Here is a 61,558-nt window from a genome sequence, read left to right as displayed (position 1 = left end):
GTCCTTCTCCCTGCACAGGTCATCGTACAGGGTGACCAAGGCAGATTCAGTACTGTACCCGGGTCTGAAGCCGGACTGAAAAGGATCCAGATAATCAGTTTCATCCAAGAGTGCTTGGAGTTGTTATTTCTGTTTAAACTTGCAAAGGATTGTGCCTTGAGCTTGTCTTTGTTCATCTGTCTTAACATTGTTTTTGAATTTCTTTGTGCCTCTGTGTATGCTGGACAGATTTTCTTAAACTGTTTTCTTTTCTTCCAGGCACAAAGCCACACAGTGAAATTACAACTAATGAAAACATACAAATTGTTCACATGGCTGAGTTGAAAATCTGGCAAGGTATAGAGAGCACTGTACTGTTAACGTATTTTTTGTCAAAATAAGACCATTTTGGTAGAAAAGGCTATGGGTGGGACAATGTGTGTGCTGAATAAAACTACTGTGCATGAGATGGATGGCTTGGGAACAATTATACAGGGGATTTGGAGGGCTGTTTAATCCTTCTTGAGTTCACCAGTCTCTTCCCTCTTCCTTGCATCTGTGTCTTTTCCACCTGCTGGACAGAACAATCTTAGCAAAGAAGAAATAGCCTGAGGGAAAGGGAACTAATGGCAGTCCAAGGAAGGTTAAGCATTCCCAGTTCCAGCCAGTCCTCCCCCCTGCCCCCCCCCAAAGGAAGTTCCAGCATAGCAGGGAAGCATGCAGCGTCAGGCTGTGCATGCTATAGCACTGTATGCCCAAGATATTATTCTTATGCCTTTTGATGAGTTTCTATATAAGTTACAGAATGGTAATTGTAGACAGGTTGTACAGTGCTTCTTTCCTCACTTGTCCTAGCATCCATTTCTCCCCCAAAATCTTTATGGTGTTTAGTTTCCACCAAACCTTGCCCCGTTTTTCTTTTTGCAGTTGGGCCCAAAGTGTTCCAGTATATGGCAAAAGTGATAATGCAGAGCATCCAGCTGCTTTATACACTGTTTATGATAGCGAGGCCCAGCTGCGTTCTTCTCCAGGTATACAGGCAATGTATATTTTGAAAAGCAGAACTTTCTTGTTTACAAATATTTTGCTTTGAAAACAATTTCTATGAATGTTGGGGGTGAGTTTCTTTACAGCAGAGGCAGGAACCTCTTTCAGTCCAAGAACCAAATCCAGTTTTGGAGAAGTTGCATTTCAGTGGTGGACTGAGCTGAAGGCAGAAGGGGGTGGGGACAAAAATATAAACACAGCCTGCAAATGCTGCATGTGTTTAGACAGAGAAAGTGTCCTAAAGTTCTCAGCATGGGTAGCTGGGGGAATGCTTTAAGTGGTAGGGCTTTGTGTGCCTAAATAAGCCTAGGGTTTGTTTGTTTTGTTTTGTTTGTTTGTTTTAAAATACATGCTGCAAAATAGTCCAGCAGGACTCTAAGGGTTGTACCATGCAGCTCATGTGCCCATAGGTAAGCCTTAAGAGAGGTGTTCCAGCCTTTTGTCATGCGGAAAAACTGCACAGAAGGTGGGAAACCAAGCTATTATGGTTGGGGGAAAGTGCTTGGACCTCTGTGAAACACTGGAGGATTGTTCCCTGGTCCTGAGGTTCCCATTGCTGATATAAGTATGTCCAAGACATTCTTACATCATACTGGGAAGGAAATGTGGCTTTTGAGGAAGGATTGGAAGTGGAGGAGGGGAAGTGCAGTTGTTGCAGAAGGGATCTGTCAGCCTTGCTCTAAAATGCTCTCTCTCTTCCCTTGCATTTAACAACCAGAATCCTCCAGGCTTGCCCAGCATTGCTGTTACCTGGGCATTTTGTCTTCTGCGAAACAGCAAGCTAATAATTGATTGGCACAACTATGGATACACCATAATGAGCCTGTCGCTTGGAAGGAGGCACCCTCTTGTTCGGATTGCTAAGTGGTTTGTACAAGGGATTTTTATGCTGGTAGCTGGGATATCGGTGGGCCACAGGGGTTCTGTATTTGGTTTATAAAATATCACTCATGGCCACCAATTTCCCCCGCCCATCAGCCCCCACAGTGGCTTTGAAAACCCCAAGAAGCTGGCTTGGGGGCAATATTCCATAAATTGCTGTTGGATAGATTTCTTTTATGCCCTTTTGTGATTGTTTCAGGAGGGTTAGAATATGAGGAGGCACTCTGTGTAGTGGTATAGGCTTCTGATATTTTCACATATTATCCCTCAGTAACAGGCCTCAGCAATGCATTTTTGAAGATGATTATTTAGCTAGATTTCTGAAAGCTTCTTCATGCATAGCTTGTAAATAAATACAATTGAACTCCTCATATAATTAATGAAGGACTGTATAGATCAGCCTCTCCCAGCTTGGTGAGCTCCAGATATCTTGGGCCACAACTCCCATCACACACGGTAGCCGTGGTTGGTAGTCCAACTCATTGGACAGGGAAGCTGGGTTGGGGAAGGCTGACATAAGATAATGACACAAGATCCATAAAAAGGGATTTGGCCATGAAGTTTCAGGGTGGCTGTACTTCCAGATGTGCATTTATTCTCATTGTTGTGACGAGGATAATTTTGATTAGTTTTTCAGTATTATTTTTTGAGCAACGGGTAACTCACAACTGATACATCTGTCTTTTACACATCTGTCAAGCCACTGTTTTCTTTAGCTTTGAGGAACAATAGATTATTTTAAAGTCATTACTAGTGTTAATATTCTCCCTGTCCTCCATTTCAAACTTCTGCTTCAGGCCTAGACTTTGCTAATGATATACAAAGAGAAATGATTCAAAGTGTGGGAAGAATATGAACATTCACTGGATTTCTGTGCTTTAAATAGGATGGAAAAATGAAGGCTATCAAAGGCCTTCATATTATACTGTTGTAATGTTCTTACTTTTTAGAAATGACACTACAATTATGGCAGAAACTTGTATTTCCATGCAAAAACCTGTTTGAGTCCATTTCTTTCAGGTATGAAGAATTCTTTGGTCGTTTGTCTCACCATAACATTTGTGTGACAGATGCAATGCAAGAGGATCTTCAGGTGAATTGTAACATCAGGTAAACCAGTTGCTCAAAATTAATTGTGACCAGATGGGCAGAGTATGATGCAAGGGAATTTACTGGACCATTTGCCTCAAAGTAAAGTTGATTATATAGAATTATCTAGTTCTGTTGAATTTAGAAGAGAGGTATACATTGAATTTATAGCCAGAAAAGAAAACGAAAAAAGCTTTTTGAAAGTTTCTCAAAATGTTAACTCAGGGCCTGTTGAGGTTTGATAGGTGTATTAATTTTATGTGGGCAGAATGGCTTGCGCATGGAGAGCTGAACTCTTGCAGGAGCCAGTGCCCGCAGTGCTTCCCGCTTCTGCTTTCAGGGAGTTCAGTTTTGGATGCTCTGAATAGTTCAAGAGTTAAACAACCCAGTTAATCCAGCAACAAATTGTGGCACGTGTAGGTTGTCGGTTGCATGTGGACATGATGAGTGCCCCCGAGGCAGCCTGCTTGTTTCCACTCACGTCAGACAGCCCATCATTGAAACGGTGGATTATCATGGTGTCTGAACCAGCTCATGCTTTCCTCTAGCATCTGGTGTTCGTATTTGGATGGTAGGTTCGCCAAGGGCTTCTACATTTGAAGCCAGCTCAGAGGCACGTGCACTGCAGAGTGGCAGTATGCGGGCTGGCCCTCTCTGCACCTGCCAGCTGGGCTCTGGTGTCCAGTTTGTGAACGCCGAGTGGGTGCCATCCCGCAATGTGCCAGGTGTGCCTTCTCCCTCCTGTACCACAGAAACTGCCCTGAGCTTTTCAGTTGTAATTCGGTGTCAACATTGTTCGGGGGTACTTTTTACAAGTGAAATCATTCTTCATCAGCACCTTTTTACTTCCAGTTATTGTACCTTGATTGTCCCATCGAACCCCTTGCATTACAGAGCAGTGACCTTCCATGACAAGCCAGCTTCATTCTTTAAGGAAACACCTTTGAGAGTCCAGCATCAGCTGTTCATGAAACTTGCCAAGGACTATGCTCCTTTTAAAGCCCAGCTGGTGTAAGTTCAATCATGGGGCCGCTTTTGCATTGTAATGTGTTCGAGTGTTTTTCCTTACCCTCTGGGAGCTTCCAGGTGGTTTGTGGGGGCTGCCTAAAGCCTTTGGGCTGTGCCTTTTGCATCCCGCGTGCAGTAGGAGGAAGCAGGGACTGGCTTCTTCTCGGCCCTGCCAAGGCCCAGGCCAGAACGTGATGGGTCACGCTTTGTCTGATATTTCTTGCCTTATTCAGCCTAGTCCAGAATCCCCCATCAGTTACTAGCATGCAGAATTTTTTACTGCCCTTGCAGCTCATATTTCCGTGTTGGCCGTGGTGGGGTTCCTCTTTTAGTTCTGGTGTGGGGATGCAGGCAGCTTATCTTTTTGCCAGTTAATAACAAGTTAATACATGGATTTCTATCAAGCATATGCTGGTAGAGAAAAGTCAGAACAATCTGTCACTCCTTTGCCTTTCCCGCTGCCATTCTGGAGTGTTTGTGAGGGAAGAAACTGTCCTGCCACAGCCAGCAGGGAAACCAAGCAGGCTGGTGGAGTAAGCGTAAAACATTCCTTCCCACCTCCACCAGAACGCTCGCTCGCTCGCTCGCTCGCACGCACACAGTGGACCGCCATTCATCAAAAGGGTACGTGGTGTGAACTCAATGAATTCACCTGAGTGGAATTCTTGTCTCTCTGTGGCTACCAGGTGACCAGTGTTAAGCACAAAGCTGGCCTGGCTTGGAAAGCGGCTGTGCTTCGGAGCATTGTATTTGAGTTGAGATCTGGGGATATGGGAGCTTGCTGTGGTTGCTCATACAGAGAAGCGAGTCCTTGTTTGATACGATGCCCAGCAAGCAACATGTGTGCACAAGTGAATTGGCTGTTCCCGCTGGGGTACCCAAGCCAGGGGGTGGTCTAGCATGGGTGGGTAATGCATGGGCTGCTGCTGCTGCTGCTGGTGCTGCTTACAACGTGTGGGGGGGTTAAGTTTGTGGGGGGAAATGGCGTTTACAGCTCTACGGAAGCCCCAGAAGGTTTATGGAAGGTAAACTGGGTCTTTCTCTTGCTTCATGCTGTGTAGTGCTATGGATACCATCCTCCCCTTTTTTAAATAGAAGATGTGCAGTAGTTTGTGGCACACGGTGTGAGGGGGATGTCCGGGAGCTAAAGTAGCTCAGGGACTTCCCGAAGATTTAGTCTTGTACTGCTTCTATAGCCATGTGAGCCATCCAAAAATCTTTGGTGGTTGGGTGGTATAGAAATTAAATAATAAAAATACATAAATAAGTGTAATATGGGGTATGTTGCTGCTCTTTAGCAGCTGAAGAATGGAGGCCCAGCAGCTGTGGGCTCTGTTTACCTAACTGGTCCTCGCTGTGCCTGTGAATGAGTGCTGCCTTTTTTTACTCTTGTGGAGATGGATCAAAAGAAACATGTAGCCTGCGTTTATGCGTGTGCATGTCCACTATAGATATTCCTCGAGGGGTCGTGTTCAGAATTCTTTTTCTTCTCAGAGCAGAGCCCCTCCTCTCAGATGATGTGGAACAATCTGCCTTTACACAGCTTGACACCAGAAGCGGAACTGTGACACATGGCCCGGGCCGGCCGGCCCTTCTCATCAGCAGCACTAGCTGGACAGGTCTGCATCTAAACTCATGTCTAGCTTTTGCCCAGTATCTTGGGATGCATGCATATTCAGCTGCGAACTTTGCACTAAGTATGGGAGCAGAGTATGCTCCAAAATTCTGGGGAAACCTTTCTTAACTTGGTTGGAAATACGATTGTTATTGCTCATATGTCTATATGACTCAGTCACCCAAGGCTTCTGGGAATTTCAAGTGCAGATGACCATGTACCGAGTGGTTACTTAGTTGTGGTGGCCCTGCAGCCACCCTGGCAACGGGCTTCCTGTGGTCCCTGCTTATGCTGGGAGGACACTTTCTGTGTCTCTGCTTTGTTGGATTCCTTACCAGGTTGGATTCCTTCCTTCAATGTGTTGTGCGGTTCTTCTTGTCATGTGCGTGCGTGCGTGTGGCACGGATGCAGCATTCCCCATGTGAGAGCGGCTGGTGACTAGCTCTGTGCTGGATTTTCACTGCTCCAGTTTGTGCAGGGCCACTGACAAACTCTTCAGCAGCCCCTTTTCCCAAATAGTAATGTTGCCAGAAGGAAAGGTGAGAATTAAAGAGACCATTTTGAAACTGACATAGAAACATAGAAACAGAGCGAGTCAGAAGGGGCCTCTGGGGCCATCTAGTCTGACACCTGGCTCCAACCGGCTCCACTCACGACATGCCCATCATGTGCATGTCTAGCTTATCCTTGAACATCCTCACCGATGGGACCTCAGCCACCTCCCATGGAAGCCCATTCCACACCCTCGGGGTCCTTAACTGTCAGGAAGTGCTTCCTGGCCTCCAAACTGAACCTTGGTTGACAGAATGAAGTAAGTGACCTGAAGCACATGAAAATTAAGTGCTATTTTTGCTTTTTGGAGGAGTTCTCTTATCCATAAGGCTTGTAACTGGGCTTACATTTCCACCAGATGGAATGAGCTGGAAGAGTTTTGGGTACAAACAGTAATTTAGTAGTCCGTTTTTACCACTACAGCGAAGGGACTGTTTGGATCTTCTTCCTTGGGCGCCAAAATGACTTGGGCTCTCTCCGCAGTGTAAAGTGCTGTGAAAGTAAAGTGTGGCGAGTGTCAAAAGTCCCAAGGGGATCCAGCAACGTGCACACACTTTTTTCCTGGCAGTTCAATTACATGCAGCACTAAATGTCATATTTTATTTTAGCAGGCTTAGACAGGACGAAGGCTAACCCGCGGTGCACTGCATTTGAATTAATTTGACAGAATATAGGGAAGAAATGGCTTTCCTGCCTGCCTGTCCCCTCTGGTAGCTCTGAATCCTTTGGTTCTACAAGAGACAGGGACGGTCTCAACTGCATCACTCGGTCTAAGTTACTGCTAATGTAGCAATCAAACATGCCTGTAATAATTGCTTGCTTTAGAAGAAACTGCACAGTTAGCAGTAAGCTTATATATTAAACTCTGGACTTTTTTTTTCTAGAAGATGAAGATTTTTCCATTCTGCTAAAAGCATTAGAAGGTAGGTTACGAAGGACATCATCTGGGTATTCTAATCAATCCATAATCCACTATGGAGCATATCTTGATTTTCTCTTCAGTGGTACAGCTGGGAGGGATTAGAGCGGTCGACAGCTGGATCACCCTGGTCCAGCCCACCAGTGAGATAGCGGGGATAGTGGTCCACCCCCTTACTTCCTTCGTGGCTGCGTGGCTGATCCCGGGAATGTTGCACTGAGTAGGGTTGTGGCAAGTACCCGAAGCCGGTCGCTTTCATAGCCCCCCCCCCCCCACGAATGCCCATGAGCAGAACGGACAGCAGGCTCCCTTTGATCCAGGCCTGCCCGCCCTCCTCTGCCTCTTTACAAAGGCGAAACCACTTGGCCAGCAGCGGTTGCCTCTGTTTTTGCCTGGAGCTGGGGCTGCTTGTTGCATCGTCTCTGGCAGAACCGCAGAGCTGCGCAAGTTGCTGCTCCAAAGACAAAACTCCCTGGTGGGGGATGGACCTTTTTCATTTGCCAAGTCACTGGCACAGTTCTCTCCGCCTGTCTGTGGGGTTGAATCGTTTCTGCCCCCAGCTCCTGCCCATCACGGATCAAAATGTTTTTGTTTGTTTGTTTGTTTGAGGCATTTCTTTGCCACATGATTAGCTCAGTGCTTTCATTACAGTGTACAGATTATTTAAATCTTTACTAAATAACAATTTAAAAACATTTAAAACAAAACATCTACTATAAAACATCCCAATAACAATAAAATTCAACAACATAAAAAACAGTAAACAAAGCAATAGAGTACAATATATAATAACTATTCCACATGTACCAAATAATTAAAAGCCAATATCAGACCAGATTATCAACAATTAAAAAGGCAGGAAAATAAGGTTTTAACCTGGGGCCTCTGAAGCCGATTCCGCAAATGGGGTTTTGCAGCTGAGAAGGCATTGCCCCTTGTAGCTGCCCTCTTTACTTCCTTCAGGCGTGACTACTGGAGAGGGACCTCTAGATGATCTAAGGGCCTGTGTAGGTGTATATGGGAGAAGCCGCACCTTTGAGTATCCAGGCCCTGAGCCATTTATATGTTAACCTAAGCACCTTAAAGTTGCCCCAGACTTCAGCTGGTAACCAGTGCAGGTGATACATTCATTTCTGCCCATCCCGTCAGTGGACTGGCAGCCCTGTTCTGTACCAACGGAAGTTTCCAGACCGTTTTCTAGGGCAACCCCACAGACAGTGCATTGCAGTAGTCTAAACATGAGGTTACCAGCGTGTGAATTACCATTGCTAGGTTCTGCCTGACCAGATAGGGATGCAGTTGGTGAATCAGCTGAAGTGGATAGAAGGTGCTCCTGGCTGCAGGTGCCCCCTGAGATCCCAGGGACAATTCTGAGTCCAGGAGCACCCCCAGGCTCTGCCCCTTAGGTGGAGTGCCGCTCTGTTGGGGGCAGAGCAGGTGGCACCCCCTGGATAAGCATCCTCCCTACCAGTAGCACTTCTGTCTTATCTGGATTAAGCTTCAGTTTATCAGCCCTCATCCAGTCCATCACTCTGCACAGCTGCCTCACCTGGATCAGAGGTAAATGAGAGGTAAAGCGTACCTGTGACACTTTCAGCCCGAACCTCCAGATGACCCCTTCCAGTGCTTCCAGGTAGATGCTGAACAGGCTGTTCCATGTCATCGAGCATGTCATTCCTTTCTACCTCAGGTTTTCTGTAAGAAATTCCTGATGCTTTGAAATCCTGAACTCTCTTAAATGAATGGCTGACTGCCCTAAATAATGGCTGTGGGAAAAATTGTGACTTCCCTCTTCGTGTTTCACAGAATATGAACGCGATTGCACTGAAGAGGCGAAGCTTCCTCCTCTAGTGTGTGTGGTAACAGGTAGCAACTTTTGATCATTCCGTTCCTGATCTGCCTGCCTTTTCCCTCCTTTTGCCCTTTGCACTGAAGCAGCAAGGAAGCCTGAGCTTCCTCTGGCGTTGCGTGTGCACACTGGAAGCGCCCTGTTCGAGCCTTTTGGGCTGGCCGCTTGTGTAACGCCAAGGCTCAGGCCCATCCCCTTTTGGCTGGCAGTGGCCCAATGCATGCCTCTTTGTCCCTGAAAGGCAAAGGGCCGCTGAAGGAGTATTACCAGGAACAGATGGCCGCACTGCATTTCAAGCATGTCCAGATGTGCACGCCCTGGCTGGAAGCAGAAGACTACCCACTTCTGCTTGGTAAGGAACTTCTTGGAGAAGGTCTCTGCTTCAGTGGGATGGGATCATCCACGTACTGAAGTGCTGGGGGGGACGGGGACGCGGCTGCAAGGTCTGCTCTGTGGAAGGAGCGGCCTTTGCTCAGCCAACTATCTGCCTGCTTGAAGCAGAAGAGGAACGGAGTTCTCACCTTGCCTCTGCTGCCCTCCGCCTGCCAGCAAGGAAGGAGCGGCTGCGGAAAATGGGATACAGCCGCCGGGTTCCTGGTAGGCTCCTGGGTGTTAAGTAGGACTAGTGTATGGCCAGGCCTTGGCAGTGTTTAAGAAATGGTCTAAATAACCTAAGCGGGGGCTCTGTCGCAGCTTCTTTACTGTTCCTGCCATGCATTTGCCCCCATTGCATTATCCAGCGCGAACTCCGGCTGCGTTGGTGTCATTGTAAAATCACAGCACCTCTTGATTTAACCTCAACAGCCTTGAACTGATAAGCCGGGAATTTGTGGAATTTTTTTTTTTTGCTGACTGGCACCCAAAGAAGCGGAAGCATCTCTGTAAAATAAATTCTGGGCATACTCTCTCCTACAGGGTCAGCAGATTTAGGGGTTTGTCTCCACAAATCCTCCAGTGGCTTGGATCTGCCCATGAAGGTGGTGGACATGTTTGGCTGCTACTTGCCTGTGTGTGCGGTGCACTTCCGGTGGTAAGAGTGCGGCACGTTCGCGTTTCGGCTTGTCTAGACAGCTTCCGCGTGCACAGCCTAGTTGGCTCTAGAAGAGGATTAAGCCAGTGGAGGGAGAGTAGATCTGCCTGTGGTTCTCCCTGAGCGAAAGGTCTGTGTGCAGAGATGGGGTGCTTGTTGCTTTGGGGCCCCCAGTGTGTGTGTGTGTGGGGGGGGGGGGTGTATCTGGAAGGATTTGGGTGATGCTCGGGAAGCAGGATGCTGGACCAGAGAGGGCTTTGAACTGGGCTGGGTCTTTATTCTTCATGAAGCTCTCTGAGATTTGATCTGAAAGTTACGTAGGCCTTCTGGCTGGAGCAAGTGACCACAAGGTAAAGGTTCTACCGGGATGGAAAACCAAAGACCCGTGGGCTGCATGCAGCCCTTGCCTGCCCTGGAATCTCATTCTGAGACAAGTGTGGTGGGGAGAATCGTGTCTGTCTGCGTGTCCAGGGTGCCACAAGGGTCAGAAGTGGCTTTCTGTCTTAGCCATACATGTATTTTTTCAGCAGCCATGAGGGCATGTGTGTGTATGTGGCTTGAAGGAGGAGGCTTCCAGGGAGCAAAACTGGGCCCTGGACTATTTAAATTAGAGGCACATTCAGCTGCCGACTTACTGCTTCATGTAAGGGCAGGCTTCTGAGGTGATTTGCATTAAGAAAATAAGAGCATAAGAGCCATTCTGGATCAGACCAAAGTTTTATCTGGTCCAGGATTCTGTTCTGACAGTGGCCTGCCAAGTGCCCCAACAGGGAGCCCGCAAGTAGCACAGGAGTGCCAGCAACGCTAGCCCACTCTTGGGCCCTGGCAGTTGATAACCAGTATGGAAAACATACTGCCTGGGTTACCACGTGATTTCCTGGCTGGTGAGTTCAGGGGGGGGAAATAGCAATGGGCTGTGGAAAAAGCACAGGGTGGTTTGCCATGTCATGGGAAACCAGACACGGTCTTATAAGCACACACACAGACACACACAGTTGAGAATGGCCATAAGTGAAGTGGACAAGCCATCGCTTCACATGATCAACAAGGTTTAAACATGGCTTGTTTAAACCTTGGTGTGCCCCATGGAGTATTTAAGGCTTGTTTCCTCTTCAGACAAGCCATGGCACCCAGGTTTGCACAACATGACAAGCCATCGCTGGGTAGGTAATTAGGCAAATTGATTAGGCAAAAGGATTAAACATGCTACCGTGGCTTGTTTTAACTTTCAGTGATCATGTGAACCAGGACAGTGGGCTTAGTGCACCGATTGCCCCATCCTGCTAACATCTGGCTCTCTCCTTGCTGCCTTGTTTTTTCACAGCTTGCATGAACTCGTGAAGCATGAAGTAAACGGCTTGATATTCAGGGACTCAAGTGAACTGGCAGAGCAGCTGAAGGTAACACATTTTTGAGATCACTTCTTAAATGGATTCTTTGAGGGATATGTGGGTGCTTTTATAGGTCAGACACATGTATTACTTGGAAACATCAATGATGTGAAGCTAGAACATATCCCCCGAACTTGCAGTGGTGTGCCGAGTTACTTGCGAGTAAGTTTTGTTGCACTCAGTGGGATGGATCTCTGGATAAGTAGGTTCAAGGGTGGGCTTAAATTACTCTGGTAAGTTGGCAAGCTGGCCCTGCTGCAGTTCCACCCACCACTGGGATGCGGCCCCAGGAACTTCTCCAGAAGTGCTTTTGGTTGTCACTCATTTACAAAGTGATACGGACACGTACTAGGCTCCGGAAAAACTGACTGCTTAAAAAATAAAGCCTGATCCACCCTGGCAATCCAAATTCTGTGGAATGCTGGCTTGTATAAATTATGTGAATGTTCACTACATCTTTAAATGATTCTGCTACAAGAAATAGAAAATTTCCATTCCCGCAAATGTTGTGTTAATTTGTTTCTCTCCTGTGCACCCTTTTCCTTCTGAATTTTCAGATGCTTTTCTGGGAATTTCCTACTGAAAAAAGCAAGCTCAATTTTTTCCGAAGAAATCTTCGTACAGCTAAGCAGCTTCAGTGGGATGAAAGCTGGGAACAGGCAATATTTCCTCTGTTTAGCAGTGATTTAGTGGATAAATGTAGAACTTAACTCATGATTCGTGCATTCCCAAACTTCATAGCATGTGGAATTCTTTTTTAAATGGTTTTCGGTGGTGACCAAAAAAATCTGCCCGATGCTCGTTCAGAGACAGAGAGAGCCTTTCTCAACAGTCATATTCTGGCAAGAGCCAGCCTGTTTTAGAAATCAGTGCAGCTGCTTCCTTTTCTGATTGTGGAATTCAGGATGGCTTGCCTGGCAAGAACCTGAGGTCCAGTGGGTATCATTGGATCCCATCAGCTGCAGCTACCATGGCTAATTGTCAAGGATAATGAGACTTTTACTTTCGACTGGAGGGTCATGTACTTGCAAGAGTAGGCAGTGATGCTGTTCCTGTTGATTGTGAGCTTCACTGGTGCCCCAGAGGGGCAGGGAACAGTCCTCCCTGCACCCCCAGAACAGTGGTCACAGAGATGAATGGATGTTTTAACATTAAATGGTGACCTGTAGTTAACCAACCTTGTCCAGCCTGGCATCCTCCAGATATTTTGGACCTCGACCAAGGTGGGAGTTTGGGAGCGTTTCTTTGGCCCCAGTATGTGCATATGGTTGTGCCTTAAAACTACGGGCACGCTGAGGCTTAATTTTTTTTAATTAAGATTCTGTTAATCTGGATTTTCTATTACACTGCCCTCAGTGCTATCTTTTTGATGGAAAGGAGGGATAGAAAAAACAGAGTTTGGGCTGGAACAAAGCTGCACTCTGGCCTCCCCCCCCCCCCCGCTTCGCGCAGCACGGCCAGTTCCTTGAGGTCGGGAAATTCAGCCGTGGCGAGGGAGGCGTGCAGCGGGCAGGCGTGGAGGAGACCGCGGGGCTCAGGCTGCCGTGCCTCGTGTCCTCAGCAAGCTCTTCCTCCGCCTCCACAGCTGCCCTGCGAGATGACCAAACACCCCATCCAGGGAGGACGCACAGCAGGAGGGGGGAGGATGAAGATGACCCCCCTCCCCCCTGCACCGGCCACTGCATAATTGTCAGCCTCCGAGTTTGGAGGCAGGAGGCATCTCTTCTCCTCTCTCCTGCTGATTTTTGTACACAGAAGCGACCATGGCTCACTTCCAGAGCATTCACATGAACTATATGAGACGGCTTTCCCCAGGTTGGCATCTGCTCGATCTTTTGGACTAAACATTTAGCATTCATAGAATCACAGAATTGTAGAGCTGGAAGGGGCCTGTAAGGCCCTCGAGTCTGCCAGGACTCCAGTTCCCTGAGAGGTCATTGGTTCCGTTGTTGTAGTGCCCTAACCATCACTGATGTCCAACTGGAATTTGGCTCTTTGTAACTTAAGCCCATTATTCTGTGTCCTGCAGTCTGGACTTACTGAGAAAAGATTCTGGCCCTCCCATGTGTGGCAGCCTTTCAAGTAGTTGGAAATTGCTATCCTATCTGCCCCCAGTCGTTGTCAGGCTTAAATATGCCCAGTTAGAAACATAGAAACAGCACGAGTCAGAAGGGACTTCCTGGGTCATCAAGTCTGGTCCAGCCGGCTTCACTCATGTGATCCCCAACACGTGGTTGTCCAGTCTTTCCTTGAACACCCTCACTGATGAGGCCACCACCACCTCCCAGGATTCCCTACTTGTAGTGCATTTCTGACACGACAAATAGGACAAACACATAATTAAAGAACACAGCACAAATACAACTCTTTTGAAATTATTCCTGCACAGTTCACTTGGTAAAGATAATGCCGGTAAGCAGCGCACGGTACAGTTCAGCAAAGTATTCTGGAGGCAGAGTTTGTGAAGCCGTACCTTTGCTTCCAGAGTTTTACTTCAGCTTGCCTCTATTGGTTGCAACAGCAGGTGCTTGACTGGTTGAAGTGGTTCCAATTATGAGATGAGGGTTTTGGGGAGAAAACTTAAAGCAGCAGTCTTAAAATGTTTATTGTGGCACGGCGGTCATAAGGAAAAAGGTTCTTCTGAGGGCTGGGAACAAGTTGCCATCTGATTCCAACTTTTTCTGGAATGGGAAATGGGAAGAGAAGTGTCACCCTGGGATGTTTCTGCAATAATCCTTGTCCCACTTCGTCAGCAGATTTTAGAGATTCTAATTATCTGGTCTCATTTACTGAATGGAACCGATGCATTAGGAATCCCAATTGTTTCACTGGCAAATGGTGCCTTTGAGATACCTGGGCTGGGTGTCTGGCCCAAAGTAGCATTCTGAGCGAAAAGACTATGCAAGTGGAGTTCTTTCCAGGAGCTATTAGTTACTTCTAATTAGTTATCTCTCATAACTTAACTGCTAGGATTAGCTGTGAGAAGGATCTGGTCTTTGAAATTAAAAAATGCCACACATGCAAGGCACACGTGGCTTCCCCAGGGCCTCCTCAAGCCCAGTCGTGTATTGGGTTCACAAGCCAAGCTGCAAGAAGTTCCACCAATAAACGTTGCACAGATTCTTTGGATACAATCTTCCCTTGTGGAAAATGTGTTTCCTCTTGGAGCTGACTGGTCCCTCTATATCCATTTCTCAAGCAGCCACTCTGGACACTGAATGAAGTCAATGAATGGATCCTTTACACTGTTGCAACAATAAATGTACCTCGTTCAGCAAAATAGACCCAGCGTGTTTACTTGTACTTACAGGCTCCTATTACTTCTAATGTCCAGTTTCTGCACAGAGTGCCTCGTCAGAGTCAGGTGTCTTACATATGTCTTTCCTTTCTTCGCTACTTGTTGGTTAGAAAAGGCAGTTGAGAGGGGATCACACATGCTTTCTAGCTTCCTTTTACAGTGGTACCTCGGCTCATGAACGCCTCAGTTCACGACCAAATCATGTCACGAACAAACATTTAATAAAAATTTTGACTCAGGTCGTGAACTCCGCATTGGGTTGCAACTGTGATCACGGCCATCTCCCCCCCCCCCCCCCCACCACCCAAGTGGGGAGATGGCTGTGATCATGCCGGTCTTTCCTGCATGAGCGCAACCACGATCTTGGCCACCTCTCCCCCAGCATGATTGCGCCCGTCTCCCCCCCCAGCGCGCCCGCAATCATGCTCATCTTCCCCCCCAGCGCACTGGGATGGTGGGTGTGTGCAGGGATGACGGGCACAATTGCAGTTGTGTTGTGGGGGGGGAGAGATGGCTGTGATCTTTGTTCGTCACTTTGCTTCACATTTTTCTAATTAAAAAAAATAGTTACAGAACAGATTAACATTGAACCTTATAGGGAAATTTAACTTGGCTCACGACCAATCTGGGTCAGGGCCAGAGTCCTGGAGCAGATTAAGTTCGTGAGCCAAGGTGCCACTGTACGTGGTGTTTTAGCAATGTGCACTTGCCCTTCAGAAAAACAGTGCAGAAGGAAGCAACTTGGATGCACTCCACGTGCACAGAGGCCTCCCAGCCTTGCTTTCCTGCAGTGCTTCTGTGCACGGAGGTCACGCGCATCAGTGAAATGGCCCCAGAGGAAGCTGGATGCACCCGCCTTGCAAATAAGGCCACCAGAGTGGCTGACTCGTGGGTAACTGGGGGGCTGGCAGAAAAGAGGCAGAGCACAGCGTTTCCGTGTTCGGCCCGGAGGACAGAGTGCTTGGTCCTCCTCGCAGGCTGGTCCATGGAGTTTCATGCATTTGCCGCCAGGCAATTTCTGGTCACCTTTTGGGACCAGGCTAGTAAATAAGACGGCTGTGATGCGGCTGAACTGTTCCACTGCAGAAGCTTTTCCCGCTATGCAACTTACTGATGCCCGATTCAGATCTTGTGTTCGTTGGTCACCAGGGGAGAGAATGAAGACATGGCTCTCCTCTCCTAGATGTCATGCTCTCCTTGAGCACCTCCACCCTGTGCTCTGAACTCGTCCCACGGGGACGAATTTAGACTTCACTAGCAGAACATGTGACCCAGCAGTCCCTGGACTTGAACCACATCAGTGTGCAGGCAGGGGAGCTACGTGTCTATACACGGCCCGGGCGCAGTGTAGCAAGGGCACGTAGAAGGCTGGTGTCGAGATCCGACGCCGCTTCAGGGCCCCCTCTGCTGGCCAAGGACCAGCACAGCAGCCCTGGCAGTTGCCGGATTGCACACTTGGTCTACTGCGGCTGCCAGGGCCCTTAACGTTTGCAGCCCTTTCTTGTATTTCAGGCCACTTCTTTGAAATCATTTATTTTTTCATTGCAGCACTGTGTTGATTGTACTTCACCCTCCAAACAGTGCTGTGGGATAGCTGATTATTCTCGTGTTGAGGGCGAGGAGTGAGAAAAGGTGACTTGCGCAAAATTAATACAGAGGAAACACGTCTGAGCCCTGTTCCTGCATTTCCTGCCACCTTTTTGGGTGCACAGCAATGTGAGGCTTTCTGGATTAATCAGCTTCTCATATCTGGATCGGAAATCTGTGCTTATCAGGATCAGAACAAACAAACCAGACCTGGACCCATGGTCTGAATGTGGTTTAAGATCCTGGTTTTTTCTCACCCTGCTAAAACATAGTTTCTCAGTTGGGTGTAATGGGAAACTATGGTTTAATTGACTCAGGAAGTCTTTTGCCTTGGTGCATGAAGAAAGAAAGAGATGGACCATGTAGACAGAAGGCTCATGCTTCACCTGAAAGACACCAGTGAGTCCACAGGCAGAGACTTTGGCCTACTAAGCAGAATGATTAATCTGGGCACAGTCCAGCAATGTGGATTCTTTCCATTGCATCCCTCACCAGAGGACGGAACCACGGTGCACAGAGAGGCAACAAGACCTACCAAGTTCCTTCTGAAAGCAGCAATAGGTTTCCGGATTTCGAATGGTGATGGCAATGTAGACGTCCGGGGCTTGTCTGCCACTGTTGTCACTGGAGAGCTTTTGCAGCACACTGATAAGAGACCGTGTCAGCTCTGGGTCATACACCACATCTGGTTTGGAACGGGGCATTCGAGGGAAAAAGGGGAAAACAACTACGGCATTAATGAATGAAAAATATAAAACGTTGTGCCATTGCCAGGTGGCTTGAAATGGCTTCAGCCGTGGTGGAAGACACTGTGCTAAACCAAAATCTTCACAAACCCAAAAAACCGTAAACTCGGCTGAAAGGGCCAACAGGGCTGCAGACAAGGGGGTGGGGGGAGAATCCAGAGGGAGACATGAGCATGCTCAGCACTGCTGAGTCCCCTCCCCACCTCCCCCTGCAACAGGTAACAGCTGCGATCCCTCCGCACCTCAGTTGTTATAATGGTGCTCAGAGGGATGCCTGCTGTTCTCTTTAATCACAGCTGCCTTGCACTTGGTTTCCTCTGGGGCAGGGTTGGGTAACCTGTGGCCGGCATTGGCAAACCGCTCCTATCAGCAGTAGCCAGATTATGACAGATTACGGGAGCTGTAGGCCGACATACCTGGAGGACCACAAGCTCCAGGGGGCAGGACTTGGAGGCCAAGCCCTGCCCAGTGCAGGATTCCAAGAGACCCAGGAATCATGATGTATTTGACAATGGGTCAGAAATAAACAGAAGAGTGCTCTTCTCTGGGTTCTAGAATCACGGCCTTGTTTCGGGGATGGGGCTCCCCACCAAGGGGGGAATCAAGCATTCCTCTGCGCTGCTCAGAACAGAGCGGCATACCTGCAGCAATGACCACTTCAGCCCACAGTTTGGCAAGCTGTTCCTTTGTAACCAGGTGCCAATCAAGCTCGGCTACGACAATGCCCGGGCCCCGTGGTCCAGTGTGCTTTGCCTTCCGGGTTTCGGCACTTGTTGGTGCTTGCTGGAAAAACTCGGACTCCACAAAGAAGCCGTTCAAATGGATGTTCTCCGACAGCTGCTGAAGGACACACTGGTGGTGATCGCTGAATATATACGCCCTGGGATGGCAGGCTTTGCAAATGGTGATTCCCGTCAGTCCCATCCCACTTCCCAATTCCAACACACTTCTAAAGAAAATTGGAAACAGAAGAAAGGTAAGTGCAGAACTGTGGCCAGTTCACGCCCACATCTGCTGCTTGCTCTTTTGTTCTGGCTTACATCTGCTTCTATGGCCCCTGGATTCAAGCAGCAATCCAGCTTACGTTGGAACGTAAGACTTTACTCATGGCCTGTCTAGCTCACTGTGGCTTCTCTAGACACAGAATTGCTCTCCAAGAGTCTTTTGCAGGGATCTCTGGGCGGTGGAATAGGAAAGGTCTATTGAACTGGACTGCAAGGCGATCAAACCAATCAGTCCTAGAGGAGATCAACCCTGACTGCTCTTTAGAAGGCCAGATCCTGAAGATGAAACTCAAATACTTTGGCCACCTAATGAGAAGGACTCTCTGGAGAAGAGCCTAATGCTGGGAACAACTGAGGACAAAAGAGGAAGGGGACGGCAGAGAATGAGGTGGCTGGATGGAGTCACTGAAGCAGTTGGCGTGAGCTTGAGTGGACTCCGGGGGATGGTGGAGGACAGGAGGCCTGGAGGAATGTTGTCCATGGGGTCTTGATGGGTCGGATGTGACTTTGTGACTAGCAACAACAACAATTTAACTGGAGGAGCAGCGGACTGAACTTGGAATCTTTTGCACGCTCTGAATGGTCTTCTGTTTTGTAGGGGTTTTAAAAAATACTGTGGGGTTAAATCTTATGTGGGTGTGTGTGTGCGCACACACAAAGGTCAAATGCTACGTTGTAGGAGACGTTGAAAAAAAGTGGTTTGTAGAAATCTTAATGGAAGGGCAGGGGAAGAATTTAGGAAAAGAAATGTAGGGCAAATGGGAACAAGAAACTACGCTTCTGATCGGCTGGAGCTGGGGAGGGGAAATTACTAGGTTAAAGATAGAAATGCTTAAGGCAGAAACAGAGAGCTCAGTCTTAGAAGAAAGAAAACGTTAGAGCTTCTAGAACTGGGAAAATGCTAAACCTATGACAGTTGTTAATGTATCTAGAAACCTTAGCTGTTTTAGGAAGCTACTGCTCATGTAGTATTTAGGGTGTATCTATCTAGACTTGTAACATTTGCCTATTAACTCTTTTCTTCAAAGTAATTCTAAGGATTGTTGTTTGAAACTCTGTGATCTCTTTTATTTGGTTTATCCATCTGCTGTTGAATAGCTGGCTCTCCACTTTACCCAAAACAGAGAACAAAGGCAATGAGGAATGGTCACCTGTTTCTGAAAATGACAGGATTCTCCAGGGCCCATTCAGCCAGGTAGAGACCAGCATCCCACGTGACGAGGCCCGTGGTTCCTCTGGAAATGATGGCCGTGCTCTCGCAGAGGGTAACGGCATCTCCCGAGGGCTGCAAGAAATGCATCAGTACAAGCCACTTCGCGTGTTTTCAGTGTTAATGCCACCTGGTGCAGGGCTTGTCGGGAGGCCCCAGCAGCCACAGAAGCGGTAATACCTTTGTCAGCCCAAGGAAAAGCTTGCCCAGCTGCAAGTATTTCCCACCGCACATCAATATTCGTCAGCCCTCTTCCGGCAAGTCCTCTTCCTCCCTCTGCTACAACCAAAGAATTGAACCAACTGGGAAATGCAAGGGCAGGCAAAATAATTCATCTCTACCACTTTCACCACAAGGGAACCCTTTTGCCCAGAGGATTGCTCAGGGAGGAATGGCTTCAGGAACTGACACATGGCCCTTTAAAAATGACTTAGTAAGTGGAATGCCAAGGCAGCTTTCCAGAAACTGGCTTACCATGCTTGAAAAAAGGACCACACTGGCTAGAAATCCAGTTTGAATCTTTTTTTCACCCCAGATGTAGAGAAACGAGTAAAAACCAATGTGGCTTTTCTTGCAGTTTCAGTCAGAAGCAGACTGAAGCAGCTTTGGGACGTTGCTCCATTGCATTGGTGTTTTGACTGTTCCTTTTGGTTTACTCATTTTGAAATGTGTCTTTCAGCCTCTTGGCCAGGTTTGAAGCAGTGCAGAAGCAAAATGTGAAACCAAGTATCTCGGAATGCTCTGAAGACATAATGCCCTAAATTGGGGCAAGGCTGATACCTTTTTCAGTCAGGGACTCCATTCTTTTCAAGGTCATCTGTTGCAGGCTATCTTATCAGCACTTGCTTCTCTTACAGCAAACCCTCTCATTACCTTCTCTGGAAACAAAAGTTCTGCAAGGAATGTCCAGTTCCATCCAATTTGGGACATGTTTATATATAGCCACTCCTGCAGGCTGTACTGCAAGGTATGAGACAGGGAAGCAGGGCCATCCCCCACCAGCCCTGCTGAAAGATTTATTCCTCTGCCCTCCTCATTCCTTTTTCCTTGTGTGCTGTGTCTCTTTCAATTGTTAGATGTGAGCAGGGAATATCTTGTTTCTCTGATTATATTTAAGCTGCCTTGGAAGCCTTTTCTGGCACCTTGTCTTTTGAAGGGGCCTCCAGTTATTTGGGACTGTAGCCTATCATATTCCTGACCACTGGCCATGGTAATAGCTGGGGCTCATGGGAGTTGAAGTACCAAACAACTGGGAAGCACAAGGCTGGGAAAAGCTATTTTAAGTCTTTCTTGCAGTTTTGTTCTCAGCTCTCATCACAGGAAAATCAAGGAAAACTAAGATTTCTGCACTGCATTTCTGGGGAAAGCCCTATTGCTTTCAGAAAGGATAATTGCCAAGTAGAAGAGTACAAGACCGTATCAAGCAGCAATTCTTTCCAAATAAACACATAGAGGACTATGGGGGTATGAGTTCTAACAGATGCCTCTGAATCAGGGAAGATGGGTGTATACTCTGGAACACAAAAGGTGAGTATGTAGTTCACATTTGATACATCATTATCATCATCATTACCAATAAATAGCTTTTATAACAATGTGTTGTTTCTTCAGTATTTAAGACATCTCCGAGTGCTTCGTAAAGCTGGTTGAGAGGTTCAGCTGCTGTGGACTCGTGCTGTATGGAAAGAGAAAAAGGTGGGGTGAATTTCTGATTGCTGAACACCACACAGATGGCTAACAGAGGTCTGTAGCCAGCTGTGGAATTAGGAAACCAAGTCAGATCCATCCAAAAAAGGCCAGTTTGGACCATGGGGATGAGTTCTGCAGGGCTCTGTTTTTAGCCTCCAGGCTTCTAAACATCCACATGAAGCCACTGGGTGAGGTCAGCAGAAGGTGTGGGGCGAGTTGTCATCTGTATGCCGATGACACTCAGCTCTACCTTTCTTTTCTCCTCAGACGCAGGTGTGGCAGTGAATGTTCTGAATCAAGGCCGAGCCTCCATAACGGACTGAATGAGGGCTACTAACCTGAGAGCCAGTGTGGTGCAGTGGTGAAGAGCTGGGACTGGGACTCAGGCGATCTGGGTTCGAGTCCCCACTCGGCCATGGAGCCAACTGGGTGACTTTGGGCCAGTCACAGACTCTCAGCCCAACCTACCTCACAGGGTTGCTGTTGTGGGGATAAGATGGAGGAGGAGAATGATGTAAGCTGCCTTGAGCCCTTTGTAGGAAAAGGCAGGATATAAATAGAAAAATAAATAAATAAATTTAGTCCAGCTAAGACAGAGATACTGTTGGTGGGGAGTGCGACTGTTCAGATGGGTGTCCTTGCCTGTCCTGGGTGGGGTTGCACTCCCCCTAAAGGGCAGGGTTCAGTTTCGGGGTGCTCCTGAACCCTGAATTGTCCCTGCAGCACCAGGTGGATTTGGTGGCTAGGAGCGCCTTCTGTCAGCTTAAGCTGATACACCAGCTGCAACCATATGTGGACAGACAGGGCCTGGCAACAGCTATCCATGCACTGGTGGCCTCTTGTCTGGATTACTGCTATGTGACAGTCCAGAAATGTCAATTGGTCCAGAACAGGGCAGCCAAATTGTTAACGAGGGCTGGCAGAGATGCCCATGAAATGCCAGTCCTTGACCATCTCCACTGGCTCCCCATTCAAGGGGTTAACACCGGTGTTTAAAGCCCTAAATGGCTTGGGGCCAGGGTATCTAAAGGCGCACCTCTTCCCATGTAAGCCTACCCCACACCTTAGATCTGCATCTGAGGCCCTTCTGAGGGAACCCCCCTCAAGAAATAAGGGGGGTGGTAACATGAAGGGCCTTTTCTACAGAGGCACCCCGACTCTGGAATGAGCTCCCCAGAGAGTTCTGCTTGGCACTGCCTTTACATTCTTTTAGGTGACAGGAAAAAACTTTTTGACGGTATTTTAATTGTTAACTTGTTTTAAGTAGCATTTTAAGTAAGGGTATGTTATTAGTGTTGAGCATCTTATGTTGGTTTTAATGTTTTTTATTTGTAATTGTTGTTTTATATTTTATTTTAATCTGTATGTTATTCTATTTTATAGTTTATTTTGTATTTTGTTGCTGTAACCCACCCAGGGAGCCATATAGGCAATGGGGTGGGTTAGAAATTAAACAAACAAACAAACAAACAAACAATAAAGCACTACTGCATTTTGCACGGTGCCTGTGAAAGCAGGGCAGCCAGAAGCTGGTTTAGCAGTAATTATAGAATGTTATATAGCAGATTGGCAAGGATGTCCAATTTTTCACTATACAGCAGAGAATGCAATATTAATACTAATAATGGAACAGCAAGAATGGCGTTCCAGAAAAGCTTGCTGGATCAGAACAGTCACAGCAGTTCCTCTTTCAGCGAGTGAAGATGGCTAAGGCTGCCCCACTTTGGCTAGGAGACGGACCTGAGGCACGGCCGTAAACGAAGAGAAAGTGTTTGGTGGCAGTTCCTGGGGGTGTTCCCAGGTTGTTGGGGTTTGACAGCCTCAAACCAGCACCTTAAATGGAGCCCAGAAACTAGTGGAAAACTGAAACTAGTATAAAATCTGCATGCTTTAGTCTGACTGACAGCTTTATACCAGTCATCAAGCAACTGTTCCACACTGTTCTCAAGGGCGGTCCCACGAAGAGCACACTGCAGTAGTCTGATCTGGAGGTAACTAGAACATGGATGCTGGAACTCTCAGACATCATCTGGGTAAACCCAATATCACCTTTTTAATGAGCTCAGATAAGAAGCATCTTCGGTACTTGACTGAAGGTGGATACTTCAAGGACAGTGAGTGAAGAACAGTCTGAAACCATCAAAACAAGACCAGATGTCAACCTCATGGAACAATGGCATACTTACTAGAAACCAAGAGAACCATTAGATTTTTTTTTTAAGATAAGCAAATCCTAAACCAAACTAAGTTACAGGGAAAGCAGTATGTGCTATGTTTGCAACAGCAAGTTAAAAAGATGCTAGAAAAGTGGCAGTTTATCTTGCAGAATTTAAGGATGAAACAAGCTGTCAGGCCTGAAAGCCAGTTAACAGAATTTGCTAAAATGAGAAGAAGATGTGGTTTGTCTACACCAGTAAAGAGGAGCAAAAAAATCTGAGAGAAACCTCTTTAGCTGGGAAACCCAGAAAGGACGCTGCAACAGGGCACCAATCCTCCCTCAGTAGAATTATGGCTTTGGTTCCTTCACAGAATCTGGGTTCTAGATTGAGAATGAAGTAGCTCAGAGTGATTGAGATATTTACCTTCTGCAAAATAGTTAGCAGGGCTGAAGAATCCTTTGAATTCTTTAAAAACTCTTCAAGATCCTAGAAAACAGGTCACATAAATAATCAATGGCAAGGGGAACCGCCAATTCAGGGGATGGGGATTGCTTTGGCCTGTGGGCAATAGAGATGTCCGAGAAACCCACTGTGTAAGTGCCCCATGTTCAGACTTCAATTCTATTGGTGAGAAATGGTGGCACAAAAGACACCTGGTAATCTGCAAAACACAGCTGGAAGGGTAACAGCAAATTCTGTACATGCCTTGAGCATCACATCAAGAAGAAGCACTCCCTCGCCTAAAAGCAATGTGACTTTTACGGCTGCCCTAGTCAGCCATTTTCTTCTTTGTCTTGACGATGCAGCATATTATCAATGGCGTGCCTAAAATTCTGTGAAGGCCGATTCTATTTTCTCCATCCTTTTGGAGAGGATGTTCTGGGCAGAGAAAAAGAACCCACAGCTAATGTAGGTTTCCAATTCCACTGCAATATACCATGAGAATTTCTGACCTGATTTTTCATCCATGTGTTCTTCATACAGTTTTTCCATACAAAATTTGTCAGATTTGTCCTGGTCAAGGGTTATTACAATAGGGGATTTTTGTATTTAGTTTGATCCTGGATCAAGTAAAACATCTGAGGCCTTATTCCAGGAGCAAAATATCACCAAGGAACTGAACATTTATAAAAGGCCTGCTTTTATTTAAATAGAAGACTCTAATGTTAAGGGTGTCTTTCCATGTTTTATTTTAACATCTTCAGTAGTTTCTGCCTTCCAGGATGCAAGAGCACAGACACCATACAAAATACTTTACTGTGACAAACATTTTAAAAGCAGTATACATTTAGTTTGAGGAGCAGTAGTAAAGTATCTTGCTTAGTAACTTTTCTGAGCAAATCAGAGCAGTCAAAGAAAGTTTCTGTTTTGGCTCTTATACGATCCTTCTCTAAACAGAAATTTAGAGCAGGAATTCTTAATGATGTAATAGCACTTTCTTGAAATTTCCAGCTATGATATATGGTAATACATTCATTTTGTTCTCTCGTCAGATGGTTTGGGGCAGACCTCATTCAAAAGAGGACAACGTCCGCTTCTCTTCCACAGGTTTACCGTTTGTTCCTCACAATGTTGCATCATAACTGAGCATGTACTATTGCTGTGTCAGCAGCTGCCACCCCCCACGGGGGGAGGGCATGTCTTACCTAAAGCAGCTGCTGCTGGGAAAAGTCACAGCACATCAGCACAAAGGCTTCTGTTGGAATGCCTTGGTCAACATCTAATTGATTCTAACTCTGCATGCAAATACATATTAGTGTATGGTTTGTTTCTCTATTACAACGGTAGTTTAGCAGAGAAGACCACCAATAGGGGAGGCCAATAAATTTATGTTGGGTAAATACTTGCAAGAGATTACAAGACCCAAAAGCTTCTGGGGTATGTATGTCAGAAAAGCAAGAATGGTGGGGCAGCGGGTCCTGCGCCAGCACATCTGTAGCTCCATCAAATGTGCAAACCTGCCACTCTCTGCCGGTCTCCCTCCCCGTGAGCAGGATGCTCTAATGGGGGAAACAGCATTTTTGCTGACAACTTGCTTAGCCTTTGCTGAATTTGCCAAACTTTCTGTTCAGTCCATCTCCAGCAAAACTACCTCAAGTTCACCGCTGGGTTAATTGAGCCCTTGGGTAGATGGCCTAATTACGGATTAAGGATAGCTTTTCCATTTTAAGCCTCTACTGTAGAAGAGGATTAGGCAGTGTATCTTGCAAAATGTGCTAGCCCTGGGAGAGTTGCCAGGAAAGGTCATGCCCGAGTTACCTTAGGATAATGCTGGGATATTAATGTAAGCCGGGGTGAAAACATTATTTTTGCATAACTGAAGAGCTGCTGTCTCGGAAGGCGGAATGGAGGGAGAGTCCCATTCTCCTTCACCAGATTCTGGGCCAAAACAGGTGTGACCCAGAGGTGAACCACTTGTTCTCCCAGCTTTGTTCTGCTCTCAGCAGTTGTTAAATCTGCCTATTCTCAGAACACTTGGAGGGGGCAGCCTTGAGATAAGCCCCTTCTCTTCCCCATCTGGATGTCTGGAGGCCATTTCCCAGGGCCACCCTCCCCATGCAAAGTCTGCATCTCCATGACCTTGAAATGCGCATCCAGGGCAACTGCCTTTTCATTCCCAATAAAAACCAAGCCATCTAAGGAATCAGCCTGCCCCCCTCCCAGGTCCAGCACAGTGTTCTTCCCTACTGCAAAGGGCCTGGATGCCTCTCATAAGGCTTTTGTTACTGGCAGCAGGGGATGCAGTCTGGAATATGCAGGTATTTTGATCCCACCTCTTTTGTTCCAACCCCTACCAGGATGAGCTGCAAGGGGACCTCCAGGGGGGGATTTGGCCCTTGAGCTGAGAGAGATTCAACTCCCCCACTGTAAGGCAGCTGGAAGGAAACTGGTCCAGTGTGGATCACAGTGTGGATCCAGTGTAGGGGACAGCTTAGCTGCTCCTGTGCCTCTGTCCCAACCTGGTGCTCTTGAATGTATTGGAATCCCGCGCCTTGCACTTCCCAGGGCACTGCGATCCAACACATCGGAAGACATCTCCAGGTTGGAGAAGGCTGAGAAAAGACAGAGACGGGAGCTGCTGTTGCACCCCTCCCTCTCTTCTCCGAGAACATGCAAACTGTGGAACTGGCTGTCACAAGGCACGGTAGAGGCCCAGTGCAAGGAAGGGCTTATGCCAGCGCCCAGCCTCATTCATGCAATTTGGTGGCAGTCTGCAGGCGGAGTCTGACTCCTGCAACCCTCCTTCCTTCCCCCCCACCTTTTTTGGCAAATTGTCACTCCCACTGAAAATCCAGTCAAGATGGAAAGAAGGAACAGGGCCCCCCCACCTGCCACGCACACACACCAGGAGTCACCTCTGGTGGCACGCAAAGGTAAATCCATGCAAGCAGCAGTCATGGCGGCTACATGCCAGCTGGCGCCCTCCAGATGTTTTGACAGTTTGCATCATTCTGGATGGTGACCATCTGCCTGGAGCTAACGATGCAACATCTGGAGGGAGGTCGGGGATGGCTGTGCTGTGACGTTATCCTAGAATAGTAGAATTGGGAGGGGCCTGTAAAGCCGCTGAGTCCAAGCCAAAGGGTCCCTGACAGCGGGCTGCCCAGCTGCCTCTTGAATGCTCCCAGTGCGGAATAGCCCACAACCTCTGTTGTCGTACTGTTTTAAGTGCCAGCAAGTTCTTCCTGATGTCTAGCCTGCATCTGGCCTCCTGCTAACTTGAGCCCATCACGCTGCTGAGTTACTGTTCCTACGAGAAAGAGCCGGGCAGGGCTGTGGCCTTCATGCTGCACCTGCGGGGTTCCTGAGGCAGCTCGCTGGCCTCTGGAAGCAGGCTCAGGAGACAGATGATCTGAGGAACAAGGCTGCATCCAAAGGAAAAGTGAGAACGAACATCTTGAGGCTGGGGCGTGTGCCAAAGCGATGGGCTGGTGGAGGGAGTCTTCTCCTATTACATCTGGGGTACAAAAATTAAGGAAGTCTGCCGGTTAGCTGTTGCCTTCCCAGCGTCCCCTCTTGAAAGAGACCCAGGCACGCTGACCTAGTCCTCCTGTTTTTGCCTCACAACAACCCAGCCCTGTGAGGTAGGACATGCTGAGAGTGTTGTGCCCAGCTCAGAGGCAGCCCGTGAGCCTCCTGGCGGAGCGAGGACTACAGCCTGGCTCTCTAGCTCCAGCCCAACACTCTGCACTCTGGACACAACTCCACACTGGCATTAGCAAGGCAGCCCCTGGTTCCCAAGGAGGGCAGAAAGCAGGGACTGAAAAAAGTAATGTCAGAACGCAAGAGTCTTTCCCTCCCTGGGGCCCATCACAAGCAGCAGGGTGAGCAGCAGGACAGAGCTGGGGTTGTCTAAAATAGTCAGGGTCTTCGAAGCACGGCTAGGTGATGCGGACTGGCATGTATGGAAGCAACCGCAAAAACTACGGATGTAATGCAGGTGCCCTCTTCATCTTTTTACGTTTGACGTTTTTTTCATTTAATTTGATTCATTTTGACTTTTATATACCGCCTATTTTTATATCATTTCCTGCTACAAACGCACACTTGAGCACACTTTTTCGAAGCGGCATGTGGAGGAAAACGCAACAAGAGGACTTGGAAACAATTTTCGTTCGTGGGGCAGCCCTACTGAAACCGATGGGGCAAATTATTCATGTCCCGTTCACCCCGCCGAGTTATACTTCCACCAGCCCCGCAAGGTCGGCGCTGGCGCAGGATGATGGGGCGCGTGGTGCAAGCCATCCGGGCGGGCCCCGGCTGGAGACGCGCCGAAACGGGAGCCCCCTAAATCCTCTCCCCGGCCCGCCCCCCCCACCCCCCGCCGCGGCCGCGCGCGCTCACCTCCCAGGGGAACTCGGCCAGGCGCGCCCCGGCCAGGAAGCCCTGCTGGAAGCGGCGGGCCAGGTGCCCTTCCGGGGCCTCCCCGTCCTCGGCCCCGACACGTGGCGGCGCCTCCATCGCGGCTCCGCCTCCGCGCCGCCCTCGCCTCCGCGCCGCCCGCCCTTCCGCTGCGCGCGGGGAGGCGGAGACGCGCCGCCGGTCGCCGGTTACCCTCGCCTGCCGGGCCCGGGAGCTTCGGCCTCCGGCGCCGTCCCGCCGCCCCCTCCTTGCGCGGGTGATTGGCGCTGTAGTCGCGCACCGCCGCTGGGGGCGCCGGCTGGATGCAGCGAGCTCAGCGCCGGAGGCGGTTTTCGGGGAGACCCGCGAGGCGCGGGAGTTCCGGAGGCCGGCCTGGCCCGGACGCGTTGGACTGCCGTGCGGCTCGCCCAGTGCGCGGGATCGCTCCTCTCGCTGCCTCTCGGCCTGCTCCGTGCACGGGATCCCGCGAGGTTGACCCAGAGGGGAGCGCGCGAGCAGCCCGGGGGCCCTTGACGGGCAGGCAAAAGCGCAGTGGTCGCATCCCAGGCTTGTCCGCAGATGCAGGGATTGCTCCCGGCCCGACTGGGAAAAGCCAAACGCCGGGACTGAACCAGGGTCCCAGGCAGTGGCTCTGTGCTGAGCCGGATCTGCCCAGGAACAATTCCAGAACCCCTTCCCTCACGGGACCTCCGAGTGAGGCTTTGTCCCCATTCCTCTGCCAGGGTGTGCAGGGGCCCTGCTACGGCCTCTTAAGCACTTTCCTGGAATGCGGCAGGCGTGGTGTGGGGTAGCGGAAATAAAGACAAGAGTGTGCTTGAGCATGTGCAGAGGGCATTTCTTGCCTGGCTGAGCAGCTGCGATCAGTTCTCAGTCTAGGATCTTTCACAAATACAGCTGCTTTGTCCCATAGTTTATTAAGGTGAGAGCAATCTGGGGGCACTGATCAAATCGGTCAGTCCTAGAGGAGATCAACCCTGACTGCTCTTTAGAAGGCCAGATCCTGAAGATAAAACTCAAATACTTTGGCCACCTCATGAGAAGGAAGGACTCACTGGAGAAGATCTTGATGCTGGTGTCCTGCAACAGCAGGGGGCTGGACTCGATGGCCTTCATGGCCCCTTCCAACTCTAGGAGTCTAGGTATTAGCCGCTTGTACTTCTTCATTGCCTTAGTGGCACAGAAAGCACAATGGATGGATTTGTTCATCTCCACAGCCTGCCCTTTGACTTAGTGTAGTTGTTGAGGTGTATGTAAGCCGTCCCGATATGTCCTGTAGGTGATGGGATAGAAAAGTTTTTAATAAAATCAATATTTTGAACTGTTCATGTGTGGTTCTGAGGGCCTTCACTGACTTTGACTGGAAAGTGGATTCAGTGCAGACCGTGGCTTTGCCAGGGAATCCAGCCCTCAAGCTTAAGTGCCACATCTTCAGTGGCATTTTCACATCTGCAGAATCTGGAAATTTGTCCTATAAAGGTAAATGGTGTGTTGTTTAAACAACTGCCGAAATTCATGAAGAAGCGAAGGGGTGGCAAGACCAGGCTTTAGTCTCAATATCAGATTTGTCTGGGAAATTTTTATATTCTGTTGGGAAAAGGTCTGGAAAAATCTCTTTTCAAGCCAGAAAGGAGAAATGGAAAATACAAAACTGAATGCAGTGCATTTCATAGAGCTTTCAAAATCCATGGGTATAACCTGGCCAATTAATGTAATGGTTGAGTCACAGCTTAGGGTTAGGGTTGGGAAAATACTACTTCCAGTCTATGTAAAAAGGCATGGAACAGGCTCCTTTCAGGCCATGAAGGGGAGATGTGAACCATCAAGCAGACGGGAGTGCGTTCCATAGGTCTTTGGGAATACTGGTGGGGAAATGCAGCAGCGATCTTGGGTATGTTAAAAAAAAGCAGCAGCATTCCTACAAAAAACTGGAGGAAAGACTCGTGGACATGGTGGAAGTTACCCCTGCGTAAACGTATTACGCTGTAAGGGTGTTGTGAACAAGTAAGTGGTTTCTATGTGTACACCTGCAAAACGATTTGAGGATTTTTTTTAAAAAAATAAAGTTTTTATAGACTGTTCTGTAGCAAATGCTCTCAGGATTGTATGCACTCCTGAGATGGACACGTTCCTATGGACCACGTCTGCTCCAAAGAGTTTGCATATGTGAAACATTCACGCACGCGCGCGCACACGGAGGGTGAAGAGAAACCTGTTTCCTTGTCCTCCCTTAGGAGTCCCTAGGCCACTCCTCTCATTTGGTCTGGCTTGCACATGATAGGTACTAAATCACGCTTTTGTGCTTTGTGCATATGCTATGATAAATCTAAGCAAACCAGACTTTTCTCCTCCTGCATGGAGGACTTCTGTGGTCCTTAGCTGACTTTCCATAGAATCTTGGCTTAATGTTGTGTATAAACCAGAGATTATGGTTTATAACAAATGATGATGACTTTAAAAGGCAGTTTGAAGTGGGCTTGTTTTGAAACTGGCGGCTTGAGCTTGAAGCTTGCTCAGGTTCATTCCAGCTTGTGTGTGACAAGAAGCAGGGCTATTCTTTCAGAAAATGATGTGCAACATTTCCCATCTGTGTTCCAGTTTTCAGTTTACAAGGGAGTGGAGACAGACTCCCTACTTTTTTACCCTTTTGTGATGGCCTCCATAGCTCAATAGCTACAGGCGAGATATTTATTTATTTTCCGATTTATATCCTGCCTTTTTCCTACAAAGGACTCAAGGCAGCTTACATCTCCTCCTCCATCTTATCCCCACAACAACAACAACCCTGTGAGGTGGGTTGGGCTGAGAGTCTGTGACTGGCCCAAAGTCACCCAGTTGGCTCCATGGCCGAGCGGGGACTAGAACCCAGATTGCCTGAGTCCCAGTCCCTCGCTCTTAACCACTACACCACACTGGCTGATATTGTTTGGTAAAAATGCGGGGGGGGGGAGGGTGATCAAGGGATAGGGCTTCTGGATTTTGCCAGATGGCCTCCTTTGATCCAGATGGCCTCCTTTGATCAGGAAAACGAGTCTTCAGAAGTTGGTTGCCAGTTCCACAGGCGTTTCCACTGCTTCAGAACATTCATCCTTTTGTTCACAAGGGCTGGAAGCGTGAAAACAAAGACAAAGCAGATCTGATTTAGAGGGTATCATAGATTCAGATAGAGTTTAATATTCACTATTCCAAGTTTTGCGTGTGCGAAAGTGTGAGGAAATCTGCTATGCAAATCGTGGGATTAAAAACTAAGAATATCCTCCAGTTTTAAGGCGATGTAAAACAGGAGCATCAAAAGCGTCAGCATGATTCTCCTGGAGGTCCTTAGACAATGCGAGAGCCATCTTTCCCCCCTCCCTTTCTAGCATCGAGCTGCTCTGCTCTCTTGGTTTCCCTTCCCTCCTAGCCTCCAAGTTCCCTATCGCTGCCCCTCCTCTCCAGCTCGCATTTGACCTCTTAACCGCCATGTATGGCTAGCCAGATCCACCATTTTGTGGTGGTGTCCACAGCAGTGCCTCAAATTCCAGATGTGCCCGCAGATGTGAAGAGGCTGGGAATCCCTGCTATACAACTTCGCCTGGATCCACCAGCACGGCCACTCCGGGAAGCCCCCCGCCCCCCTTCAGCTGTGGGCTGCCCCATGCGTGAAATGAAATGTGTCTCACAACTTGACCTCGTGGAGAGGCGGCAGCTGACCGAGGGCGCATCGGCTCCCTTCCTCACGGCCTCCTCTGCCCGTTCCCTGATCTCCTTTCCCGCTGCGATTCTGGGGCAGCCTTTTGAAAGAGGCCGGGTGGCGACTGCCGTAACTGTTTCAGAATTTGCAGGCAGGGCTGACTTGACAAATTTGGTCTCAAATTTGACTTATTTTTGGACATGCGAATAGGATGTCTGACTAAGGGTGATTAATTCGTTGCCACATTCTTTGCCCTGGTGTCCTTCGGAGGGTTTCGGCCACAGTTTGTCTCAGCCACTGCCAGCATGGCCAGTGACCAGAGATGATGGGTGTTGTAGTTGTAAACAAGTCAGACGGCCTACTGGTTGGTAGCTTCACTATTCTACGCTTGCTCCAAATCGGGAGCTGGTCCCCCCCGAGCGGGCATTTAGGCATCAGCAAAAGAGCAGAAATGGCAGAAAACAGGCTAAGAGAGAGCACAGCTTTGCATCTGGAAAAATGCCTATGAGAATTTTACTGTGTAGAGGCAATTTAGGAATAATTCCTATTAATTTCAATAGGAACAGAAGGCATCTCATCATAGCATGGAAAACGGTGACCAGGGACGCTTTATGTTTGCTGGTGCTGACGGTCGATGGGCAACTTAAGCCCCTTTAAAGAGGGGGCTGTCTTTTGACGGTTGTAGCAACACGAGCTTGCAATGCCGCAAAGCATGTACGAAAAACACGTGATTCATTGTAGCTTTTCTGCAGGGCTTGAGGGGTGAACGAAATCCTTTCAGGGGGCAGTTTTGTTGCTGCTGTGGCAGCTGCTTGCGAGCCCCTGAACTAATTAGCGAGGCTAATGAGCCTCTGGTGTGAGGGAAGAGTCGCGGCAGCACCAATTGCTGCCGCTACACCTCATGCCCTGAAATTTTCCCAGATGGCTGTTTGCAGCCGTCGAAGTTTAGCGCCAGGGAATGGGGTGAGGGGGAGATGGGGGTGCCCACTGGAATAGGCGTAGCTCTGTGGCCCAGCCTCCGCCCCTCCCTGCCTGCCCCTCAGCACGCGCCCTTTCCCCCTCCAAGGCACCCCGGCCACCTTGGGATTGGGGAGGCTGATGCAGCCCTTTTTGCCCCATTGCAAGGCGGGGGGCTCCAAAGTCGTGGGACCTCAGAAGCAGCACTCTGAAGAAACCTGGGGCTGCCGAACAATGTCTGTGAGCTTTCTGCAACATCTCAGAATACTTGGTAGAACCTCCTGGGACTAAACAGGCGTTGCATGGCCAAGTGTGGAGTCCGTGCGTGTATGTGTGTGTGTGTGTGTGTGTGTGCGCGCGCGCGCGCGCGCCTGGCACGGGTGGGGGGCGGGGGGGGCTGAGCAAGTCATTCCGCCTTTAGGGGCCGTTTTCTTCTTGCTCAGAGACGGCTCTTGGCTTGCCACAGCAATTGCTCCTCTTCGTTTGCGAAGTTCTTACTCATTAATGGACGACTGTCTTGGACCAAAAGTATCATGACGGTGGACAAAAAAGTTTTCTTTTTTCAAAAGAGAGTTTGCATCATTCATTCCGGCAAAGCTGTTTATGAAAAGGACGCCGTTTTCCCATTTCACAGTCCACAAAACCAGCAAAAGCCCCAACAACGAAGCGCCACACAGGAGCAAACTTTGAAAATCTGTCTTGAATGGGTACATTCCATTGCTGTTTGCGCAGTTTTTAACAGATTGTCACGGTCGTTTTGCGATGCTTTTTATCCAGAGATAGATGATATGCTGAATAAAACATCTGCTATCCCCCTGTTAATTAGGAACTGAAAATGTTTTTCTAGGCAAAGGGGGGAAAAGAACCACGATTCTGTATAGTTACATGACCGCCACTGCATCCTGGTTCTCTCCAGATGTGCTAGATTGCAGTTCACAACATTCATCACTGGCCGTACTGGCCGTGGACGATGGTGGCTGTAGGACAGCACATACCTGAGGGGGTCTCAAGATGGGAGTTCACTCTGCTCCTGGTCCAGAAGAGAGGAGGTATCCCAAACAAAGTACTAGATTTCATTTTTAATCCAAACTTGTCTAGGGAGGGCTGGCTTCATTATTACTGCATTGCATTTATTCCCCACTTTTCTTCTTACAAGGAACACGGGGTGGCATACAAAGTTCTCCTCTCCATTTTCTCCTCACAGCAACTCCAGCACCTCGGTACTACCCTCCTCTGAACGGAAGAGCAGCAGCACCTCGCCAGGAGTGCAACTACAGGGTTATGACCTCATTTGAGAACCAGCGGACAGCTGTGGCCAGAGAAGGGCTCGTGCAGAAGAACAAGGCTGATGCCACGAGGGCCAGCGCAACCTCTTGGGTGGGATGGGCTTGGTGCTGACATCGCTGCTTCCTTGGCGGCCCTTCGGAGCCCGCAGCCTGCGGGGCACCGGGCGTCAGCTCTGAGGGCTGTTCTGAGCTGCACCACTGGCACCAGGGTGCCTTGGATGAGCTATAATGCCACATTTCAGCCTCTCGGGTAGTGTGGATGTAAGTACCATTTTACGGTCCCTCTTTTTGGGAGAGAAATAGAAAAGGCCATGTTCTCAGATTTTTAAAAAGGAGCTCAGTGCCTTGAACTGTGAGGGTACCATATTCCTGAGCTCCAGGTCACTGGGGGGAATCGCTGCATTCCAGCAATTGTATAAGCCCTCCAACCCGTGTGTGTGTGTGTGTGTGTGTGTGTGTGTGAGATTGATTGATTGATTGATTGATTGATTATGGAGTGTACCCATTTAGGGCTCCGGTTCACTCCTTCATAATTTGCAGTGTGAATGCCTTCTTAAAGGCTCAGTCATTTAGAAGAGAAAATGAAGGTGCTTTAGAGATGTTAGGCAAAAATAAATAAGGAAACCAAAAGTAAAGATGACCCTCATGATTGCTGGCTGAATGAATTCATGAGAAAGTTTCATCCAGATGCTTGTTGTTTACTAATACATTTTCATAAAGTTTAATAATGCTTGCATTGATATTTCATTCCAGAATAATCAATGTGTGAGTGAAACATGACTAAATTATGCCTGGGAAATGAGTGTTTTATTGATGTTTTGGAGTATGAAAGTGATTTATGGAGATGTGAACATTTTTTACAGGGCTGAATAAAATGGGATTTGCAATGAACAGCCTGCAACCTGCCATTTGCTGACCTTCCTCTTGAGAAGAGAGTTACCATGATTTGCCCTCAACTAACCAGGAGAAAAGCAGGAAACTGGAACATTGGGGTGTGTGTGTGTGTGTGGGGGGGGTAGGCTAAAGCCCACCCTGTTAGGTTAGCTTTCTAGGGGAAGGGATTTTGTGTTATGCTTTTCATGTAGGGAAGCTGCAATTGCTTATCTGCATGTAAATCCCAGGAGAGGCTGTCTGGGGATGCGAGCTCGAGGGCTTTCGCTTACAAGAGCCTTTCGGTGGTTTGCATAGGAAGAGATGGAAGAAGTGATTGCTTGCTGGGGTCTCATCCGATCAGCACCCTGTGGGAGCTTATTTCTGGGGAGGTCTTTGGCACGCCTGGGAGCCTGGGGAACCGTCTGCCCCTGGCCTGAATCCGCCTGATGAGCCCTTGCATTGCCTGGACCCTCACCCAGGGAATGTGGGCCCGGCCACCCCAAGTGCGCTCCAGGACTGGGATATGACTGGATCTGGGTCGATGTGCAGGCCGCCAGGAGACCTCACTGTCATGACTCTGTGCAGGAGGAGGGAGCAGCCAGGGAAGCGCCTGGGGTGCATTGGCGCCCAGAAGAAGACCAGGAGGGAGGAAGAAGGTACTGTAATCCTCTCGGTCTCTGCTGGGACAACAGCTCTCCTCCTGCTTCTGCCCCAGCAAATGGGGAACTGGCCACGAAGGCTGCCGCGCTCTTCAGCGGCTCCTGCAGAGAACTCCTGGGCGTGTTCTTTGTTCTCAGGGCTGACCTTCGCACCCAGTTCCTTTGTTGCTCGTGCCTGTTTGCCAAGCGCATCTGCCTCAAATTCTGTCGGGTTTGCCCACCCATTCTCTGCCACCCGTTATTGTGCGGGCCTTGCCTGAGCGGGCCTTTTCGGCACCTGGATCCAACGCACGGCCCGTCTTACACATGCCAGATCCCAGCTTGCTTAGGAGCACATGAAAACTGCCTGATGCTGAGAGGGCTCACTGGGCCATCAAGCCCTGGATTTCTCCTCGGGCAGGTAGTGGCTGCCCAGCACCTCCCACAAGGGTCTTGCAGAGCTCTGCAGCTCCCCAAGAGCCTTTTAATTGGTGCCAGGGACCCGACGGGGCACTTCACCATGCTCAAAGTGCAACTCCTCTGACACTGAGCTCTGCCTGAATGCAACACATACATAGAAACAGAGCGAGTCAGAAGGGGTCTCCCGGGCCTGACCCCTGGCTCCAGCCGGCTCCACTCACGACATGCCCACCACGTGCAAAGCTGACTAAGCTTGAGCCCAGAACGCGGGGCGTCAAAGTCTCGGGCAAAGGGCTTTCGCAGGCTTGCTGCCCAGCACCGCTTCGCGCTGACATGCTGCACATGGGGCCTTCTGCATGCGAGCTGCGTGCCGTGCCCGGGAGCTGTGCCCCGTCCGCAAGGACCCGGTGCAGACAGCGTTCTGGTGCTGGCCAGGTCCGCGGAGGGCACGTGCCTGCCAGTTCCTCTCCCCTTCCCATTGCATGCCCACCCCCTGCCCGAGGAAGCAAGCAAGCAGCCACGGCTTACCTCTTCTTCCTGTGACTGAGCCTGCAGGCCACAGCCACGATGGGTAGCAGAACAAGTAAGGCTCCCATGATGCAAATGACAATGAATGGAATGAGGAAGCTCTTTGTGGGAACGAGCATGTCTCGAGTAAATGCCAGAGAGCCATTGTGGGGTTCTGGTTGGACTCCCAGCAGCTCACACATCAGTGGATAGATGTGGATGCTATCAAAGGGCTCTGCAGTGTATCCCTTCTTGAAAGCTGGGCCGAAAGCGATAAAGATGGTCTTCATATCCATGCCTTGGTTGTCGAATCCATGGTCACCTTTGTTAACATAGAGGATAAACCTCTGAAACAGTACATTAAGAGAAGAAAAAGGAATGAGACCTGCGTGGTGCTTTACCTATGGAAACATTGTTCATTTTTGTGGGGAGAGACCTGCTCGGCGATTTCATCTGTGTGCATAATTAAACAACATATAATCCAGGGTGCGATCTTATGCTTGCTGGAGTCTGCTAGATGTTGTAGGACTTTTTAAATGTCCTAGCATGCAAAAGATTGCACCTAAATTACGGAATTCATTTCCACAAGCTGTGCTGCGGGTCCAAACTGGGCCTGGAGTCCCTTCTCAGCAGCCAGTTCTCGCCTGTTTTACCCACCGCAGAGCTGGCATTTTCCTTGTGGCTCCATTCTGGGGCTGAAGTGAACTGCTCTTCAGAGGAGGAGAGCATCTGAATGGCTGCCATTTTGTTTTTCCCCAGAAAGCCCCATTCTGAGGCACTTCTTTTCATTGTGTGAAATTTAAAATGATTGCCACCCTGCAAAGTGACTGCCTCCTTTGCTGCTCTGGGGGACTGACGTGACAGCAGACAGCAGACAGTTTGGCCTTCGATCCTGTGAGCCTCAGTCAGCATAGGCAATGGTTGGGAATGTTGGTCCCAAGCTGTGGTCCCAGCTTGGGGAAAACTGCTATAGGCTAATGTTGTGTTTTTAGTTTATGGGTTGAACTAGATATAGTTTTAGATTTAGTTGTGCTTAGAGCAGGACTGCTGAGAGCTGTTGGCTTATGTCAGTCATGAATACCTTGCTCCATTGCTTTCTATATCTGGATCTAACCCCTAAAGCCAGATATGATATTCTCTTGCCAGAGTTGTCCATCACATCAGATTTGCAGTCTACCTTGCCCCACAGTAGGGCCACACTTGCGGTGTTGGGGCAGCTGGCGTGTATTTCAGAACGAGAGAATGTTTGAGTTGCAAGGCTGCTTGGGATACTCACTACAAAATTGGTTCCCTCGGGTTGGTCGGGGATGCGATTTGTTGGAAGAAGGGAAAACAGATGTGATGCAGAAAGCATTCCTACAGGGGACTGATCGTGGAACCTCTTGCCTTTCACTGATGGCAGAAAGTCTCCAGACTTGATGTTTTGGCCACTGTATGTCACTGTTGCACCTCATGAAAGCTGCAAACAAGATCACCGGTGATTCCCATGTCTAGCCTTTCACTCGAAAGTGCGGATATAGACCTCAACCATGTGATGTGTAAGGCGGTGTTTTGAGCCGCTTCATGAATCCAGAAGCTGGGCTTCTGGGTGCTCGACAGGTGTGCACGGCACTGGCCTGCTCCCGTGACATCATTTCACAGTGTGGCAATCGTACACTCTAGCGCTCTGTCTTCCACACCTGAACCGGCTCTGACCAAGCCTTGTCCTGGACATGCTCGCTCTGCATGGGCAGGGAGACGTTTTGGTGGCACTGTGCCACTCTCTTGCCCCTCTCAGCTGGACGGAGAGCAGGGCTGGCAGCGAGGGCAGGCATGGCCAGGCGTGCCCCAAGGACCCCCATGGGCTGGCTGGAGGGACCCCTGGAGCTGCAGCCTGCCTGTTCACCTGCAGCTCACTCTCATTCCGACAAGAGTGGTGGAAAGACGGGTGCAGGAGATACCGTTGCTCACCGGCCCACTGGCTCCTGCCCATCAAGCAAGCAAGTGGTAGCTATAATGAGCAAGGGACCCGCACTCTAGGCCTGCGAGAGGTGGTCAGCTGGGACCGTTTTGCCTGGAGGCTCTCAGACCTGGGACTGACACAGCCAAGGAGGGCTGTACCACATGCGCTTTTTGAATACTGCAACCGCTACTGAATTATCTCTACCCTCCCCACCAATGCCCTGCTTTCTGGGGTGGGCAAGTCCTGCTGAAGTCACTTAAAATTTTAAGGGAAGAACAACTAAGCCATTTTACATGTGATTTTGAAGATACCCCAAACCATTAGCTGCTGACAACTGGCATGCATTGTTGAACAACGCAAACCAAAAGTTTTCCAGGGTTCCTGTGATGCTGAAGAGGCCCTCTGAAGAGGCTGTCATGGATGTGAAGGCACTGCTGTCATGTCTCTGGGACTTGCTGATCTGTGACAAGGGCTGGTGGCAGTTCCTGTGGCCATCCTAGGACCTGAGTAGGCTCATCCAGGTGCAGAGAAGATGGTCCCAGACCATTCAAGGACCTTGCACTGAACTTCATCTGGATGTAACCAGGCACCCATAACTGAACACGGAGATGACCTTTCAGGCTTTATACCCATGCAAGCTTCGATGCGGCCAACAGAAAGTTGCACTTTGCTTGGCAAAGCATTCATTTCTATTGGATGCATGTGCCAAGAGCTGCACTTTCCTGTTTTGCAGATGGTGTTTACTGAACCTCCAGCACATGAATGCCTGCATTATAGTTGGCCACAGGGGGCACATTCATAAGAAAAGATCATCATGCAAAACTGATCATTAAAAAGTCGTATTATACAATTGCTGCAGCTCCCCTTGGATCAGTTCCAGCCCTGCTATGGGGGATATGAAATGTCAAGAGTAGCCATTGCAGAAGGAGAATATGCTCAGGCCTTGAATATGCTCAGGCCTAGTCAACTAGGCCTGGTGGGAAAGTAACCATGCGTATGCCCTGAGAAGACAATAAGAACTCATGCCTGTGACGATGCGACGTGTAGTCAATAGCACCTGTGGTGGCCCGGGGTGTTATGATGTGTATTTTGCTTTTGGCAAAGCGTGCTTGTTTCTGTTGTAATTCTGTGTCTGTTATAATGCACGTTTTGCTTTTGACACAGGTGAAGTCTGTGCCTGTTGGAAATCAACATCAAAGAGAGCATATACGTGTGTCTTTGTTAATGGGTGCATCTGTGATGGTTGTAATTTGCATGTGCAGGAGCTGGATAGGTTCCCACTCCCCCCTGTGCAATCAAGGACTGCTGTAGGCGCAAGGTGGTTTCTTTGTAGACTTTCAGGGGAAACAGAGCTTCAATTCTCCCTTCTGCAATTGCTGGCATGTCGAGGGGACTGTTTTCTCACATGATTGTCATGTGGGGATGGAGGTGGGAGCTCACCTGGTACCTATGCTGCACTCCTTTTGGTGCCAGGTAAGGCCCCTTTTCCTTTCTCACACACACTAGTTTCTGTATTAAATCTGGGGCTGTACGTTAAATCTTTGCACTGTTGCTAGGATCTATTTAGGTATCCCTTTGTCATTTTTACATGCTATGCTATAGCTTTACACATTTACATTGTCTTTTATTGAGTTCTATTTTATGATTTTAATTGTGGTGCACTGCCCAAAAGTGTTAGCTATTGGACAGGATGGAAATGTAGGATATAACTTAAATCCATTACATCTCCATTTCTCACATGCTACAAACCTCTCCTCCAGATCCTCGGCATGTCTACTGACCTTTAAGAAGCCTATTGTCCACTTATTGCTGTCTAAGCAAAACTCCCATCTGCTTTAAAAACTGACAGTCGACACACATAAGTAATTAGTACGAAGGGCTTCTCTTCATGAAGCCTTTATTGTGCATTCCTAAGTCCTCAACCATGCTAGTTTGCAAATCCTTCACACAATGCTCTTATCCTCCAAGGCTTTTATTTCTAAGAATGGTCGTAACTATTAAAGGACCAGTACACCATAAAATGCTACAAACGGTGGTGTGTTTTCACAACTCCGCTATGCGGCAATGCCTCTTTATGAACCCATTTAAAAGCAGAGGAAGAAAACCATCAGAAAAAGATGTGTGGAAAGGAGCTGATTTTGTTCCTGCAAGGAATCTGAAAGCAGAGCCTTGGCAAAGAGGCCTCCACAGAAGAGCTCTTCGGCTGCACTTCAGAGCTCTCATGCAATGAGACTGGGAAGAGATGGGAGGACACCCGGTGGAGACGCCCGGGCTCAGGATTTTGTGCAACCAACAGGGCAACGGGATGGGCTGGACCATCTGCAAGGCTGGTTCTAACTCTGTGATTCTGCATGGCAGAATCTGAGGGATGGTGCTTTTAGGGCAGGGGTGGACTACCTCGGGAGTGATCCTGTGGCCCTGGGATTATCTGGGGGGCCACTGGACAACTGAGGTTCCTAGAGCTGAGGTCGGAAACAGAGCTCTGTCCTTGGAGCTGGGAACCTGCGCTCTGCCCCCCCCACACCCACTCCCTGCTGCAGCCGGCATGAAAGGAACCAAGCCAGCTGCCTCTTCAGGGTTAAGAAATTGACCTTGGTGAGGGAGCACTTGGGGGAGTGAGGAGGAGGCCGGGGCCACCAGGAGACGATGCGTCCTGGTGGTGTTCCAGATGCCTCCTCAGCCTCTCCAAAGAGTCTCAGGTGACACCAGAAACTGGCTAAAACACAAAGCAGGCACAGACCAGATCTGGGGGGTTGCGAGCACTGGAGGCACAATCAACAGGAGCGTGCCTCTCGCATCCTCTAGAAGTTGTGGACAGCGGCTTCCACAACCCTTGACTATCGGCCGTGGTTGCTGCACTGACGGATTGATGAGTGTCACCATCCAAAATATCTGGCAGGCATAAAATTGCCCCTTGCTTTAGGGCATCAGATCATTTGTAAACACCTAATGACCCTACAGCGGTTCTAAAGTGCTAAGATTCCCAAAGCTGTGGCCAGAAATGTTATAGTACAGTCCTAATGGTGAAAATGTAGGATTGCAGCCAGAGGGGTATGTCCTGTGTATTGAAATGTTTAAATCCCCCGCTCAGAATGTAGTGAGGAAAAGTCAATGTACATACATTAATAATGCGCAACTCATTGTGCTTTCGAAGACATGGGGAGGAAACGGACTTTTAGGTTTCATGCTGACTTACCCCATTGACGCTGTAGCCAGAATCTCCATAAAGCAGGAGGGGCAGAATGCGTTTATGCTTCGCATAATGGAAATGTTCAGGAAACTCCTGCTTTTTGTACACCTTGAGATGAGGATGAACATTTTTCAAGGCCTGATAGATTTCTTCTTCTTTTCCTGGCTTGGGAAGTATCATGCCAAAGCCACCATAGTCTAGAATGTCAAACTTCACTACATCCTTGAATTTAATATACTTGGCCAATAAGATCTCTTCCACGGCTGGACTCTTTTTGACGGTGGTCATACCGTGGTCAGAGGTGATGATGACGTTGAGGGTGTCTTTCAAGCCATGCTTTTCAATGGCTTCCACCAGGTAGCCAAATGTTCGGTCAATCTGCTGGACCATTTTTCTCCTGGCTTCAGTCTCTGGGCCATACCGGTGCCCCACGTTGTCAGGCTCCCCATAGTAGAGTGTGACGAAATCAAAGTCTTCCTTGGCAAACCAGCCCAGGACGATGTCAATGTTCTCCCTCCATTCCGTCTCATTGCTGTCGGGGTGAGTGAAGGACTCGACCAACGTCCTCTTGACTGCCTGGCCGCTGTAATTGGCACCTCCTCCGGGATAGTGAAAGGAGGCCACTCTCTTGCCCTGGTGGAAAAAAGTGAGATTTCTTTAAAAAGGGAGAGTTAATGGCAGTGGTGTGGAGTTAGAAGTTTGATATGCAGGAGTCCATCATGGCAGTGTTCATAGTCAGGCCCCAATAACAATCCAAATCCATGCACCAAGAATATCCATACACTTATTTCTGTTGGGGTTGTTGACCCACATGCTCTGGATCAACCTGGGCCTTCCTGGGTCCCAAAATAGCCCTCTGGGGTACCCAGGCAGCTGTGCCGTCTTCCCATCCTGCACTTCCCAACTGCTGATTGGTGGTTTCTTGCTTTCATTAATTCATTCATTCATTTAGAAAGCTTCTATGCCGCCCCATTCGCCGAAGTCTTGGGGCGGCTCACAACAATAAATAAATAACAACAATATAAAAACAATATAATTGGAAGCGTCCTGGCCAAAGATGTAAAATAAATAAATAATATTAGCAATTAAAATAACATTTAAATAAAAAGGTCTTCACCTTGCACCGAAAAACATATAAAGATGGCACCAGGCGGACCTCTCTGGGGAGCGCATTCCATAGATTGGGCGCCACCGCAGAGAAAGCCCTCCTCCGAGTACTTGTGCTCCTAATTTCCTTCACGGAGGGTTTCCAGAGAAGGGCCTCTCCCGCTGATCTCAAGGGGTGGGCGGGCATATATGGACGTAAGCGCTCCTTCAGGTAACCAGGACCCAAGCCATTAAGGGCTTTATAGGTCATCACCAACACCTTGAATTGGACCCAGACTTCAATGGGAAGCCAGTGAAGCTGACGGAGGACTGGAGTCATGTGAACATAACGCCCAGTCCCCATCAGCAGCCTGGAAGCTCTGTTTTGCATCAATTGAAGTATCCGGACCGTCTTCGAGGGTAGCCCCACGTAGAGCACATTACAGAAGTCAAGGCGGGAAGTCACCAGCGCGTGTGTCACTGTCGCCAGGCAGTCGTACTCCAGGTAGGGGTGCAGCTGAAGAATCAGCCAAAGCTGAAGGAAAGCGCTCCTCGCCACTGCTGTCACCTGAGCTTCCAGTGAAAGCTCTGGTTCGAGGAGCACTCCCAAGCTGCGGACCTTGTCCCTAAGAGGGAGTGCAACCCCATTCAGGACTAGGTTCAGTTCACCCTCACCGAAGCCCAATTCACCAACCAGCAGGACCTCTGTCTTGTCTGGATTGAGCTTCAGTTTATTGGCCCTCATCCAGCCCATTACCTCGGCCAGGCACCGATTCAGCACAGCCACTGCCTCATCTGGATTGGTGGAGAACGAGAGGTAGAGCTGAGTACTGATGATTCCACAGCCCACACCTCCTGATGACCCCTCCCAGCGGTTTCATGTAGACGTTAAACAGCAAAGGGGACAAAAAGGATCCCTGTGGTACTCCATGGCATAGCTGCCATGGTGCAGAGGTAAAGTCCCCCAGCACCACCTTCTGGAATCGGCTGTTGAGATAGGAGTGGAACCACCACAAAGCAGTGCCTCCGACCCCCAATCCTGCTAGCCTATCCAGAAGGATACCATGGTCGATGGCATCGAAAGCCGCTGAGAGGTCCAGGAGGACCAACAGGGACGCACTCCCCTGTCTCTCTCCCTGCACAGGTCATCGTACAGGGCGACCAAGGCAGATTCAGATTCATGCAGGTGTTCCCCCACTTTCTAGAAGGTTGAAATGTCTCTTAAGGCTTTGTAAGTAGTAGGAAGTACTTTAAGGCCCAAATATGTGGACATTCCTAGTATTTACTTACTTATTTATTTATTTGTTAGAGTTCTATCCCGCTTTTTTTTTACAAAGTGCCTTCTGTCATTCTCCTGCTGCTGCTTCCAGTCTTATCCCCACAACAACCGCCCTGGTAGGTAAGCTGGGCCAAGAGTCTGTGGCGGACCAAGTCTCCCAGCTGCCCCATGGCTGCGTGGGGACGCAAGCCCAGCTTGCCTGAGTCCCAGTCCCACGCCTGGAGCCACTGTACCACCTGGGCTCCCACGTTCAGTATGTTCCACCCTGCTCCTTTTGGCACTGGTCGTGTCCACCGTTGGCCCATGGCTCCTGAGAGCTCCTCAGGAGGGAAATTGTATTTGGCCCTCAGATTGAAAGAACTTCAGCATCCCAAGTTGCATCCTGTTCTTTGAATGTGCAGCGGTGGTAACTCCACTTGTAGAGACCTGTGCTTTCATTCATCTTCCGGCCAACCCCAAATCCAACCTTTGCTGAATTCCACCATCTCACGAATAAATGTTAATGGAGATATCCCCAGCCAAAAAAGGAAAGGAATATCTAGTCTCTGCTTACCAACTTTTCATATTCTCTGACTTCTTCTATGCTAATTTGCCAGAAATGGCAGTAAAATTTGAAGCATACAGTGCAATTTCACAGACAGTAGTTTCTGCTCTGAAAAAAGTCCCAGGCTGCCCTCCCTTTCATTCCATCTTCCTGCGACAGCAGACGACAGAATATTTGTACTATGGGAAGAACAAGGGGTGTGCGTGTGTACATGTGTGTGTACACATGTGTGTGTACACAAATATACAATGCTGTTTACACCAGCAATTCCTGGATGGTTGGAGTCCAAGCGCAAACAGATTTCTGTGCAGCCTAAAAAGCTATGTTCAGAAATATGCCCCAGAGGAAGTGTTTGTGAATATTGCTTGCAATGAAACATGACTTTTTTTTGGCTTGGCTTCCACTTGGACTAAAATCCAAAAAGATTTAAAGGGAAGCTCAAAGTGATAAATAGCTCTAGCATCACTCAATGATCTTTGCAGCTGAGCTGGGGACTTCTGGTTCAAATCTGGCATGCGGCACAAGTTCATTTTGTTGCCCAGGTAGGATGCCCGCCTTCACCCAAGTCTTTGCACCAGCTTGCTGAGGCACATCTTCCACTGCACAGGCATTTGAACACTTCGCCTTGCTGTGATCTGGGTTTGAGGAGCTTAAAAAGTTTTAATATCATTCTTTCCTGATTGCTTGTGTTCTTCCTTTAGTTTAATTGTAAAGTGTACATTGTGACTTCCAGCTGCTCTGTCCTCTCCATGTCAGAATTTTTTAAAAATCCCGTTGGTGGAGTGGAGATAATTCCACCCCTAAAGAACATTAAATGAATTCAAATAGCACCTGGCAGGGGATGTTGTTGATATTACTGTTACTATTAATACAGTGGTATCTCGGGTCACGAACTTAATCCGTTCCAGGACTCTGGTCATGACCCAAATTGGTCATGAGCCAAGTCAAATTTCCCCATAAGGTTCCGTGTAAATGAGGTTAATCCATTCTGCAACTATTTGTTTTAATCAGAAAAATGTGAAGCAAAGCGACGAAGGGCAACAAAGATGGTCTCCATCTCCCGCCCGCCCGAGCATGACCGCTATCGCACCTGTCATCCCCGCATGCGCCCATCATCCCAGCAGGGTGGGATGGGGCGAGACGACGCAAACACGGGTGCACTGGGGTGGAAGACGGGCATGGGCACAGGCGCGCTGGGAGGGGGGAGAGATGGGCGGAAACATGGGTGCGCTGCGATGGGGAGACGGATGTGATTGCAGTTGCCACCCAATGCGGAGTTTGCGACCCAAGCCAAAATGTTCGTGAAATTTTTGTTCACAACCCGATTTGGTCATGAACTGAGGCATTTGTGAGCCGAAGTACCACTGTATGACTTCAATTCTAGATCATTCACCTGAGGCTGTAAAGTAATAATGTTGCTCCTGATATTTAATATACTATTTTAGGATTTGGAAAAAGGTCAGTGCTGTTATAAAATCTAACTTCAAAAGCAGGCAAATCTTGCAAAGGAAAAAAGAACAACAGACTTGCAATGCTGGGGGAGGAATAAGGTGAGCATGTACCACCGAAGTGGCTGTCATGATGCTCCATGTATTTCAAAATACCTATTTTATAGTGCAGTCCTGGGCATGGCAGGGCTAGTTTCTGGCAGCTCCCACCCCCATGTGATAGTCCTTTCCAAGTGGTGCCCTCACCTGGTTTGGTTCCTTTACTTTGGTTCCACCAAAGGTGAGGCAATGGGTGGGTGGGGGGGATCAGGGACAATATCTCACCTGCTTGTGGTCTACAATCTTACCACCACTGAATTCAGCAGCAGAAAAAAAGGTGGGATGCACCTGAACTTTGGTGACAAACCACTACGGAGGGGCAAAAATGTCAAATATATTGTCATTATTACATTATATTTCTATCCCACCTTTCTCCCTCTTGCGAGGAACTCAGGGTGGCTTAGAAGGTTCTCCTCCACTCCATTTTACCTGCACAACGAGGACCCTGTGAGGCAGGTTAGTGAGCTGTGTGGCCAAGGGGCACTAGAACCTGGATCTCCTGAGTTCCAGTCCAGCACCACAACGCAAGCTTGATCAGGTAAAGACGGCCCTTCTTCCCCTCTGTAAATGCATTACCAGCAAGATGTTTGAAGTCCAGATCCCATGAGACAATGGCAGGGTCTGTGAGGGCTGCATGTTTCCTACAGCCCGTTTGTCCCCCACCCCTCTTGTATCTTAAAGTCTTCCAACAGAAAAATAAGATCTTGTCTCAAGGACCTCCCAACAGACTTTTAAATCCTTCCTGATAGACTAGATTTCTATGAGAAGGGATTGTTACCACAAACATGCAAGCCACCCACCCACTAAGGTGGTATAGTCCTGGAATACACAATTTTGTTTGTAGGATCAAATGGCTGTTAGATCATGGCACTGAGGAGTGTAGACGTCTGGATGTACATCTAAGCCATGAAGGGGATAATGGGGGTCCCCATTCGCAGAAAAGTATCTTGGAGCTCTTGTCCCAGACTTCCATTCTTCTTACCCTGAGTGGCTGAATGCACATGGAATCAAACTCTGGCAGGGGAATTCCTCCAATTTCTAATTCTAACAAAACAATTTAATAAAACTCTATAAAAATGTAATTATGTAGAAACAAGAGGGTATTTACTGTTCTTGCCTCCCCATTTTATTAACATAATCAACTTTACTAGCAGCCATAAAACTGTGATATTACCAGTTTTACTGGGAACATTATTTCCTGTTATTACTGCTGCTTCCTTTTATTGCAACAACCATAGTGTTTCTTATTATTCCTGAAAAGTTTTGTGGTGAGGCAGCTGGTAGCTTTGTCAGGCTGTTCTCCCCACTCCTCCTCAAAGCGTATCTTTTGCTTACTCAAATTAAGTGCTTGTAACTTCAGCTGTTCCTGCATTTCACTTTGAAGACTGTTTTCGATTTGATGTAAGCTAGATTTAACCTTTCGCAGCACGAGCTTTTTAAAATGCCTGCTCAGTGTGTCATTTGAATTAGCATCAGCTCTCCACCCTCCCCATGTAAGGGCAAAGAAACTGTTGCTAAGAGAAGTTGCAGAACTGAAAAGGAAAAGAAAAGAAAAGAAAAGAAAAGAAAAGAAAAGAAAAGAAAAGAAAAGAAAAGGGGTTTTATAAGGCTGTAGATTTTGATTCTTTCCCTTTTGTTTGTACTAAACATGATAACATTCCTTTAGAGAAATACCTCGGTGTCTTTCAATCATAGCTTAAAGCATCACAAAAATGTGCACGTTACATTTACTACATTTAATTCTTAAATTGCTGAAGTGACATTTGCTGGCATCAAATTCCACTGCTCTGCATGGAATTATGCACCCATTGCTTGCTCTAGAGCAAGAAGTATGAGAGCTGTCAACCAGCTACGGAATGTTTTGTTGATTTATTGTCTGCCTCTTACTGATTGAGCAATTAATTAATTGACTAAAGGCAAATAAACCTGCATAATTAGATACCATGAGTGGCAGATTCTGGCAGCTAAACCCAGGGGCTTCTCTTCTGTGCTTGGATGCCACCAAAGTAGATGGCTAGAGAGCAATTCTTGGCTGCAGGACCAGGAGACAGGTGGGGTCCAAGAGGGTTCATGCAGCCCTATAGACACTCAGTCTTTTGGGCAGCAGAACTGCTATCACTGGATCATCCCCAGCTCTTTTTCTGCCTCTACAGCCCCCTTTTTGCTGAGCTTCCCTAAGTCTTGTCACAGATCCCAGGTTCTAATAATGCCCTAGTTTTTATTCCTACGTGTCTGCATTTAGTAGAATGTGGCCAACTGTGACATAACTGTTTTCTAATTTTACACAGCCAACAGGATTGCCCAATGGCATAGGTTAAGTGCCAGGTAAACACACTGGCCTGGTTTGAACGTAACTGTCTCTCATGGTTTCAACAAGCCATGGATTGTTGTATGTGAGCAGGAAAGAATGAATGCACTATCTCTTGTGTCCACTTCTGCTTTCTAACAGCATTCTCTGATTGGTTCATTCCTCAGTTGCTAGCATAACATGTGAACCCAGATACTTTGGGTCATTCATGGGTTGAACCACCCACATTCAACCCATGGTGTGTTCCTAGGTTAATTCTGGGTGGTTTTAAGCCCAAGCATCCAGGCTCAGACCATTATGCCAATATTTCATGCAAACAGTCCTATTGTTTCTGGGCTTGGTGAACCAGAATAATGATAAAATGAGTTTTAGGAGCCTCCAGCTCAAGTTACCATTAAAACATTCATTATTTTAACTTTTGCCATCTTCATTTTCCATCTGCCTAATCATTTCCTATTGTTCCCATCCAAACATGCCAGTGTGGATTCCATCAAAAAAATCCCTTTTAGATTTGGTTAAGTTTATCTCCACAGAAGCATGCCAGAATTGGAGTTGAAACGGAGTAATTGATGCTTGAAAGAGAATGCATGCATGCATGCGTGAATATATTCAGCATGATACACATTAGGTTCTGAATTAACAGTTGCTGGAAAATCTTGTGGGTGATGCTGTGGTATTTGCAAATAATGACGACTTTGGCTGATCTTCAGCTCTCAGCTGGTGGCTTCCTTTGAGCATTCTAATCTGGTCTTTACTTAGATACTGGTAAAGTTATGGAGATGTGGACAATCCTCTTTGGCTATTCACCAGCCAATGAATGAGTAGAGCTAGTTTTGGAAAACTGAAGCTGCCCAGGATCAAACATGGATTCTGTATGACTGCTAACTAGTGCCATTGAAAAGAAAGGGAACATAAAAAACAGGGGGCAAATGCCCCATATCTGGTGGGGTTCAAAATATAAAAAGCCCCAGTGTTCTTTAGCTTAATGTTCTTGCTGCCAGCAACAAATAATGGCCTTTTTGAGTAGGAGAAAGTGCGTGCAAGTTGGGGTTGGGGTTTGGAGAAAAGGGTGGGGCCCGAAGAACGGGCAGGCTGCCCTGGGGCCCAATGGGGACCCCCACATGGGTCACACTTGATGCCAGCCCCGCTAACATGTCACTAGTGAACTAGTAAATCTAGTGAATCTAATAAAAGAGTAAGTAATCATACGAACTTTAGCATTATAAAGGTGTTGCCTGTTTGTCTTGGCTGCCACTCACGGACTGGCAGAGCTATCCTTGCTTTTAGCAAGCTCAGCAGTATTTGTTGCAAGAAACCACCAGGCAAAACTCTAGATATGACTGTTCCTTGGCCAAACAAGTAGACTCAAAAATAAGATAGCGGCATACCTAATGCTGAGTAGGCAGCAGGAATAGCTGGATTTAGTTCTGTTTGTTCCATCTGTGTGTCATGGCTCCCCAGGTGTCTTTTGTTCTATTTTCCATTTATTGACATCACTGGATTTTTAACGGATGTGTAACAATTTTTCTCTTCCTGTACAACTGCATATGAGCATTAATGTACATTAGTCTAAGTGCAAATGTGTGCAATTCTACCATTTTTAAAATAATCTGCAACGTTGTGCAATCGGCTCAACTCAAAGAAGCTGTTATGTCCATTCCCATCTCTCCATTGCATTCCATTGCATTCCATTCGTCAACACATACACCTTGCCGTGGATCCATTACCTGGTTCTGAGCTGTGATCCACAGTGGAAGAACGCCATTGTCCCACCACTCACTCTTGTTCTGCGTTTCTTTGTGGCCGTATTTTCTCAGAGTCTCTGTATTGAACATCATATTATGGATAACACCATGGTCTTCGATCCAGCGGCCTAGAACAGTACAAGCACAAAGGGTTACGAGAGGTCGGAGACGGGCGCGTGCTGCAGCGCTAGCGAGTGGCTTGGCTCTTGTGCCCCCTCTCTGCTCTCTTGCAGCGTGGCCAATTTGGCTGCGACCTCCACTATCATGGAGGAAGTTCGCACTTGGATGGGATGTTGCAGGAAAGCAGCGCAGCTTAAGAGCATTTCTCTGGGCTCCTCTTTTGCTCCACGGAAAAGCTGCTACCCTTAAAGTCATACAACACTGCAAAGTCCATTGTATCTGAGCCCAATAGACTTCTGGTGATTGGAAATGGAACACGCCAGATTTTTCCTTTCAGGTTCCAGAAAAGTGTGTGAAATATTTGTGCCCATCGAGAACTGAGATGTGAGTATGTGTAGTGCCATTTCCAAATTGGTTCTTTTGTGCAAATGAGGATCTGGCTCTTTAAATTTGCATAAATCTATTCATGCTTTTTTAAATATTTTATCACATTTGCAAGTTCATTATGTAACATCCACCTCAGCTCCATCCAATTGCTACTTCCTTGTTAGCTCACTATGCTCCCTACATCACAAAGAATGGGCCATTGACAGTTTCATCTGGTTCGTCTCTCTGTTAGGACACCCGATTTCTGCACATCAGATACGATACATTGCTAAATTATAATTTTCAGTTATTATTTTTTGGCTCCCATGATTTGTCCAAATGGCGTCATGACTTTTGCCTCTTCCTTCCCTCCTCCTCCCTACAAATATGGTGTGTGTGCATTTATTTACTCTTTCTTTTTTGGAAAATTTGGATCCCAGCAGTGGTCGTCACAGCGGGGCAGAATGAGGAGGAGCTGAAGAAGCCAAGGGGAGTGCCGAAGAGCAGCAAGGAACCCAAGGCAGGAAAGGCATCCTAGGCCAACAGGCGGCGTGCTCAGGGCAACACAACAAGGGTGCCGCTGCTCTCTTCCCTGGGCATTTGTCCTTCCTGAGGGAATAGGGCATCCAGCCTCAAGCCATGGTAGTGTAGGCAAGACAAGCTGGGGGAAAGTAGATATAAGGATCCCGGGGGTGGCCTGTGCCAGACCAAGAGGAGGCCATGGTGGGAGTGGCAGGTGTCGCAGTTTTTGTCTGCCTCCCCCGGGAGGAGCCAGGATACACTCGTGTTGAGTGCAAGCTGGCAACCCCCTCAAGGAGAAGGCGAAGGGTCTCGAGGATGCCACCTGCACCCTGTGGGACACGGGGGGGAGCAGTTTCCGGGCATTGCCCAGGAGGCCCCCAGGCCCACTGGGGACAGCCCCTTCCAGACAGCAGGTGCTGTCTGAGGTGCTTTGCTCCCGGGATGGGTTGGCATGGCAACCCTGCAGAGGGCGAGGCGGCAGGTGTGGCTGGGATGACCAGTGGGGGCAGCCATCCTGCTAGGAACACAGAGCTGCTCCGGAGAAAATCAGTGCTTCTGAGAATTGCAGAAGCAGCATGCACATGCAGCTCCTGAGCATAAGCAAAGTGCTAGTGCCTTTGGGAGTTGTTCAAAGCTTACATTGCCAAGTGGAAAACAACTTTGTGGAGAGATGATTATTTTAAAACAGAAAACTCTTTTAATGCTCTTGACAAGAAGCCAGGGGAAAAACGCTGACAACAATAACTCTGAGTAACCTTTAAATCCATGTTTTGAATCCTGAGACTACAAACTGGTTATTGAAATACCAGACCTGAACGTTCAGATAAGAAGGATGAAACTTTAAGTGTAGACAAATTCTTGCTCCATGTGAAGGTCAGATGGAGAAGTCTTTGTGTGAACGCATTAGTGATTGCCTTACAGTTATCAGTGCATGAAGTTGTGATTAAGTGAGTCATTGCCTTGGCTGAAGATGTACAAAAAAAGAGTCCAGGTAACCGAAGGCTGTGTTTTGTACCACAATGAGAGCTGGCAGCATGAGCTGCCTAGCAGCTTGTGCTAAGATCCCTATTAGGAGATGGTGAGAAGCTTGATCGATGGACACCAAGTTTTCTTACAATAGCTTAACACTTTCAACACTCTAGTAAGCTTTGTCCAGAGGGCTTTAAAGTGACTGGGTGGGAGGGGAACTGGGACCAGAATCCCTGGAAACCAGTCAAAATTCATCAGGCGAAGGAACAAGGCCAGGGTCAAGGGGAGATATGATAGCCCCCTACAAGCACCTCAAAGGCTGTCACAAAGAGCAAGGACAAGACTTCTTCTCGTCCATTCCGGAGTGCAGGAAATGAAATAATGGACTTGTGTTAAAAGAAACCAGATTTAGACTAGACACCAGGAAGAATTTCCTCACTGTTAGAGCAATACAACAATGGAACCTGTTGACGCACTTTCTTGAGGGATGTGAACTCCTCTGTGATGTTGCTAATTTGGCCAGAGAGCCATTTGTGATGTCGGGCAGAGTGTGAGGCCAAGAAGACCAAGAAGACAGGAGGGACGGCCATGTTACAGGCTTCCCCAATTTACTGGCACATGCTATAGAGCATCTTTGGATTAAAAAGCCAATCCGTTTTAGCCAATCACATTCAGAAACTAAGCAAATCATTATCTGAGTAATGTATTTACTTTATGGGAAGATTTTCTTAATGAGGAATATTAATTAAAACCTACTGTATGGCTTGTTGGCATATAAGCATATCTGCCTGCCTGTTTTAATTAATTCCCAGTAAATAATGAGTGCTTATAAACACGTAATTGCATTACAGAGTTTAGAGCTGTGTTGAACTTAGTCAGCCTTTAGGTAAAATAACCACTTTCTCTGTGTGTGAGAGCTCCCAAGGAAAGGACACAGATGGTCTTGTGAATTTCACTTCTGCAGGAATGTTGCACCTCAGGCCCCAAGGGTCGAATCCAGCCCTCTGGGCTTCCTTGGCAGGCCACACCTTCGGCCCTAGCTGGTGCCACCCCTTTCCTTGGCTGTCAATCATTTGTACCTTCCCAGGTTTTGAGAATTGCCTCTGAAAGGTTGAAATGCTTTTCCTAAGAGTTACTTACTGGCAGCAAGAGCTTCAGGCTGAACCGCGTGGTTTTGTTTTGCATCGCTTGCATCCTTATTCTGGGTCCTACGTCCAGCCCCCTGTTTCTTGCAGCTCCACCCACCAAGAAAATGTTGCTCCTCGGGGCTCCTCCAAAATGGAATTCAGCCCTTGGGCTGAAAGAGATTAGGAAGCCTTGAGCTGGGAAAAGTACATAGAGGGGCAAGGAGGGCGGTCAGGGGGCTGTGAGGAGTGACTCCATCATCTGGGACTGGTCTAGCTTAGAAAAAAGGCAAGAAAGGGGAGGCATGAAAGAGATGCCTAAAATAATGCACTGTGAGGAGAGAGTGGAGAAGGAGACATTTCCGCCCTTGAGTGCAGGGTCATGCCGTGAAGCCGATTGATGGGAGGTTTGGGACAGATCGGAGGAAATAGCTTTTCAGCCAGGCGTGATTGAACCGTTGACTTCGCTGCCACAGGAAGTGGGGATGGCCCCCAGTGTGGACAGCTTTAAAAGGGGACTGGGCAGATGCTCAGTGGCCGTGGGCCGCTTCCTCCCCCAGAGGGGGCACGCCTGCTTGCACCGCTGGCTGAGGGACTGGGGCTGGCAGAGATCCTGCCCCCAGGCTGCCTGGCAGCTGGCTTGCCAACCTGCCATCACAACAGTGAGAAGCATCCAGCCCGGCTGACCAGTTCACATGCCCCAGATCTTCCTGAATTAAAGCATCTTTTGCCAGTCCGCAGAATAACTAACCGAGCTCACTCAGCATGGAGTTCCAGAATCTGGGAGCAGCCACGGGAAGGCCGTGAAAGGGTTTTTAAAAAACGCAGATCCTGTAGTCCCGCCTTCCCCAGCCTGGTCGACTTCAGAGGCGTTTTGACTGCAACTCCTAGAATGCTCATCTAGCAGGGACACTGACTGGGGATTCTGGGTGCTGCAGTCCAAGCATGTCTGGAAGGCACAAGGTTGGGGAAGGCTGCTGCAGCCCATCAGGTGGACCCAGGTGCAAAATGGCGGCAGTGATGCAAGACGCTAAAGGGTTCTGCAAGTCCAGGCCCACATCATGGGTACCATAGAGCAGTGATCCTAAGAGCTGAATTCAGAGAAAGACAGGACTGTGGGGGAAAATGATAGCTGCTTCTGAAAAGAAAGAACGAACCTGGGAAAGATATCCCGATCAGCTCTTGCGCACTTCATGTTCTGTTGTTGTGCTGCTTGGGATGCAAGGGCCAAGGCTGACTAGGCAAGGCTGAGGCCGGCAGGTGGTCGGGGAGAGAGCCATTTGCCTGCCCCGTGCTGCCCAGGCAGGCCCGCTGACCGCAGGGCGATGCTGCCCCATCACCAGTGTTGAAGCAAGATCCAGCCACAGGTCCGGCCAGCTGCTGAGCAGAGGCTGGTGGACACCTGCCTGTTCCTGTGTCTCAGGCGGCAAAAAGCCTAGGCCAGCCTGTCAGGGACATTCGCGGGAATGGCTCATGGGGGCTGCTCAGTTGCTGCCGTTCAAAACTCGTCCCTCCAAAGTGGCAGCTCCAGTTTACCAAGATGGTCGTGGGAATGGGAGCCACCGTTCTGAATGCTCTCCTGCATGTGTGTGTCTTGCTAGGCCCATTAAATTCATGGCTGTGGAAATGTCCAGTTCATAACGATTGTCTTCCAACCTCTCTCTGCCACCAGAACGATTCCTCTTTCCTGACCCTGTTAGCTATTTGTGGGATGTGATTAACTGAGACCTGTAAAGTCTTGTTGCATGCCTTTCTCTTCCAGAAATAGGATCTTCAAGGTGGATATCAACCTTGGTAGAACAAGTCTAGGAAATACAATTGCTTAAACACCAGTACCAAATAAGTGACCCCCCAAAAAACCAACCCACCCTCCCACCCGTGTTAGCCTTCCCAACTTAGATTCCTCCTGAGGCAAGGGATTGCAGTTGCCCCCTGAAGTTGCAAAGAGAGTTCTAATCCAATGCTTCTGGAGGCTGCCAGATCACGGTGCCAGTTGCTCAACCAATATTTTGCAGGTAAACCTAGTGCAAAAGGGCCTGTCTTAGGAAATGCTGACGTTGGGCCCTTTTGATGGCTGCACTTTCCCCCTTTCATGTCAAAGGAGTTCCCTTTACAACAGCCTTTTTTTTTTTTTTTTTGCAAACTGCAGAAGGATCTTTGCAAGCAGGGCAGTTCATTGGCCCATGAACCCAAGGATAAGATTTTTATCATGGCTTATGCAAAGTTTATCTCTTTGTATCTGATAAAGTCTTGGACTGCAAATTCTGTTTCTTCCTTCTATGGATTATTCTTCTCTTGAAGACAGAGGTCATATTCTGGAAGGTTTTATTCAGCTGTTGTTATTCAGGTGAAATCAATTTATTTGTAAAAACAAAGCTATGTAAACAGAAGTGACAGAGGCTTTATCTTTTCTTTTCCTTAAAAGGAAGAAAGAAATGTATTTTCGTAGGTGAGACCCTTTTCTGATGAACCTGAGGGATGATCCTATGTCTATCTCTTCTGGGAGACGCCTTCCTCTTTTTCAGGGCCAGTTCAGCCATGAGGGCCTGGCTCTGCCAAGGGACATGACTTGAGCTTGGAGGATCCTTAGCAAGAAATGAAACCTCCTGTGCTAAGGATGATATGCAGTGTGTTGAATATGATGGTGAAATATGGATGCAGAATATAGGCAGGCAAAGGAAGGCTTGTGTCCCTTCACTGTGGCTGGCTTGGTCTTCCAATGGGCCAGGGGTTCTTCCATGGACCCCAAGGATGCTTGAGTGAGTGGTGCACCGACAGAGAACAAAAGGCACTGCCTCTTGCCATGGCTTTCATAAAGCTCCTCTCTCCCACTGTTGCTGCCTTTCTCAGGCTGTGTGCAGGCTCCATCCACCTTTCTCAGAACAAAGCTGTTTCAATCAGCTAGGAGCTTGTTCTTGTGGCCCTTAAGGCTGTTCTTGGGGGCAGAATGATGCGGGAAGGCAGCTCCAATGCAAAGCTCTCTCTGCAAAGCTATTCCTAACAAGTTGAAGGCCTTGGCATGGCTCCACAAAACTCTCTTGGCTTTTAGACCCTGGGAAAGTTTGCTTGCCACCTGCTGAGCCTTTTTAATGTCCTTGCTATCTCCTTCGTAGGGCCTGTACAATACAACTGCCAGTTGCTCTTTCCCCCTCCTTGGGGCATATCCTCAAGGAAGCTTCCTGCAAATCTATGAGAGTTACAGAGCACCCCATCTGGAGCATGGAAGAGACCTCATAAAATAAGGAAGGTATTTCTGTTATCACATTTAAGATCGTGCATGGATTGCGAATGTCAGAAATTCTCAATGGATCTCAGTGACGTGATTGTGGAGTTCTGTGAATCTGACCTGCAGATTCTCCAGCAGACTGGCCTTTTCTGAGTTTCACAGGCTTCATGGGCTTGTGGACTAACTGTTTTTACATTTACAGTGAGGGATTGGTGCAAATACACATGTGCACCAGTGCACTATGGTATGAATGTGCTTCCCAAGCATGGATGAGATTCTGGTACTTTCCTGAAAATCAGTAAAATTCTGTCTGGGATGTGGATGTAATGAAAGGTGCCTGACCATCTGCGAAACACAGGCGAATCCATGGTTAGCCTGGATGGATCCCCTAAAGAACAGACCTGTTAGATCTGTGTTGCTGCTGCCCGTGCCTTTGGTCTGGATGTGACAAATACTTCTTCAGTAAGCTCCAGGGCTTGAGTGACTCCTGAAGCTCGGAGAGGTCGACATACGGCTTTGGTGGCCGAGTGCTGTATTTTACGGAGGACACTCTCTGCTTCAAGGTGTCTCCTGCCCGAGTCTAGGAAGGAACCCTGGCACAGGACCGCCCAGGGCCTTCGCACCTGGAGAGGAGACCGAATGGCTGAATCCACACAGATCTCCTGGTCACAGACTTCCTCTTTATGGCATCACATTTCCATTTCCATGTCCGTTATTCCACAGGAAAGATTATTTCTAAATTTGCATTATGCATGAAAATGAGTACATGCAAGTGTGACAGAGGCCAGTGTCCTCCGGTGGCTTCTTTGTGAGGACGGGCTTCCTCTTTTTTGACAGTGCACTAATTGCTACGCTGGTGCCCTCTCTCTGGGGCGTTGTGGTGCCACGGAATTCCAGCAGCGAAATCAGTGGGATGGTGGTGGCAATTTCAGTGGGCAGGTTCAGTGGGCAGGTTCAGCCTCCTGAGGTTCCTGGGGTGGTTGTGGAATTTGGCCCTCCAGCGTGGCCCACCCTTGCCTTAAGTACAGGGAATTGCTCTCCTTTTTCCATCTGTCATGATCTTCCCAGCAGCCCCTGCTCTGTAGCGTCTGCACAGCCCTCCTTCCCCAGTCTTCTTCCTTCACTTGCGATGGGCATAATTGGACATGTTTCATAACCTCTCTCTCCCTCAAGATTTTCCACCATTCATACTTTCCTCGATTCATCTACCACACTGCCTGTGCTGTACGCGTCACTCTCTGAAGTCTACTCTTGTACTTCTGGCCTTAACGGAAGACCTTTGCGAGGAGATCCTGGCTCAGCATGCTGGTCCACCGATGCATCCCTTTATTTTCTTAGTGTCCAACTTTGACTCCATTTCTGTTGGTACTCATAATCTCAGGGAGTAATAATCTAGAATAGACTAGTCTAGTTGCAGTCTGGATGAGATCCCATGCTGCAGCATGCCTAGCATAGTGGTCCACCTCACCTCTTGTTGGACAGAATTCCTTATTGGTGCTTTGGAATGGGCTGAGGAGATCATAGAGGATCACCGTGCATGGATGGCATGCTTTCCACTGTGCCACAGATGGAGATCAGCATGTCATGCAAATGAGGATCGGTGCCTGAGGACACCCCACTCATCCGTCACTACACGTGGCCAGTCTCTGCTCCAGCTTCCGTGTGCTGCACTCAGCAGCTTTTGAATGGCCAAGTCTTCCAGTGACTGAAAAGCCAAGACAGTGCTTAGGATAAGCTGGAAAAGCACAGAAGGCACAATAATAGCATGTGAGTGAACTGACGTTCTGGGTACTGCACAGTACTGTACTCGTCGCTTGCATGGATTTAGGGGGAACGCACATTTCAGATCCTGCTGGATGAAAATGCAATCAGGTATCCTGTTTCTCACTGTCAGGACATCCAGGCTAGGCATGGCTGGGCACCTGCCGGGGAGTTGCTCCCCAGCAGGGCTCAGACGGACCTTGCTCCCCTAGACTTGCTCCTGTTCTTAGCCAGCCTGGTTGTTCCCCTGCCTTTCGCTTTGGGGAAGGAGATGTCCTGGCCCCTTTGCTCCCTAGCTCTTTGTCTGTTAAGTAAGCAAGTGCTGGCCATGATGAGAAAGAGGAGGAGAAGCAAGAGCAGCTGATGGCCATGAGGATGGAAACGAAGTCTCCATAAAGGAAGGGTCCGTGGAGGGTGTCTTTCCCAAAGGCCTCCAGCTGTCGCTAAACAGAAGACTTGCCTGCTCAGAAATGTAGCTCAGAGAGACCCTGGATCTAGAAAAAGTACCAGTTCTTGTAACTGACATTAAACTGGAGTTTAGAGATACCTGGCCAACCAGTCAAATGCAGGCTTCTCTGAATCCAGGCCTCCAGATTCTGCCCAAACCCTTTCTCTTCTTCTCGGGCCCTGCCCCATTTGCCTGGGCCATGTTCTTTTATAGACTCTGCTCTGGGCTTCTGATACAGTTTATGCCTTCCTGTGGTGTCCTGTAACTACAATGCTGCTAGAGGGAATCTTGCACCTCACTTTCCCCCCACCGTGTACCCAACCAAGGCAAGAATCGCACAGATAATGCTCCCCAGTTGTGTCTCTGGCTGCACTCACTGCTGGAACTTGGAGCCAAGAAATTCAACCAAAGTTATGCTGACTGTGACAGGAAAAAAGGTTTCCCCTCTTGGGGCTAAACATTTTAAGAAGGCAAAACCTCAATACAAAAGCAAAAGAAACCAGGGTCACAATACTATCAGGGAGTTAACTGAAGTTGCATCCATACAATACAGGTTGTTCCTGGTAACAGGACTTACCTGAGATGGTTGTGAAATGGGAAGGTGAAGTCATAGTCACAAATGGAGGAGTGATGTATTTTGCTCTCACACCTTCCTTGACTAAGTTGTCCATGTTTGGTGTTTCCACATCCTGGTCATAATCCCATCGAAATCCATCAAAGGAAATCAAAAGGAGCTTGTGGTCCCTGCCTCGTCTCTCATTCTGACTAGCTGGATGGCAAGCAACTGTTACCAGGAAGATGGAGTTCAGGGCAAGCGCGCAGTGTAGCTTCATGCTGGACTGCTCATCACTTGTTCAGAAGGTGCTTTCTTCTAACCCTCTGCTTTTCTACTCTCTGATGTATTTTAATCTAGAAGAGCAAAGCTCAGTATAGATAAGAATATTCATAGCTGCATCCATCTTCATGACATTACTAGTTTTTATGGAATGAAATTGGACCAAATGCTAATGAGATAAAAGAGATGTATAATAGTTTGAGATCTCACAGTTCAGGGAAATGGAAACATAAAAAGCAATGTGAGGAACAGGTAGCATTTGTTGGTGGATGAACACAAGGGATAATGTAGTTAAACAATAAAGTGACCAGATTAAAAAAGCCTTTTGATTAACTGGAAAGGTGGCACTGATATATTAGGCAGTACATTAAAAAGGTATTATTTTTAGATACAAGTACATAAAAAGACCACAGATGACAAGGATCAACTTAGACGAGAGCGACTAAGAGTCTTTATGATGTGCTAGGATTAATAAATGTATGATGTTATTTTTTAGTGTACCCCCATCCCACTTCAACAAATGTAAGAAGTCCTGAGTTTCAGGTAGGACTCAGAAGAACTCTTTTTTGGAGGGGTGGGCGGTTCACTTTTTAGTACAAATGTATGAAATGCACACTCTCTGATCCAACCTAGTAATCATAGTGCAGTTATCCATGGGTTTTTGTTTTCGTTTTGTTTTTTGCATTTCTTTGACTGTTATGATGCAGTTCCCCAGTGAAGAAATGTGGACAACAGTGCATATATTTATGAAAATAACACAAATAATGTCAGAAAGCACTATGTAAAATCCATATGTTAGAAAACACTGCATGTATTAGGTGAAACGCATACAAGATTGCATCGCAGGTAGCTCGCAGACTTCAGCCATTCTACAAATGGACACGGAAATGGGACAAAAACAGATTTAAGACAGGAAAAGCATGAAATGGATGGATTAATCCAATCCTAGCTATAGTTATATATGGATATAGGATTGTGTGTGCACGTGTGCGTGTGTGTAGGTGGATTGTAAACAGAGAGCAACAACACTGGTGTGCTTCTTCTGATACAGAGGAAATAGGCCTGTTGCTTTACAGCAGTTATTTTTATCCATGTGCAACTTGCACAACTGCACTGCTTATGCGTGGACGGGGTTCAGATTGCCCTGGAACTCATTATCGGTGCTATCCGGTGTGGCAACAGATAACCAGGAGCTGATGGGTATCCAGTGGGAGGCACACGCAGCAAAGGGGCTCCTCTGCATTTTCCTTACCCCCACCCTCCAAAAAAATGATGGCTGATTTTGGCTCTTTGTGTGTTTTACCCTGGCTCTGAAGAAGAAGAGCCAGAGGCACCACCTAGGTTCCTCTTTCCTGTCCACTTTCTGAGAACCTTCCAGCTGCAAAGCCTTCCACCTTGCAGAACTGCAGCCAGCATGGAAACAGCACGCCAGATGTCAGGGCAGTGGGAGGGCACTCCAAAGTTGGGGTGCTTTTCCAAGGTCGGAGCTGGGGGACCTGCTCCTCCTTATGCTGCCTGATGGCATCTCACAGCCTAAGGTTGTATCCAAACTGCCTCACATTGGATTATCTAACGGCCCTAGGAAACAAGGCAGGGGAGGAAGTTTCCCCGGGAGCCTCGCTGGAGGAGGTAAGCAGCCAGAGCATGGCATGGAGGGAAGCCTCTGCCTGGGGAGGCTCCCTGCAATCTGTGGGTCCCAGAGGATGATGCACAGGGGACTTTCTTGCAGATGTGCAGCAGGAATGGGGCTGGATCCTTTTGATGTTCTGGCTCTGAGTGCCTTTACTTATGTCACCAAGACAGCATTACCCAGGAGGAAGAGGAGGCATCTGCTTGGAGGAAGCCCAGTATTTGCAGAAGTATGAGAAATTATTTAGAGACACCCCACTGCATGTTCAGTGTCGTGAGCTGGTCCCATCTCTTCCTCCCTCTGGATCCAAAACTCAAGGCCATCTTTCAAATGCATCTCCTTACTTGAGACTCAACAGATACCAGTCCGAGCTCTAAATAGCCTTATTGCTGAAGTTAAGGGGAAACCTCTGTTCAGGTCAAGAGCTGAAGCAAAACTTGGTCCCTCCCTTTCAGTAAAGCGTCTGACTCCACACACCTGGGGAGGGTCTCACTGCTAGAGAGTGAGATGACGGAGGTGTTGGTGTTGGTGATGACCTATAAAGCCCTAAACGGCTTGGGTCCTGGTTACCTGAAGGAGCGCTTACATCCATATATGCCCAGCTGCCCCCTGAGATCGGCGGGAGAGGCCCTTCTCCGGGAACCCTCC

General features: G+C 48.2%; 3 protein-coding genes across 6 annotated transcripts; 1 reads left to right on the top strand and 2 right to left on the bottom strand.

Annotated features, from left to right (window-relative positions):
• The first annotated feature begins 258 nt into the window (after positions 1-258).
• ALG1 (ALG1 chitobiosyldiphosphodolichol beta-mannosyltransferase) lies at positions 259-12,099 on the top strand. 3 transcript variants are annotated; one of them, XM_044418524.1, is made up of 12 exons: positions 259-336; positions 907-1,010; positions 1,745-1,893; positions 2,929-3,018; positions 3,892-4,008; positions 5,500-5,624; positions 7,060-7,095; positions 8,898-8,957; positions 9,182-9,292; positions 9,856-9,970; positions 11,295-11,370; positions 11,919-12,099. In XM_044418524.1, exons 1-12 carry the CDS (start codon positions 312-314, stop codon positions 12,069-12,071), a joined length of 1,161 nt encoding a protein of 386 aa, XP_044274459.1. In that variant the 5' UTR covers positions 259-311; the 3' UTR covers positions 12,072-12,099. The 3 variants fall into 3 exon arrangements, with proteins under 3 accessions (XP_044274459.1, XP_044274461.1, XP_044274460.1); XM_044418526.1 differs by lacking the exons at positions 259-336; positions 907-1,010 and having other exon boundaries at positions 1,814-3,018; positions 7,057-7,095; XM_044418525.1 differs by lacking the exons at positions 259-336; positions 907-1,010 and having other exon boundaries at positions 1,814-4,008; positions 7,057-7,095.
• A 1,621-nt stretch (positions 12,100-13,720) lies between these two features.
• Positions 13,721-28,018, bottom strand: EEF2KMT (eukaryotic elongation factor 2 lysine methyltransferase). 2 transcript variants are annotated; one of them, XM_044418528.1, is made up of 9 exons: positions 27,900-27,954; positions 26,849-27,012; positions 23,478-23,540; positions 22,945-23,025; positions 20,780-20,881; positions 19,148-19,281; positions 17,634-17,941; positions 16,782-16,931; positions 13,721-14,042 (listed from the first exon to the last, which is right to left on the bottom strand). In XM_044418528.1, exons 2-9 carry the CDS (start codon positions 26,924-26,926, stop codon positions 13,942-13,944), a joined length of 1,017 nt encoding a protein of 338 aa, XP_044274463.1. In that variant the 5' UTR covers positions 26,927-27,012; positions 27,900-27,954; the 3' UTR covers positions 13,721-13,941. The 2 variants fall into 2 exon arrangements, with proteins under 2 accessions (XP_044274463.1, XP_044274462.1); XM_044418527.1 differs by lacking the exon at positions 26,849-27,012 and having other exon boundaries at positions 27,900-28,018.
• Positions 28,019-33,742: 5,724 nt separating this feature from the next.
• LOC123017273 (ectonucleotide pyrophosphatase/phosphodiesterase family member 7-like) lies at positions 33,743-59,278 on the bottom strand. Its single transcript, XM_044418530.1, has 5 exons — positions 59,023-59,278; positions 49,892-50,037; positions 41,407-42,033; positions 36,290-36,615; positions 33,743-33,815 (listed from the first exon to the last, which is right to left on the bottom strand). Exons 1-5 carry the CDS (start codon positions 59,276-59,278, stop codon positions 33,743-33,745), a joined length of 1,428 nt encoding a protein of 475 aa, XP_044274465.1.
• Between the last annotated feature and the right edge of the window lie 2,280 nt (positions 59,279-61,558).

This window comes from Varanus komodoensis, unplaced genomic scaffold (genome assembly GCF_004798865.1).
Source record: "Varanus komodoensis strain SLA01 unplaced genomic scaffold, ASM479886v1 scaffold90, whole genome shotgun sequence".
NCBI lineage: Eukaryota > Metazoa > Chordata > Lepidosauria > Squamata > Varanidae > Varanus > Varanus komodoensis.
The sequence above is the reverse complement of the archived record's forward strand: the minus strand, read 5'-3'. Positions and strand labels throughout refer to the sequence as shown.

Excerpts from the sequence above, each read along its gene's own strand:
- ALG1 (XM_044418524.1), top strand. The coding sequence starts at position 312 with ATGGCTGAGTTGAAAATCTGGCAAG. Across the intron at positions 3,019-3,891 it reads CAGGTGAATTGTAACATCAG|AGCAGTGACCTTCCATGACA; the intron begins GTAAACCAGTTG and ends CTTGCATTACAG. Across the intron at positions 9,971-11,294 it reads TGTGCGGTGCACTTCCGGTG|CTTGCATGAACTCGTGAAGC; the intron begins GTAAGAGTGCGG and ends GTTTTTTCACAG.
- EEF2KMT (XM_044418527.1), bottom strand. The coding sequence starts at position 28,016 with ATGGAGGCGCCGCCACGTGTCGGGGCCGAGGACGGGGAGGCCCCGGAA. Across the intron at positions 17,942-19,147 it reads CCTGTCATTTTCAGAAACAG|AAGTGTGTTGGAATTGGGAA; the intron begins GTGACCATTCCT and ends AATTTTCTTTAG. Across the intron at positions 14,043-16,781 it reads CTGCTTTCAGAAGGAACTTG|AAAAAGTTGGAATCAGATGG; the intron begins GTAGGTCTTGTT and ends TTCCCATTCCAG.
- LOC123017273 (XM_044418530.1), bottom strand. The coding sequence starts at position 59,278 with ATGAAGCTACACTGCGCGCTTGCCCTGAACTCCATCTTCCTGGTAACA. Across the intron at positions 50,038-59,022 it reads CCATTTCACAACCATCTCAG|GCCGCTGGATCGAAGACCAT; the intron begins GTAAGTCCTGTT and ends GTACTGTTCTAG. Across the intron at positions 36,616-41,406 it reads CTGGCTACAGCGTCAATGGG|AGGTTTATCCTCTATGTTAA; the intron begins GTAAGTCAGCAT and ends GTACTGTTTCAG.